Source organism: Salvelinus sp. IW2-2015, linkage group LG19 (genome assembly GCF_002910315.2).
Source record: "Salvelinus sp. IW2-2015 linkage group LG19, ASM291031v2, whole genome shotgun sequence".
NCBI lineage: Eukaryota > Metazoa > Chordata > Actinopteri > Salmoniformes > Salmonidae > Salvelinus > Salvelinus sp. IW2-2015.
In genome coordinates, this window is record NC_036859.1 from 7,147,671 (window position 1) to 7,219,759 (window position 72,089).

General features: G+C 41.8%; 2 protein-coding genes and 1 long non-coding RNA gene across 4 annotated transcripts; 1 reads left to right on the forward strand and 2 right to left on the reverse strand.

Annotated features, from left to right (window-relative positions):
* Nucleotides 1-1,594: 1,594 nt before the first annotated feature.
* On the reverse strand, nt 1,595-16,394 carry LOC111979458 (endophilin-A2). Of its 2 annotated transcripts, XM_024010014.2 has the most exons (9): nt 16,208-16,394; nt 8,808-8,876; nt 8,485-8,701; nt 8,148-8,281; nt 7,873-8,031; nt 2,720-2,823; nt 2,447-2,577; nt 2,282-2,341; nt 1,595-1,876 (listed from the first exon to the last, which is right to left on the reverse strand). In XM_024010014.2, exons 1-9 carry the CDS (start codon nt 16,250-16,252, stop codon nt 1,692-1,694), a joined length of 1,104 nt encoding a protein of 367 aa, XP_023865782.1. In that variant the 5' UTR covers nt 16,253-16,394; the 3' UTR covers nt 1,595-1,691. The 2 variants fall into 2 exon arrangements, with proteins under 2 accessions (XP_023865782.1, XP_023865783.1); XM_024010015.2 differs by lacking the exon at nt 2,282-2,341.
* Nucleotides 16,395-22,054: 5,660 nt separating this feature from the next.
* Nucleotides 22,055-42,906, reverse strand: LOC111979692 (nuclear receptor ROR-beta). Its single transcript, XM_024010328.2, has 9 exons — nt 42,476-42,906; nt 29,073-29,158; nt 28,710-28,851; nt 27,972-28,490; nt 27,729-27,856; nt 27,496-27,628; nt 26,723-26,830; nt 26,148-26,371; nt 22,055-25,737 (listed from the first exon to the last, which is right to left on the reverse strand). Exons 1-9 carry the CDS (start codon nt 42,480-42,482, stop codon nt 25,573-25,575), a joined length of 1,512 nt encoding a protein of 503 aa, XP_023866096.1. The 5' UTR covers nt 42,483-42,906; the 3' UTR covers nt 22,055-25,572.
* On the forward strand, nt 23,954-27,407 carry LOC139029271 (uncharacterized). The gene is made up of 2 exons (XR_011481571.1): nt 23,954-23,992; nt 25,577-27,407. It is a non-coding gene; the product is annotated as an uncharacterized lncRNA (long non-coding RNA).
* Nucleotides 42,907-72,089: the final 29,183 nt, after the last annotated feature.

Sequence of the window (72,089 nt, forward strand, 5' to 3'; positions counted from 1 at the left end):
TTTCCCCTTTACATCATCACAAAAAATATACAATACACAGGAGATTATGACAATACAAAGATAATATAGATAATCCATATAAAAAGATAATCCTGAATTGGTTCAAGCCTCGATCGCTGGAGTGTCACAGTTACAACAAAAAAAGAGCCTCAAAATGAGGCATTAAATYGCTAAACCAAGGCATTACCTATAGACACACATGCAGGCTACTAGCAATTTACACTGGACACCTTCCAATATGATTCTGTATATTAAAATAATGTTAAGATAATACTTATTTTCATAATATCTAAATAATATGGTACTCCAGTGGGGGGGGGTTGGTAGATCTACCCCAGCTCCAAATGTAGTGTGAAAAACATACACATATAATTAGTCACCAATGGCATTAGAATAGTTTTTGACAACGACACATGTCCACAAAAACTGACAAAGGTGGTCTGAACCCTGTTATATAATAGACAACAAGAGAAACATGTACACATTAAGTTAACAGGAACATGCCAAAATGCACATTCGGTTTATTTTGGTAGTGAAGCTGCATGTTCTAGGGAAGGAGTGGAGAGAGAGGGAGAGTTCTGTAGTGATGGGAGAGAGGCAGGGCTCAAGCAAAATGTCCCCTTTTTTGATAATTAGACCATGTAAAAGTTAGTGTAAAGGCAGAGATACAGAGGAGAGGAAGGCAGAGGGGTATTGCAGACAGAGTCTATGAAAGGCAGCCTAGCAGCAGTAACAGTACTAAACAGAGATAGTGTTCAGAGACGTAGTACAACTCTGACCAGCAGAGCTGTGTGTACGCCAACAGAAAAGGACCATTCACTACAGTTATTCACTAGCCTCGGTGCTCAACCCCATATTGTTGCCATACCAAGACAATGGCCACGTTGGCTTCAGTAGAAACAGGCTAGTTATTCCACATACAAGCAGAACAATCACATTTGACAAGTATGGAATAGATTATGAGTTTGAAAAAAGGACCATGAAATAAACCATTAGGGGGGTAACACGCAAAACGGATCAGTATCTATTGCAACTTCATCCTACTCCTGACGGTATAACACACGTAGACCAGCAGAGGGCAGCATGTAAGTGCTAAAACAGAGATCCATCTCACGCTCCACCTCTTGTGTTTGTCTATAAAAGAAGAGGGCGTGTGTGCATTAAAATGAAACAGCCTTTTAATTCCCACTCGTGGAAGAGTAACACATATTTAAACACTTCTGCCTAGAAATGAGGACAACGTAAAGTAAATGAGTGATTAAAGGCAACAATCGCAAGGCAATTTTGCTGCAGTTTTTCCCCCTAGGTCTGCTTACAGCATAGCCTGGTAGTGTTCATAGGTACAGGTCACGCATAATAACACAAACATCTCCTCTAGGAACCCCTTCTTCAGATCTCCCGGTAAGGGAGGTGAAGAGTAGAAAGTGCACAGGTGCATAGAGAATGAAAACAAAGATACACCCAACCCCAATGTTGTACTAACTTTTCCCTCCGTCAGCATCCATATCCTGTCTCCCTCACTTTTCTGTCCATCCATCATTGGGTGAATCTCAATCTAAAGTGACCTCTCCTCAGCTACTTTCCTCATGCCGAGATCTCCTTATATTTAGACCAGTGACCCACTTCAGACAATTGAGATGCCCCCTCGTCTCCCATCTCCCTCCCTCTCATGCTCTTCTCCTCTCTGAGCGTTACAGGGGCACCACCACCTCTACGTAGTTGTTGGGGAAGAATCCTGATTGGTCGTGGAGTGTGCCCTCGAACCAGTTCTCGTCGATGCGGTTGGTCAGCGTGATGATGTCGCCCTCGCGGAAGCCCAGCTCACCCTCGTTCTCCGGATCAAAGTCATATAATGCCTTAGCGCACGGCTCAGAGGCTGGGGACAGGGAAGGAGAGGAATGTGTTGGAAAGAGAAAAAGGAAACTTGAAAAATGTTGCATTCTTCTGAAACACAGTTAGCATTTTCAAACCAGGACCACTTCCAGAGTTTAAATGAGGGAGATGCAGGAGAGGCACACTTCCGGAACCAGAACGCTTCAGAAACCTCCGAACCGCTGGGTTCAGAGGGCTGAAGGGAACCGTTACCAGTTACCAGATCCAGCGCACAGGGTTAGTTTAGTGGTTGTAGAGGCTTGGGCATGTGGGTGTGTGTTAGTGACCAAACATATACTCTTTGTGGTGACATGCAGGGGATGGGAGGGTTAAAGCATTCAACACACACCATTCCATGTTATAAAAAAACATTTAAGTGTCACTTTCACAGACTCACACACACACTCACAGTGTTGATTGTTCTTCATGGACGGTGTTCTGTGGAAGGATGGAACTTCTACAAGGGGGGCTATACATACATATAGAAAGATCAGTTCTGGGCTGGTGAGACAATAGATACACACAGACAGGGACAAAAGCACACACACCACACGCAGCTAAGGGCCAATCTTACCGGATGAGTAGGAAGGGGGGTTGGCAGTGGGGGAGTATCCTCCGTTTGAGTGCTCCGGCTCGCCGTAGTCAAAGGAGGGTTTGGGTTTAGCAGTGTACTCACGCCTGGGGCGAGACTGGGCCTCGTTCACCCTGATACACACACAGGAGAGGGGATGACTCAGGTCACACACACACACAGTGACATTCAACACAAACATCTTCAACTGAATTGTAGATGTCCACACACACACACACACACACACACACACACACACACACAGAGCTTAAATACCGGTCTTGGAGTTTGTCAGTCAGCTCCTCCAGAACCTGCACGGCCTGTTTGTGATACTGCAGCTGGGATTCCACCAGAGAAGCCATCTGACTCACCTGCTCCACCTACATACAAGCACAGAAATCAGTCAGATGTATTATTTGTACAGGGGGACTGGACAAGAAATGCCATTACCATGGCACACTTACACTTTGGCACGTTTGCTTCATTGTTCTTCATCGTCTCCCCTCACAAGGCCTATTTTCTGACTCTCAAAACTGCTTTGTTCCTGACTAACACGTGTTCTACTCACTCCATACCCTGATGGAACAAAAAGTTTAATACCTAACATGGGCCTCGTATATAACAGTTGCGTAAATTTCACACACAATTTCTGCGTGCGCAATTTCTGAAATGAATATGTCTAAAAATAGAGATGTTATAAATCAGACCCGTCTTAAAAGTGTGCGCGCGTGAACAAGCATAACTCTGCCTGGAAAACACCCTCCATTCACCTTTTATTGTAAACACACCATTTATTTGCTGCATAATCTGGAACTATTGGAATTAGGCCACGTCAGTTTCTAAAAGAAAGAGCAATGGCAAACTTGATCAAAATGTCTTTGAAGGTGTTGGCAGAATCTTTTCATCTTTTGCAGTAATTTATGCAGTATTTGGCAAAGGACTGACAGATTCTTAAATAAAATATGCCGCTAATTGTTGTGGATCTGTCAGCAGAACGTTTGAATTCAACAATGTTTTGCGTCGACTTTAACCCCAATCCTAAATATGCTGGACTGCCAGCAAGTTCTGGAACTACTCAAAAACATTGACATTACAGTAGGCTACTTACAGTAGTTGCATACATAGTGCCTTCGGAAAGTATTTAGACCCCTTCACTTTTTCCACATTTTGTTACAGCCCTATTCTAAAATGTTGGACACACCTACTCATTCCAGGGTTTCTTTATTTTTACTATTTTCTACATTGTAGAATAATAGTGAAGACATCAAAACTATGAAATAACACATATGGAATCATGTAGTAACCAAAAAAAGTGTTMAACAAATCAAAATATATTTTATATTTGAGATTCTTCAAAGTAGCCACTTCAAAGTAGCCATGACAGCTTTGCACACTCTTGGCATTAGGGGTGGTGAGTATTCAGACTCTTTGCTATGAGACTCTAAATTGAGATCAGGTGCATCCTGTTTCCATTGATCATCCTTCAGATGTTTCTACAACTTGATTGGAGTCCACCTGTGGCAAATTCAATTGATTGTACATTATTTGGAAAGGCACCTGTCTATATAAGGTCCCACAGTTGACAGTGCATGTCAGAGCAAAAACCAAGCCATGAGGTTGAAGGAATTGTCCGTAGTGCTCAGAGACAGGATTGTGTCGAGGCACAGATCTGGGGAACGGTACCAAAAAATGACTGCAGCATTGAAGAACACAGTGTCCTCCATCATTCTTAAATGGAAGAAGTTTGGAACTAGCCACCCAGACAAACTGAGCAGTCGGGGGAGAAAGGCCTTGGTCAGGGAGGTGACCAAAAACCAAAAGGTCACTGACAGTGGAGCCACTGTGGAGCCACTCCTCAGAAAAAGGCACATGACAGCCCGCTTGGAGTTTGCCAAAAGGCACCTAAAGGACTCTCAGAACATGAGAAACAAGATTCTCTGGTCTGATGAAACCAAGATTGAACTCGTTGGCCTGAATGCCAAGCGTCACGTTGAGGAAAACCAAAACCTGGCACCATCCCTACGGTGAACCATGTTTGCAGCAGCATCATGCTGTGGGGATGTTTTTCAGTGGCAGGGACTGGGAGACAGGTCAGGATCAAGGCAAAGATGTACAGCGCAAAGTACAGTGAGATCCTTTATGAAAACCTGTTCCAGAGCACTCAGGACCTCAGACTGGGGCGAACGTTCACCTTCCAATAGGAAAACGACCCTAAGCACACAGCCAAGACAACGCTGGAGTGGCTTCGGGACAAGTCTGTGAATGTCCTTTAGTGGCCCAGCCAGAGCCCAGACTTGAACCCGATCGAACATCTCTGGAGAGACCTGAAAATAGSTGTGCAGCRAMGCTCYCCATCCAACCTGACAGAGCTTGAGAGGATCTTCAGAGAAGAATGGGAGAAACTCCACAAATACAGGTGTGCCAAGCTTGTAGCGTCATACCCAAGAAGACTCGATGTTGTAACCGGTGCCAAAGCTGCTTCAACAAAGTACTGAGTAAAGGGTCTGAATACTTATGTATTTTTATTTAATCCTTTTTAGAATAAAGCTATAACCAAACATAGAAAAAGACAAGGGGTCTGAATACTTTCCGAAGGCACTGTACTTCAATGTAAAAGATCAACTGTCTGTTCACCTGTTAAATTCAACTTTATCCTGTTATAAACCGTGCTGCCAATGGGATGGCATAGGCAACAGCAAAGCTTGAAATACATAGCCTCTCTCTTTACTAAGCTACTGGGCTCAATTAAAATAGAGATGTGCATGGTCATTTGTTGTATGGCTACTTTGGGGATGCATCACGGGCAGAATGTGAGGAATTTATTCTGCAATGGTTATGGAAATAAAATAAATAGAAAACTATTTCCTATGTCTAATTATTTTAGGTAGGTTATTTTTTTTTTTAACACAGATTTTCACTCTTAGGCCCACTAACTGCCAATGGCTGCATCTGTTTTTTTATTCATCCCCCATTTGCACACAATACAATACTTCAACCACTAGAAAATGTGCGCACACATGGTCTGAAGTTTGTGTGGAGTGAAGCACATTCTCACACCAAGTTCAGTTTTAATAAATGGCAACTTCTGCGGGAAAACTGGCGCATGCATGTTTTGGGGTATATTTTATACATACGCAACATTTATAAATGAGGCCCCAGGCCATCAGACGGGTTAGACATGTTCTCAGTTGCCAATACCAACATTGCTGTGACATTACTTAACTGTTCCACTCGCCAGCTATGTAGTCGTGGCAAGCTGACTCCATTCTGGTCCTGAAATACTCATCAAGGCTAATGCTAACGTTGATGCCAAATCTAGTGCCAATGCTAATGCTAGCGATAGGGTATTATGGCTTGGGAGTATGAAACCTCATATGGCATGACGATCATACTAGCTCTGACCTTCTACCCAGACAACCAATGGAAAATAGGCTCCCCTTTTTCCTTGTCACTGTTGTTTATACTTGCTATTGAGGAGTTTAGGCACATACTGTATGTTTCTGTTAAGGGAGCACTTTATGACCAATTCATTTGTAAGGAGCACTATATATAGTATACAGGCAGTGGCGACCCATCATTCAGGGCAGGTGGGGCAGAGCCACCTGTTTTGAGCCACACCTGTTTAGCTAAAATATATGTGTGTTTTGCATGTTATTTTGGCATTACTATGTGTCACATATCAGTTTGCAAACAATGTAAAAAATGTATAATTGAGATAATAAAGCCGCATACAAACATGGTCTCTTTTTTGTTTTCTTGAGTAAGGTAGCTCCAAAATGCAGGTGTTTCAGCCTAGCTCAGTGCTTTCTGTGGTGGAAGGGTAGCCAGCAGAAAATAAAGAGCGTAGGGGTTGGTAATCTTCTTTACTCATGGGGACACTACGTCACCGCAACATCTACAGGGAGAGCTAGAAAGTTCCAAGCCCCTTGGGTGCTGCCATAGATTTACATTAGAAGTGCCCATCTAAGAAGGCTCAAGGTCATTGGCCACAAATAAAACAATGTCAAATCACGTTATATCTACCGTAGCTTTGATTGGACTCATGTCAACATCATATGCTTTCAAAATATCAGCTATCAAGCTAGACAAGCAGTCATCATGAATCACATCGACAATCTACTGGCAAATCCTCTTCAATCCTTGTCATATGAAGAGAAATGATAGGTTTTATCTATCTGTGCTATTCGAACATAAACATTACACAACAAGTTGGAAATCGCAAATTCAACAATGAATGGTTAGGAAGGAATCAGTGGCTAACTGCAAGCATTGCAAAGCCATGACTATTTTCCTTCCCCTGCCTGCTATTCGATGGAGAGAGTGTGTGGTGGTCCAACGTTTCAATCCTTCTGACTTCAGTGAGTTCAAGACAACTGGGAACTCTGAGCTCCTACTGGGAAAATACGTTTCGAACAGTCATCCAACTCGAAATTCCAAGCCGGGAACTCGGGCCTCTTGCTAAGGTACCAACCTGAAGATCACCGATGTCATGATTCGACCTCGTGTCCCCCCCCCCCCCCTGGCATGCATTAAAAAAAAGTTTGCACCACCAAGATTCATATGCTAAAATCACCACTGTATACAGGTAACTGCCAAAATAAGGGAAACACCAACATAAAGTGTCTTAATAGGGCATTGGGGGCCACCACGAGACAGAACAGCTTCAATGCACCTGGGCATAGATTCTACAAGTGTCTTGAACTCTATCGGAGGGATGCGAAACCATTCTTCCACTAGAAATTCAATAATTTGGTTGTCCCATAAGTGTTCAATTGGGTTGAGATCTGGTGACAGACGGCCATGGCATATGGTTTATATCGTTTTCATGCTCATCAAACCATTACGTGACCACTCGTGCCCTGTGGATGGGGGCATTGTCATCCTATGGGGGCATAGCCATGGTAGCCAAAATAATGGCCTATCGAGCATTTTTATACACGACCCTAAGCATGATGGGAAGTTAATTGGTTAATTAACTCTGGAACCAAACCTGTGTGGAAGCACCTGTTTTCAATATACTTTGTATCCCTAATTTACAAAAGTGTTTCCATTATTTYGGCAGTTACCTGTATATAATTTAGCAGACATTTATTCAAAGCGACTTACAGTCATGCGTGCATTTTTACGCCGCTGCTACTCTGTTATTATCTATGCATAATCACTCTACCTACATATACATATTACCTTAATTACCTCGACTAACCGGTGCCCCCGCACATTGACTCTGTACCGGTACCCCCCTGTATATAGTCTCGCTATTGTTATTTTACTGCTGCCCTTTAATTACATGTTCCTTTTATTTCTTATTCTTATTCATATTTTTTAAACTGCATTGTTGGTTAGGGGCTTGTAAGTAAGCGTTTCCCTCTAAGGTCTACACCTGTTGTATTCGGCGCATGTGACTAATACAATTTGATTTGATGACTCACGTCAGTCTCCAGCAGGTTGTGCATGGAGCTCTCAGCCATCTCTTTGGACTCATGGAACTTCTCCAGGGCCGATCTCAGCTCCTCGTCTGGGATCTTCCCCTGCCGCTTCTTCTTATAGTCGTAGTCCAGACGCCTGCCCTCCAGCTTCTTCAGAAGATGCTGAGCAGGGAGAAGGAGAGAGCCCTCCCTTAGTTGATTGTGCAGGGTTAGAACAAAAATGTGTAACATTGGGGGAGAGTTGAGAATCACTCATTCATCTCATTCTTGATCTGTACCTGGATATCTTTGATGTCCTTGTCGACGACGGCCTGCAGTGGGTCGATAAAGTTTTGCTTGACGTCGATATCCAGAGAGTCCTTGACTTCGGCCAGCCTCTTCATGGACTCGCCCACGTCCACCAGGGCCCCACCTACAGGACAAACACAGTTACATGAGTGGGTACACAATCCACTCAACTGCCACAAAGGACAATGTTCTTCTGTTGAGTACTCTTTTGAGTGGTCACTACTTCATACACACACACACAAACACACTTGGAATTCTGTATTTTGAGGGGCAAAGGCTAAAATAAAAAACGTATGTCAATTTATGAAACCAATTTTTCTTTCTTACCAAAGTTGGTGTCCTCTCCCATCTCTCGTCCGAACTTGGCCATGCTCTCCCCCAGCAGCCCCTCAGCCTGGGGGTAGCCAGGGCTCTTCACCTGGCCCCGGATCTTAGACACTGTGTTCAGCATGGTCAGCTTGGCCCTGGACGCTGGGTTGGGCTGCAGGTACTCAGAGGTTTTAGAGATTAGGTCAACCACCGCTTTGCTGGTAACATCTGCCCTCTGTGGGGAAGAGAGAAAGGGTAAGAGAATTATGTACAAGAAGTTTAAGAAAAACTTTCGTTTGTAGTACAGGAGGGTCGTTTTGTTAAGGGGAAAGAGCCCTTACCTTCTCCAAATCTTTGAAGTCTTCATCCAGCTTGGTTCCTTCTGCACCCCCTACCTTCTCACTCACCATCTACAAAAGGACAAGGCAGAGAGAAAGGGAGGAGAATAATATGTTCACTACAAGTCTCTTTCACATCCATTCTGCACGGGACATGAATTTTCGATCACAACAAAGCAGGCCTAATTCAGACAGAATAGTAGCATATAGAAGTGAAACGTTGTATTGACCATGTGATGGAGAAAGTTTGCTCTTCTCCAGTCTGTGCTGGTTCATTACAGGACATGTCTACTCTTAGCAGTCTACACTGAACATGGTCAATACAACATTTCACCTCTATATGCTACTATTTCAAAGATTTTACTGAATTACAGTTCATATAAAAGTAAATCAGTCAATTGAAATAATTTGATTAGGCCCTAATCTATGGATTTCACATGACTGGGAATACAAATTTGCATCTGTTGGTCAGCGATACCTTAGAAAAAAAGGTAGAGGCATGGATCAGAAAACCAGTCAGTATGTGGTGTGACCACCATTTGCCTCATGCAGCGCGACATCTCCTTTGCATAGAGTTGATCAGGCTGTTGATTGTGGCCTGTGTAATGTTGTCCCACTCCTCTTAAATGGCTGTGCAAAGTTGCTGGATATTGGCGGAAACTGGAACACGCTGTCGTACACGTCGATCCAGAGCATCCTAAACATGCTCAAATGGGTGACATGTCTGGTGAGTATCCAGGCCATGGAAGAACTGGGACATTTTCAGTTTCCAGGAATTGTGTACAGATCCTTGCGACATGGGGCAGTGCATTATCATGCTGAAATATGAGGTGATGGCGGCGGACGAACGGCACGACAACGGGCCTCAGGATCTCATCATGGTATCACTGTACATTCAAATTGCCATCGATAAAATGCAATTGTGTTCGTTGTCAGTAGCTTATGCCTGCCCATACCATAACTCCACCATGGGGCACTCTGTTTACAACGTTGACATCAGCAAACCGCTCGCTCACACGAGCCATACACTCTGTCTGCCATCTGCCCGGTACAGTTGAAACCGGGATTCATCAGTGAAGAGCACACTTGTCCAGTGTGCCCGTGGCCATCGAGGGTGAGCATTGGCCCACTGAAGTCAGTTACGACTCCGATCTGCAGTCCGGTCAAGACCCTGGTGAGGACGACGAGCACACAGATGACCACTTTGTTTTTAGKTTTTTTTCATACTGAATTTATTATTCCTTTATGTATTTCTTGCCATTTTCTTTTCTCTCTTTTGAGTGGCAGCCTACGGGTACATGTCTTACAAACGTTAACATTTAAATGGATAATGTACCTGTAACCCCCCCCCAACAAAACATACAAAAAAAAGTGGTTTTTAAAAAAAAAACGTTTTTTTTGTTGCTGTCAGCATAATTTTATTTTAATTCATGTTGGTGTAAAATGTCCTTTTAAAAAGTCACCAGAGTGGACCCCACAAGTCACCGACAGACAGGAACACTTTCACAGACAGAGACGTTCTCACACAGACACACCCATGTGCACATAAGCACCAGAAGCTTTTGGTTGATTGGCAGGTAAAAATCAGACTCTTATTGAATATTCCTCCACCATGTGACTCAGTGCAGCTGTCTCCAGGGCACTTATCTCACTACATGCACACAGCAGATGGGTTAATCAACCAGTCTTTACATTAGCAGTGTTCTTTCATCCAAGTCATGGAGACCCAGTGCATGCAAGCTTTTGCTCCATTCCAAAAGTTTTACACAACTGATTAAAACGTATCAACTAGTAACTACTCATCAACCTTAATAACCTGCCCATCAGTGTGCAATACACTCTCAAAGACCGTACGCCTGCTTCAGTCCTGCTTCAGTTGTTGCCATGAATCGTGAAACAACTCGCACCTTTAGTGCAATAACTGTTGCAGTTACCATAGTCACATAACCTGGCGTGCTCAATGCTGTCACATTACATGCACAGTGGCCAGGCTTCAGCTACTGATAGCTGTAATCCACATGATGCTATATGACATAACGTAGAACTGGAGGTGGGCCTGCCTGGGAGTGGGAACATATTTATGGTGCGTTTGTTCATGTTCTCAACACATCTCTCTGGTGTGCGTTCACATGATGAGCACCAGCCGTTTGGCAGGTTCTCCCTCCGTGCATTAATGCTGCCATAGCCTATTCCATGATCTGCGGTTCAAGATGTAGCAACGAGTAGGCTACTAGTTTTAAAACCCGAGCAGCAAAATTATCAACATATGTTGCCAAGAGCCAAATAATTCCTCATATGACAGTAGAGTCAATATTATGAAATGGAACAGACTAATGTATGGCGTTCAGTGACACAAAATGAAGCAACTACGTATTGGTTTTCAATGTCATAGGCGTTGAAATTTGACATKACATAATTTCAAGTTCATGTTGACCGTGACTAACAAATGAGCTTGAACTGTGTCAGAGAGAGAAGAGGAAGCGCAAGAGTGTCTGTATACGCGTGCGTGCCAACAGACTGTTACTGACGTTGTTATTGTACGTGCATAATGCTTTGCATGCGAGTGAGTGTGAGATAGTGTGTGTGTGGAAGTGACTGTGTGTATGTGTGTGTGTTTATTGGCAGGCTGTTGACCTGATCGGTTCTCCTGGCAAAAATAACGACCCAGGAATCCGGTTTGGGCACTACTGCTGCGTTGCAAGATTTACAAAACACACCATGACCCACACCCATAAGCGAACAAGTCACCCCACCAGACACAGGGTGAGTAACACACCAACAGACTAGCGTTGCACAGTGTACCAATACTTCAAGCGCTTTTTCAATACTACAACATTAAGAACGGTCCGGTATTAGAATGTTACTTTTGGTTCTTCTATCAAAACGTCTCACATTTGGAAATCAACTAAATATACTGAACTAATTACAAAAGCAACACATTTTCCCAAGTTTATCATAAGACATTAACAGAATGCATCAGTGATTCGTATTCCCCGAAACTTTCTGAAGAGGTAACGGCACGGGAATCGTCCCCGTCTGTGTGTGTGTTAGCGGTGTGAGTATGTCTACCAGTTTGTGTAGCCATTAGGAATGCTAATGATAACTGTTTTCTAGTAGATGGAAAGGCTTTCCCAAAAGCCTTCTCAAGTTAAGTACAAACTAGCCTACACCTACTTGGCAGAATCAGGATTATTTGCATCAATCAAGTGGGCACTTGTTTTGCAAACTCCATGTGAGCTAAAGAAACCCTGCTAAACAAAAACAGCCCTAGGTGCATGAGCACTTGAAATAAAGGGTAACTACTCAAATCAATATTTAGATTTTTACCAAAACTCAAAAATTGTCTCCTATGTGATTTCAGCATGGTTGTGGACTTAGAAAAACAGAAGCATTGGATGCTCTATAAATAAATGACGTGATTGAGAGCAAATCTCCCCCCACAAAAAAGGAAAATCAGTCCATCTCCCAACTTTTTATTTTATTTTCTTCTTCTGCAGTATCGTGATAGTATAGAGCCCTCAAACTCAACTCTGGACCTCAAAGCCTGTTCCAATGTGTTTTTCCCCCCAGTGCTGCCTTCTAATCAGGGACTGATTTAGACCTGGGACACCAGGTGGGTGCAATTAATTATCAGGTTGAACAATCAGCAGGCTCCAGACCTCGTAGGGTCAGAGTTGAATACCCCTGGTATAAAGTAGTGATACTAAAATTTGGGTATCGTGACTAGCGTTGGGCCGATATATGATTAAATAGAATATCGTGATATTTGACATTGACGATATATCGTGAAGTGTAAGACTATACTCTATTTGAAATGTACTAATCAAAACTGTGCAGTTTTATCAGTTAGGCTGTATCAATATGTTGAAAATTACATCTAAATTGATGAACTAAGCTGTCATGACTCTCTCTCCTTAGTAAGGATCAAAGGCGCCAGATCAGCTCGGCACAAGGCTGACAGATAGCCAGACCCCCCCCCCTCCTCCTCCTCCTCCTCTCTCCCACCAGAGAGGAAGGGGGGAGTTGAGCAGGTTTTATGACTTAACTCTGGTCGTAAACTTTCTCTCTCTTGCCCTGCAGTATTGAACAAAGGAATGTGCTGTGTATAGAGAGAGACTCTTGCCAAAACTTCAACATCAGACACCGGGACAATATATTTCCACATCCAAACATTGGGGATGATGAGGGATGGAATACTTTAAATGTCTATTTTGTGATGTCATCAGAAAGAATGTATAACAAGATAACTGTAACTGAAAGTGTACACGTCCTAGTTATCAGGTTTGCATCTAAATGTTGTATAAAATAAATGACGTATAAGAATACTTTTGAAACGATAGAAGCGTGATTGTAGCCTTTAAATTAGATAATGGCTTTTCTTTTAAACCTGGGCCCAGTCAGTAACCACGCCCATGTGAGCACAGACATTGTGTCAACAGGACAGAACACCCTCCAAGACCAGAGTGCTTAAAAGGATTCGCTGAGAATTTAAATACAGACCAGAGAATGTGGTCCACACGTTGAAATGGTTAAAACTACAAGACCAGAAAATGGTAAAGACCAAGTGACGATGTAACCTTTATTTAACTCGGCAAGTCAGTTAAGAACAAATTCTTATTTACAATGACAGCCTACCAGGGAACAGTGCCTTGCTCAGGGGCAGAACGACAGATTTTTACCTTGTCAGCTTGGGGATTCAACCCAGCAACCTTTTGGTTACTGGACCAACGCTCTAACCACTAGGCTACCTGCCAACCCTTGAAGGTGAAGACTAGACCAAACATTCCCAGTCTGCAGCTGGTATATAAAGTAGTCTAGGACAATTGACCAAAGACGAGAGGGAAGACAGATCCCTTTCACCACCGTGTGGTACACCTCTGATGTATCCATTCTAAGAACACTCCAGAACAAAATAAGCCTACAACTAAGAACATTGTGACCTCTGGTGGACAACYAGAGACTTACATCTAATTACTTGCCATAAACAGACCGAGTGGTTTCAGAGAGACGACAGAGAAGGACATCTACGAGTAAGTGTATGTTGCATTTCTAATCCGAATGAGCAGTTGTTAGGGTGCTAAATATTCATACTTACGGTGAACGTAGTTTCCAAATGTATGTACGATAAGTCCACTCTGTCTCTCCCGTTCTTTCTTTCCCCACCCCCTTTCAATTGTGTAACAAGCCATCATATCGGGTTAGTCCACTAGGGACTGTTTTCATTGCATTATGTTAGTAATCAATAACCTATACCGTGTGTGTGCATTTATGTATTTGTGTGTGATTATTTAGTTTGTAAATAAATAATGTTTCGCTGATTCATCACTTAAGTTAGGGTTCGTCCAGATTTACAAAGTCAACAACATTCAGAACGAGTGATATGAGGAAATGATTGATTGATGACTGGTATGATATCGATATATTCTTGAGTTAATTTGGGAAACGGTAACTCATTAAATTAACTTTTCCCGTGGTGCCCCAAATTCCTAATGAGTTAACTGTTACATGTTTAATTTAATTGAGTAATAATTAAACGTAGTAGGTAATTATTCAATGAATAGCATTCATCACATTAATGATAGTCATGTCACAACAAAGCCTTATTTTTTCACCATGTGAATACGACTATAATATTGTAAATAAGCACAACAATTGCAGTCTGGAAACATTGTCATTAACGTGGCAAAACAGTTATATTGGATATTGTGAAATTTGGAGCAGAATATCATAGAAGAGGTCTCCCAAATATCACCCAACCTTAATCGTGACAACACTACAACAGACTGCACTCGTATTTCCAAAACAGGCCCCTATAACATAGCAGATGACCTCATAATAAGGGTACGTCTGAGTCTCTGCACACTCATGGGACATTTAATGACAGGGGTTTGAGTGTGACTAGGCCCAGCCTAATGGGCGCCTATGCAAAATAACCTGTCTGAGACTAGGATATGCTCTAGAGGTGAGTGGTACAGTCAGGGGCCATTCCAGTTCACACACACACACACACAACACATTGTGTTACAGCAGTATTTATGGAGGGCCTCAAGTGTATTTACAAAAACCTAATAGGCCCATTTCAACAGTTTCTCTCTCTCAAAGCTGTCGGATGACTTCCTTAGGACTATACAAACTGTTCTGTAGTTATTTCCCTTGATGCCAAATGCAGGTTCTGTTCGTATCGGCAAAGGCTACAATGCGTTTCATATCCGTTCAATAACAAACGTATTATTAGATAAGCGCTATTGTTAGTGTGACAACTACATCACGCAATAAATTCCACAAAAGGGTAAGAAGCATGTTTGTATCTGGCAAGTAGAGACCGTGCTACTCATAGCGCGTGAGTGAGGAATTCACCTGTTATGGCTGGTAGACCCACGGAGTCAATCATGGTTACCAATCATCCCCATATGCAAATTAGCACTATCACTCCAACTACAAGATCATTTCTCATGGAGATGGACAGATGAAGGGAATGGTAGAGGGGGAAGGGAATAGTTTGTAGAGAGAATAACAGTGTGGTGGGTCTGGAAGGAATGGAATGTCCATCTCCATCCAGAAACACTACACTTCCCTCCCAACAAACGGACACATGATGGTAACTTCAGTCAGAGGTGCATTCTCTGTAGTCATGRCAATTGATATGGCAATGCAGGCGGTACAGATAAGTATCTGTAGTTTTACCAATATATTTAGCTATTGTAATAAAATGTCCATGACATCATCCTGACACACACTTGTTGGTTGAGCTCAGATAAAAAGGTTGAATGTCTTGCTCACTCACACAGCTAGTTTAATTCACCTCTAGTCTACCCTGCTTTACCCATCCCTCCAATGGAAATCTGGCCGTAAACCCAGGCCAGGATGAATGTCAGGAGAGTGGCTGAATTTTTCTGCTGAACTCAGCAGAGATTGGGGGGAGTATTTCAAGTGAGTCAAGTCAACATCCTGATACGAAACTCACGAGCTAATTTAGCTAGCTATGCAAACATATAATGACATCACTGCAATGGCGCTGTTTTCAAACGTGTTTTTATGGCAAATTTAAACATTGTAGTGAGCTAGCCGAAGTAAATGTAAACATTGTGTCAATTGCATAACGACGCAACAAAGTAACTGCACAGTCAAGAGTTTCTAAACCGTGCTGAACTGACATCTAGCTAGCTGCTAACAGTAGCTAACTAACATACCCAACTCACCCGCGCTATGCCGATTTAACTTTGCGAGGACTTTACCCGTCCACTGAAGTTATCCATTAGACTAAATGAAAAGTTGAGTAATTTAGATAAAAACATTTGTGTCACATATTTCCTCGTAAAAAATGACATTAATAGCTTTTGCAGAAGTAAAGCTACCGCTAGCAAGCTAACGTTAGCCGAAGTAAAAAGTTGTTGTTCACTGACCTGGCTGGCTTTATAAAATTGTTTCTTGAAGCCTGCGACAGACATTTTTGCAGCAGGATATTAGTTTATTTCTTTACGTGCAAGCTGCTTCAAAATAAATGCCGAAAGTTAGATTTTAGGAATAGCTCGCTGAAGTTYCTCTGCTGCTTTGACCATACACGTCTTCCAGCTGGTTTACCTTATGCCTTGGTGAGTGGAACTTGCCTGGCAACCATACTTCCTGTAAGGAGTAGTAAAATCTGTGGCTAGATGACGATTTTGCAACWCCCACTATTGCCCAAGGGGATTAAAGTAACTGTCCATTGTTCCCAGATGTATATGAAATATGACCTATAGTTACTTACAATATGAGTTAAATAGTTTTCCTTCCAAAATGTTTTTAATTAAGTATGTTACAAATAAACGTTTCTGTGTTGGAATGGTGTAAACCCAGTGCCACTACATGGCACAATGATGACAGCACTTCTGTTTTTGAACACATCTAACTAGTTTTCCAGACACGGTTTATGCTAAACCTAGTTCTGAATTTGTAGAGCATGCACAGTATGAGTCAAAGAACCCGGAAATGGTTCCAATCGTTTTTTCACCATTCATTTTTCCATCTGTGATTTTGCACAGCCACTTCATATAAGGTCTGTGTTTCATGTAGGTTTACCCTGGTGTGATGTTTTAACTTCGCAAATCTCTCTGGACAAGGTAACTTTTAGCAATAATTAGCATTGCACATTTTTGCAAGTAAATTGAGGCGAATATGTTGATAAAACTCACCTTGACCAAGAGAGAATTACATGACTATCAAAAATGTCACGTTAAGGTAAACTTTTTTGTAATATTCACGATGTGAAAAATGAATGTCGGAAAAACCATTGGAACCATGGTTTATGTGTTTATAGGTGTTATGAGCATTCACTCAATGGAAAATGACAATGGAAAATATCTACCGAAATTTTATTTTTAGTCCAGGACTAGGCCTAATCTGTGTTAATGCAATATTAGTTTAGAAATTGTGCGACGGGTTTGATTGGTTGTCTCAAATGTTTTTTTTTCTCGGGGTTTGAGACCTCATTGTTTGCGTTTGAAAATCTAACSGTTGTAATTGTAGGGGGATGTGTATGGTTTTGCGTGTGGGYTTTTGAGTGAGAAAGACAGAGAGACAACCAGTAAAAGCACTTTAATTAATCTAGGCCTTGTGCCAACAACATCAAAGACCCATTCCAGACTGATGTCACGAGGAGTTAGGTGTTAGCTATCTTCTTTATCTGCTGATCTGTGAGAGGACAGGCGGTTGCTACAATAAAAGGTGGATGCCACTTGGAATCTTCTTTCACCTTCACCCAATCTCCCGTACAGGTAAAGGAAAGGAGATATTGGTGAAGGGACTAGCTGTGGGCCGTAGATGTGACAGCTCTACTTAGGGACAATGGATGCATCTCAGTCTGCTCACTTTCCTTTCCCAGTGTCAAGGGGTGAATGTTTTTGGCAACATTTGTGCCTTATTCAGAGGGGTGCAATATTCACACTGCTGCATATTATATATAAAAAAAATGTTGCTGATGTCAGTTGGCCAATACATTTTCTACATGCAGGCAATCATGTCTGTTCAGTGCAATATATTTGTATCTGAACATTTTACAATGACATCCTGAATGATCCAGGGCCCTATTTCAGAATGGGACCAGGCTAATGTGTAATACATAGGCCCATTTTGGTCCCTAGCCCTTTCAGTTCTTACAACTTCAGTGTTCACAGATCAGGATCAGTGAGAGCAATATGGCAGACGCTCCACTTAGCTTGTTGGAAGGCTAGGGGGAGCCATCACGATAATATTCACACCTATCTAGTCATTTCAGATATTATTTTTGTTACCCCCTCTATACTATAGCACATACAAGTATATTGTGTATTACCCTGAAAACAAGAATATGATTATACTGAAATTAAGGAACATCTAGGCAAATAATGTTTCCATTGTGAACTTGTTGCCGTACTATTACCACTTCATTACATGATGTAAGTGGTATTATTTTTAAAATGTGAATAAACCAGGTTTGTGATGAGGGAATTTACATTTTTAAAAGACAGACTTCACTGATTCAAAAGAAATACTTTTATTACATTCTTTAACGCACATGTAATGTAACCCAATGTACAATATATATCGAGCTGATTGACTCGTTTACTCTTTAACTAACAAAATACCTCTTGTACATTTTGGGGGGGAAGACAGAAATGTTATAGATTTTTTTGAATTTCCCTAGGTTCTTAAAAAAATAGATCACTTTTTTGTCTTGTAAAGTCAGTTATGACATAAAAAATAAAATGATCAAAGATCAACAGAGAAATAAAAATCACAACCAAGGTAACATTAAATCACAAGAACAAAATATTTTTAAAATTCAATTTTTATTTTCTTGATTCTGTCTTTTAAAATTCAGATTGTGTTATAATATTGAGAATAAAGAGAAAATATATTTGACACTGAGTACCATTAACAAAAATAGAGCTTACGTACACAATGATCAAGGTTATGGGTCTTGTCTTAGGTGCAAGGTGAGAAGAATACAAGGCTAGTAGAAGACACTGGTGAGAGGACCCAGACTGAACTCAGCTAGCTCCCTGAGTCACTCTGAACCCTTTCTGGAGTGAGTTCTTAGAACCTTATTCTCAATATTCTGTTCCGGAACATTACAGTTCAATAAGGACTGAATTAGAATCAGGATATGCTGTCCGTCCATACTCTTCAAAGGGGTAAGTGATGCTCTGTCTGAATCCTAAACCTAATTAACATCAATGCCTAACTCAGGGGTAGCTGGTAGCTCAGTCCATCATTAGACTTGTGCCCACCCAGTGGGACAGTGGATAGGAAATATCTTTGACATATAGTGAGTGGAGGACACAGGAACATCAATGTACAAAAATAATACAGTTGATCCAACCAGCAAAGAAAGCTTATGACACATACGAACTTAATTGTAACCCAAAGAAAAGCTATGAGTGAAGGGGAGCCTATTCCTATTGGCTGGCTGTTACTGGTTAGGTACTCTCACAGAGAAACTCTTCTCCTCAATACTTATTTCAGCGGTCTCCTGAGGCAAGGGTCCAACGTTTCCGTCAATATTGGGTCATTGACAATGTTGGRCCATAGTCTGTACAGTTCAGATACTGGCCCAAGAACGTGTCTCCTCCTTTGCCTTTGTGTGATTGGACTGCCTACCCCGGGAGTATCCACTAGGCAAAGAGTGTTCTGCCTCCTCCCCATTGGTCACATGACATACAGTACATAACCCCATTGGGTTGCAATGGGGGTGGGTGTTGCCTTGGAAACCAGTGAGAGGAAAACAGTCCAGGAAAAAAATAATTTTCTAAGAGTGCTTTTTTTGAGATCACTCGGAGTCCATTATCCTTTTTTCTTTCTCTCCCTTTCTCTCCGCTCATCTCCCTCTCTCCATCTCACACCCTCTTGCTCTCTAAATATATATATACACACACACACATTTATCTATATACATTCTTATTTAAAATATTTATTTATAAATGTGTATATAAATTAAAAGATCATTTATTTTCTTCTTGTCTCTAAGTGGCATTAACAAGGGAAGGGGGTGTGGGACTGAGGTTTCTCATTGCATTTTAAAAGCCTACAAAGGGCAGCACCAAACACTGTCAGAACATGTGCCTATGTCTTGTGTGTGTATAACCATTCTGTGAGTTTCTTATTAACCTACTGGCAGACAATGATCAGCACCAAGTAGTGTGGCATGTCATACCGGTTTATATCTTCTTATATTTAACAGATAAATAACTGAATCATAAAATTGGTCCCTTGGTGAAAATTGGTGAGTACATACCTGCACAAGATACAGTCAAAAGTTTGGACACCTACTCATTCAAGGGTTCTTCTTTATTTTTACTATTTTATACATTGTAGAATAATAGTGAAGACATCAAAACTATGAAATAACACATATGGAATCATGTAGTAACCAAATAAGTGTTAAACAAATCAAAATATATTTTAGATTCTTCAAAGTCGCCACCCTTTGCCTTGATGACAGCTTTGCACACTCTTGGCATTCTCTCAATCAGCTTCATGAGGAATGCTTTTCCAACAGTCTTTAAGGAGTTCCAACATATGCTGAGCACTTGTTGGCTGCTTTTCCTTCACTCTGCGGTCCAACTCATCCCAAACCATCTCAATTGGGTTGAGGTCGGGTGATTGTGGAGGTCATCTGAGTATCCGGGTGGCGCAGTGGTCTAGGGCACTGCATCGCAGTGCTAGCTGCGCCACCAGAGTCTCTGGGTTCGCGCCCAGGCTGGACTGGGTTCGCGCCCAGGCTCTGTCGCAGCCGGCCGCAACCGGGAGATCCGTGGGGCGACGCACAATTGGCATAGCGTCGTCCGGGTTAGGGAGGGTTTGGCCGGTAGGGAGGGTTTGGCCGGTAGGGATATCCTTGTCTCAGTATGTAAAAAAAATAATAATAAATTGTAATAAAATGTATGCACTCTACTGTAAGTCGCTCTGGATAAGAGCGTCTGCTCTTGGCCGGTAGGGATATCCTTGTCTCAGTATGTAAAAATGTAATAAAATGTATGCACTCTACTGTAAGTCGCTCTGGATAAGAGCGTCTGCTAAATGACTAAAATGTAAATGTAAATCTGATGTAGCACTCATCACTCTCCTTCTTGGTCAAATAGCCCTTACACAGCCTGCAGGTGTGTTGGGTAATTGTCCTGTTGAAAAACAAATGATAGTCCCACTAAGCGCAAACCAGATGGGATGGCGTATCGCTGCAGAAGGCTCTGGTAGCCATGCTGGTTAAGAGTGCCTTGAATTCTAAATAAATCACTGACAGTGTCACCAGCAAAGCACCCCGACACCATCACACGTCCTCCTCCATGCTTCACAGTGAGAACCACACATGCAGAGATCATCCATTCACCTACTCTGCGTCACAAAGACAACGGTTGGAACAAAAAAAATCGCAAATTTGTACTCTTCATACCAAAGGACAGATTTCCACCAGTCGAATGTCCATTGCTCATGTTTCTTGGTCCAAGCAAGACTCTTCTTCTTATTCATGTCCTTTAGTGGTGGTTTCTTTCCAGCAATTCCACCATGAAGGCCTGATTCACGCAGCCTGAGAGTTTCATCATAGCGCTTGATGGTTTTTGCAACATCACTTGAAGAAACTTTCAAAGTTCTTGAAATTTTCCGTATTGAGTGACCTTTGTCTTAAAGTAATGATGGACTGTCATTTCTCTTTGCTTATTTGAGCTGTTCTTGCCATAATATGGACTTGGGTCTTTTACCAAACTGGGCTATCTTCTGTATACCAACCCTACCTTGTCACAACACAACTGATTGGCTCAAACGCATTAAGGAAAGAAATTCCACAAATTAACTTTTAACAAGGCACAACTGTTAGTTGAAATGCATTACAGGTGACTACCTCATGAGCTGGTTGAGAGAATGCCAAGGTGTGCAAAGCTGTCATCTACTTTGAAGAATCTAAAATATATTTTGATATGTTTAACACTTTTTTGGTTACCACATGGATTCCATGTGTTTATTTCATAGTTTTTGATGTCTTCACTATTATTTTACAATGTAGAAAATAGTAGAAATAAAGAAAAACCCTTGAATGAGTAGGTGTGTCCAAACTTTTGACTGGTACTGTATATGTAGCCTACATACAGTTGAAGTCGGAAGTTTACATACACCTTAGCCAAATAGATTTAAACTCAGTTTTTCACAATTCCTGACATTTAATCCTAGTAAAAATTCCCTGTTTTAGGTCAGTTAGGATCACCACTTTATTTTAAGAATGTGAAATGTCAGAATAATAGTTGTGAGAATGATTTATTTCTGCTTTTATTTCTTTCACCACATTCCCAGTGGGTCAGAACTTTACATACACTCAATTATTTGGTAGCATTGCCTTTAAATTGTTTAACTTGGGTCAAACGTTTCGGGTAGCCTTCCACAAGCTTCCCACAATAAGTTGGGTGAATTTTGGCCCATTCCTCCTGACAGAGCTGGTGTAACTGAGTCAGGTTTGTAGGCTCCATGCTCACACACGCTTTTTCAGTTCTGCCTACACATTTTCAATAGGATTGAAGTCAAGCCATTTTGCCACAACTTTGGAAGTATGCTTGGGGTTATTGTCCATTTGGAAGACCCATTTGCGACCAAGCTTTAACTTCCTGACTGATGTCTTGAGATGTTGCTTCAATATATCCACATAATTTTCCTACCTCATGATGCCATCTATTTTGTGAAGTGCACCAGTCCCTCCTGCAGCAAAGCACCCCACAACATGATGCTGCCACCCCCATGCTTCACGTTTGGGATGGTGTTCTTCAGCTTGCAAGCCTCCCCCTTTTTCCTCCAAACATAACGATGATCATTATGGCCAAACAGTTCTATTTTTCTTTCATCAGACCAGAGGACATTTCTCCTAAAAGTACAATCTTTGTCCATGTGCAGTTACAAACCTGTAGTCTGGCTTTTCTATGGCGGTTTTGGAGCAGTGGCTTCTTCCTTGCTGAGCAGACTTTCAGGTTATGTCGATATAGGACTCATTTTACTGTTGATATAGACACTTTTGTACCCGTTTCCTCAGCATCTTCACAAGGTCCTTTTGCTGTTGTTTGGGACTGATTTGCCCTTTTCGCACCAAAGTACGTTCATCTCTAGGAGACAGAACGTGCCTCCTTCCTGAACGGTATGATGGCTGCATGGTCCATGGTGTTTATACTTGCATACTATTGTTTGTACAGATGAACGTGGTACCTTCAGGCATTTGCAAATTGCTCCCAAAGATGAACTAGACTTGTGAAGGTCTACAGTTTTATTTCTGAGGTCTTGGCTGATTTCTTTTGATTTTCCATGATGTCAAGCAAAAGAGGCACTGAGTTTGAAGGTAGGCCTTGAAATACATCCACAGGTACACCTCCAATTGACTCAAATGATGTCAATTAGCCTATCAGAAGCTTCTAAAGCCATGACATAATTTTCTGGAATTTTCCAAGCTGTTTAAAGGCACAGTCAACATAGTGTATGTAAACTTCTGACCCACTGGAATTGTGATACAGTGAATTATAAGTGAAATAATCTGTCTGTAAACAATTGTTGGAAAAAATGACTTGTGTCATGCCAAAGTAGATGTCCTAAGACTTGCCAAAACTATAGTTTGTTAACAATAATTTTGTGGAGTGGTTGAAAAACGGTTTTAATGACTCCAACCTAAGTGTATGTAAACTTCCGACTTCAACTGTATATGGTACCGCCAAGAACTGTCTGTGGGACTACAAATGAATGAACCCTGGGTATGTTGAGTAGAACCAAAGAATTACAATGATTCTAAATTGAACAGTTGAATTGAAGCAGAATGTTAGTATTACATTTGGTGTGGGGCTCTAGCTGGTGCATTGGTGCTTGTCAGTGAGGTACATTCATGACAGGGTTGGGGAGCATTGAAAAATGATGTTCTAATTAGAGGTCGACCGATTTCAAGTTTTCATAACAATCGGAAATCGGTATTTTTTGGGCGCCGATTTGCCGATTTAAAAAAATATATATTTTAATTTTATTTTTTACACCTTTTTATTTAATCTTTATTTAACTAGGCAAGTCAGTTAAGAACACATTCTTATTTCAATGACGGCCTAGGAACGAGGCAGAACGACAGATTTTTAACCTTGTCAGCTCGGGGGATCCAATCTTGCATTGATTACATTGCACTCCACGAGGAGCCTGCCTGTTAGCGAATGCAGTAAGCTAAGGTAAGTTGCTAGCTAGCATTAAACTTATCTTATAAAAAACAATCAATCAATGACTGTCATTGCTCCAATGTGTACTTAACCATAAACATCAATGCCTTTCTTAAAATCAATACACAAGTATATATTTTTTAAACCTGCATATTTAGCAAAAAGAAATCCAGGTTAGCAGGCAATATTAACCAGTTGAAATTGTGTCATTTCTCTTGCGTTATTGCACGCAGAGTCAGGGTATATGCAACGTTTGGGCCGCCTGGCTCTTTGCGAACTAATTTGCCAGAACTTTACATAATTATGACAACATTGAAGGTTGTGCAATGTAACAGGAATTTAGACTCATGGATGCCACCCGTTAGATAAAATATGGAACAGAATAAACGTTTTGTTTTCGAGGTGATAGTTTCCGGATTAGTCAAAGGTATATGGTTTAGAGAGAAATAGTCGACGCGTTATAATTCCGTAATAACTTGCGGCTGAATTTGAAAGGGGTTCCTTCGTTATTTTACCGTTCATGTCTTCCATAGAGAATGTCTTGATCTACTTCAAATAAGGTCTGTGTTTCGTGCAGGTTTAAACCGCCTCGACGTTTTGATACCCGTGTAAATCTCACTAGGATAAGGTAACGTTTGTCAACATATTTTCATAAATCCACTCTACAATTTTTTTTTTTATCTTCGCTTATATTTAGCCAATATTGATCAGAGTTACCTTGTCCTATGGATATCTACACAGTTATAAAATTGGCACGGTGATGTAAGCCTACACGAAACACAGACCTTATTTTAAGTGAATCTAAAAATATCCTATGGAATAAATGAAGGAACCGCTTTTCAGATTTTGCTATGTGTCATGGGAATTATGACTCGCACTTTGGTTGTCAATTCTTACCATGCCCATTATTAAAATAGGATTTCCTGCATATAGAAATTAAAGTTTTTGTTTTCAACATTCATCACAGGTAACTTAAACTCTATTTTTATTCAAACAGTTGAGAGTATTTGTCTCCTAAGCAGACTCTTCAGTATCATTGTCACTTCAGAGCTGTGTGTGTATTTATGTATTATATTAAGTTAAAATAAAAGTGTTCATTGTTCATTCAGTACTGTTGCAATTGTCATTATTACAAAAATGTGTGTGTGTGTATGATATATATATATATATATTTAAAAAACTTTTTTWTWTTTTTTATTAATCGGCCGATTAATCGGTATCGGCTTTTTTTGTCCTCCAATAATCGGTATCGGCATTGAAAAATCATAATCGGTCGACCTCTAGTTCTAATGCTAAATGATCTATGTGCATACTGTAGAATATGCATATCGCCCATTAGTTTGTCCAAAGTGCTACGGTACAAAAGGACCATGAAGGTGAAGTCTGTAGTGTAAGGTGTATGGCCTGCTGGGATAGTGGTGGACTAACACAACAGGATGCTGGGAGACTGAGTATTTTAAGTCCTGGATTGTCTCGTTAACAGCTGGTTATTTCTGAGGTCACTATTTATATCCCTCACTTATTCATTCTCTCCTTTCACTTCCCTACCTCCATACTTATTTCTCTATAACACATTCACTCCATCTTTCTCTCTAGGAGTTGTTTGTAGAGTCGGGGAGAGAGATCTCACTCCCAAACACTTCCCGGTAGAGTGGTGGGAAGCTGTATGCGGTCTCGGGGTGGACCAGACGAAAGAACTCCAGCTTGTCGATGTGGAGATTACAGATGGACTTCATTATCGGCAGCTTGGATACCATCTACAGAGGGGACACACCAGGATCAGTCAGGAAAACACAATCAATATTTGTGGACTTGGTGTGATGGAAAGGGAAAAATCTGGAGAATGCATGAAATGTGTATGTACTTAAGCTAAGCTAAAATGGGATAGATCCGGTCTACAGCACTAGACTGGTTAACTGCCTTTGTTCGATTTAAAGAATGTCAGCATGTCTACAGCACAAGATTGTTCAGGCCATAAGGCCCTATAAAATGTGCATATGCGGCTGTTTGGGATATTCTGGAGAGGATCGTATCATAAAGTTCTTGGAGAGGAGACATGCTACACCAGTAACTCCAATATGGTGGATCTCAGCTAATGACAACTGGGGCATGGCTAGAGACTGTGGGGTATTGTTGTTATGGTGCTGTGGAGTGTGCTAGGCCTGACCTGGTCTAGCTTCTCGTCGGCAGCTCCGCTCATGTGCAGACTGTGTTGCAGAGCCAGGTAGACCTTCGCCTGTAGCTTCTGGACCTTCTGGCTGTCGGCTAACCATGGTCGGTCTGGGGACAGAAGGACAGCGGCGCTGAACAGAGCCATCTCCTCATCGGTCAGCTGCAGGCGGGAGAGCCCTTTAGCCAGGTCAAACACGGCACTGACCAGGTCATCGCAACCTGCAGAGAAATGTCACAATATTAGATATCCAGACGCCATGTTGAGTTTTCATTGAATTGTACGAGTTAGCCTCACCTACTATCCCAATCTCGCGAGCTTACATAAAGATCAGCGGTCAGGCTGGTCTTTGATCAGGCTAATTTGCAGTAGCTAACAGTATCAATCAAATTTCAATCAAATGTTGTTTATAAAGCCCTTTTTACATCAGCCGATGTCACAAAGTGCTATACAGAAACCCAGCCTAAAACCCCAAACAGAAAGCAATGCAGATGTAGAAGCACGGTGGCTAGGAAAACCCTATACATTATACTGTATTGCAGAAAGAGTAGCCTATTTATAAAGACACTTACCGAGGGCTTTGAAGAGCTGAGCGGAGGCAAATTTGCCATCAAAGAACATGGTGTTGGTGGTGGCGTTAAATGCCCTGCACATCCTAATCAACAGCACCTCCAGACAGCCTGCAATGGTAACCACAGAGAGCCACAGAGATGGAGGAAGAGGAGGGAGGGGAAGACAGAGAAGACGGAAAATGCTCCAACATGCACAAACACACAATGAAAAGTAAATATTTCAGATTGGAGGACAGCAGATGTAAGGCGTTTGAACATTTAGAAAATCAGCAGCGTAGGATGGATTTGTCAAAAGGGGTTTCAAACATTTACAAATGGTATAATATGGAGTATTGTAAAATAAATGTGTTTGTGTGTTGCAGATATAATGATAAATTATATATACAGAAATGTAGGTTCCAGAGATGGTTAAATGGTCAGAGCAGTGATGTGTGGTTTGTAAAAAAAACAACAAATACAAATAAAAAGGGCACAAATAAAACGAGCACAAAAGGAAGAAGGTTGGAGAAAAGAAGTGCAAGAGCCAAAGTTAGCAAGATAAAGCATTTACACCATTTCTTCACTCACATTACAGAAATGTTCACGTGGTGCTATGGTATACTGTTTGCATATGTAAGTGTGTGTGTGTAAGAGAGAGTGTGCATGTCACACAGAAAGAATTATCTGTATAAACATGCCCACCTTGTTTTGCGTATCAGTGTGTCTATGTATGTCCTGTAAGAACTGAAGTGATTTGAGCAGTCAGTCTAGTTTGCATATATATAGGTACTGACCTGCTTTGAGCAGAATAATCTGGTCATTCTGACACAGGTCCATGAAGCCTGTAATGCGTTTGGCAAACTCCACCACGTACTGGATGGAATTGGTGATGTGGTGGGCACATTGCTGCCACACAGACTCTGCAGACTGCGAGAAAGAGAGAAATAATCATTTAATACGACGACAATGCAATATTATACTAGGTATTGTGATGGTGAGTGCAATGTGTGTGAGTGTGTGTATTCACCTCGCACTGGAAGTTGCGAGTCTCCTCAGGTGAGTACTGCATCCGATTGTATGTCAGCCTCTTCAGGTCGTCAGAGCTGTACTGACTCGTCTCCAAGTGGGACTTGACCACACTCTGGGTGATACGCTCTGAAACAACACAGGCACACTTATGAATACAAGACCACCACAGACAACATGTTTACTTGATACTGGGAAACTTAGTTGGTTATGTTAGTTATAGCAATAGTAATAGATTTCTTACCTATATCCATAAGAGTGCAGTCATCAGGCAGTGTCTCTAGCAGTGTGGCGTGTGTGTGTGCCAGGAGCGCGTGTGTGTGCGACAACATCTGGTACTCGTGTTTGATCCCATTGGCGTCGGTGACATCCAGTAGATTTTGCTGGGGAGAATTCTGATTGGACGAAATGGGCGAGGATGATGATGGTGATGAAGAATTGGAGGTGTTCCCAGTGCTTCCGCCGTGGTCTTCTTGCAGCTCCAGGCTGCAGTACTCGTGGGCCTCCTGTGGGGTCAAGGGGAGGTCAAACAGTTTGGGGAGCGCTGCGATGTCATCCAGGTCACTCAGGGTGGAGCTGGAGCCCCCGCTGCTGTAGGAGCGACTGAGATCCCCGTGCCTGTCCCCCTTGCTTTCTCCCCCAGCCACGTCTTCCCTGGACAGTGACAGACCCTGGTTCAGACACTCCTGGTTCTTCTGGTGCTTCTGGACCTCAGCGTACAGGCTGTCGCGCTGCTTCTTAGACATACGGCCAAACTTCACCGCTGGATGGAGACAAGCGACGGGGAAGAATATAAGTCAATGTCTGTGTGGATTGGAAATAACTGTTGTATAATGCTGTCATGAGTTATCCTCTGGGTTAGAATACTTGCACGTGTGTGTGTGTGTGTGTGTGTGTGTGTGTGTGTGTGTGTGTGTGTGTGTGTGTGTGTGTGTGTGTGTGTGTGTGTGTGTGTGTGTGTGTGTGAGAGTTAGAGACTCACCGTCCCGGCTCATGCCTAACACCAGACACTTCTGCAGTCTGCAGTGTTGGCAGCGGTTGCGGTTGGTTCGGTCAATAAGACAGTTCCTCTGGCGGGAACACGAGTACATGGCATTGTTCTGCTGGCTGCGGCGGAAGAACCCCTACACAAAGAAACACAATGGAATGAGTCAAATTATTACAGAATGTATATAATCCCAGCATCATAAACCTAGATGTTATAGCATGGATGTATTAAATCACCGACGACAACAAAGGATATTTTCTATTGCAGCTCGTCTTGGTTTTACATTGTTAAGACAGTCAGTCTCCCATTACCTATTTTGTGACGTGGTGAAGTGGAAAAACTCTAGTACTTGCTCACCTTGCAGCCCTCACAGGTAATAACTCCATAGTGGATTCCTGAGGACTTGTCCCCACAGATCTTGCAGGGTATTACTTCTATTTGAGCTGCAGAGACACACAGAGCGAGAGAGAGACACAGAGAGAGAGAGAGAGAGAGAGAGAGTACATATTGAAAAAAGCTATGAAGATTAAGCCATCAAGTGAGTTATCAAACCTGTATCAAAACCTAATGAGAATGCAGAAAAATAATAATTCCCTGCCAAGTCTACAGCTAGTAGATCTCAAAATAAGGACAGGAAATTAGACTGATACAGCCTACACACACACCCCTCTCACTATTGAATAACACCCCCGCTGAGGCCAATCTCTCTTGGGGCACGGCCAAGAAGAGCTTGTATCAAAACCAGATGTGATTGCATAAGGTGTTGCAAACGTTCACACATACATTATAGACACTCTGCAAGGCTAGCATTGGCTTCGAGTCAGAGGAATATTGGCGTTTGCAACCGGTTAACAGGTTTCCACCTGGCATGTGGCTGTGGTTAGCACAGTGTGAAGGACGAGTTGGTGAAAGTGTAAGGCAGGCTGTCAGTTTGGCTCTGCCTTGTATGCTCTCAGTGTAGCAACAGCAGACAAAGGCATTCAAATTGGAAAATATTGACTTGAAATCATGGCGCATCTACTCTTGGTAACTGCCAAAATAAAGGAAACACTCGAGTAAATGGGGGACACAAAGTATATTGAAAGAAGGTGCTTCCATGCAGGTGTGGTTCCTGAGTTAATATAGAAATGAACATCTCTTCATGCTTAGGGTCACGAATAAAATGCAGAGTTGCCAGTTATTTTGGCTACCATAGCTAGAAGAGATCTCAGTGACTTTGAAAGAGGGGTTTTAAAGGGGCATAGGTGGTTTAAAGGGTGTATGTGTGTCTCAGTCACCATATATGAACCCAAGGGGTGCCTGAGACGGCGTTATCACATTTCTCATGGGAAAATGGTGTTGCGTTCCTCCAATAGAGTTTCAGAAACGTGTAGAATCTATGCCAAGGCGCATTGAAGCTGTTCTGGCGGCTTCTGGTGGCCCAACGCCATATTAAGACATTTATTGTTGGTGTTACGGAGTACGTTTAACCTCGCTTCATATTCGTCGCCAAACCCACTGGCTCCTGGTCATCTAAAAGTCTTTGCTAGGTAAAGCCCCGCCTTGTCTCAGCTCACTGGTCACCATATCAGCACCCACCCATAGCACGTGCTCCAGCAGGTATATTTCACTGGTCACCCCCAAAGCCAATTCCTGCTTTGGCCGCCTTTCCTTCCAGTTCTCTGCTGCCAATGACTGGAATGAACTGCAAAAATAACTGAAGCTGGAGACTCATATCTCCCTCACTAACTTTAAGCACCAGCTGTCAGAGCAGCTCACAGATCACTGCAACTGTACACAGCCAATCTGTAAATAGCCCATCCAACTACCTCATCCCCATACTGCTGTCAATTTATTTTGCTCCTTTGCACCCCAGTATCTCTACTTGCACATTCATCTTCTGCACATCTATCACACCAGTGTTTAATTGCTATATTGTAATTACTTTGCCACTATGGCCTATTTATTGCCTTACCTCCGTTATCCTACCTCATTTGCACACACTGTATATATACTTTTTCTATTGTTTTATTGACTGTATTCCATTCCATTGTTTATCCCATGTGTAACTCTGTGTTGTTGTTTGTGTCGCACTGCTTTGCTTTATCTTGGCCAGGTCGCAGTTGTAAATGAGAACTTGTTCTCAACTAGCCTACCTGGTTAAATAAAGGTGCAATTAAAAAAATAAAAATAAACGTTTACAAGCACAGTAATAATTCAATATTAACCTGACTATGGCAGTAGGCAGATTATGCAATAGTCATGTAAACACCTTACACTGCTTATCATAAATCTGCTTAAGGTCAAAATCGAAGTAAGCATACACCGATTAAAAACACCTGGTTTCCTGAGCAATCTTTTGAATTATTAGGACATGTAAACGCCTTAAACCGGCGTTCCAGCGGTGTATTTGATCTGCGTACGTGCCAGCACCAGCCAAGCGAGCCTCCCTCATTAGCGTGAATGGACTGAGTTCGGAACAACTGAACGTATGTGTCTTAGAAGTCGTTTTCACAGACAAACTGTACACGTCCCAGCTCAGAATCATGTACGCTTCCCGAAAATAACATGGTCGCTGTAGTAGAACCTTTATTTTCATTGCTGATTTCCTGCATTTATCAGAGTGTCATCGGGTAGCCTGATTTCAGATGTGTCCATGTAAACGGGATTATTAGAGAAATCCTTCTTCTTGCAAAGCATGTAAACGTTTTAATTGAACTATTATATTAATCTGACTATATGCAATAATCGCATTATTGTGTGCATGTAACCGGACTCACTGGTTCCTTTATTTTGGCAGTTACCTGTATGTGCCACATTTCATACAAATACAGTTGCACCCCAGACAGATTCATCCAGCAAAGAGAATAGTACAGCTCAAAGTAAACATAAAAGGAGCGGGCGGATGATTTGACTGAAATGTTTTGCACCTGAACTTGGCCGAGTGTCTCTAAAGTTGTCTGTCTGACTGTGGACCCAGTGAAGTGAAAGAGACAGAAATAGACAGAGTCATGTGTCAGAAACCTCAGTCCCCTCAAACACACTCTCCCACTCTCTCCCTTCACATACACGGGGCCCATATGATATGAGGCTAAAATGGAGGGCAGTACTTGAAGAAGAAAAACATGTTTCCTTTTAAACAGACAGAGCCGGGCAGCTGTATTAATTCACCACAGCCACAGAACTAAACAGAGACAAAAACAACTAACTTATGAATGTGACATGCTAACATTACTCAATCTGTCAGTCTATTTTATGTTTGTGCTCTAGAAAGAGAGAACAAATGTGTGTTATTCATAAAACATGGGCTCTTTAGTCTTTCAAGAGGCAGACATAAGGAAAAYCACTTTACACTGTAATTGAATGCATTGTTGTTGTGGCATTGCATGTAGGAAAATATCAATTTAAATGTGTTTTTTAAACTGGGAAATTCTGCTGTCCTCTCTAAGTAATAACTCAAATAMACAGAGCGACTGAGGCAGCTGCAGGCATGCAATGGAAAAAAAGTGGCTCCTTCTCTCTTCCCCCTCTGCACTCTCTTTTCTCTCCAAACCCCCGCTCGCTCCCCCTCCCTTTCCTCTCGATTATATAACTCTCATCTGCAAGCATTCCGCGAACACACTCATTCAGGGAGGTCACTCTAGCAACGCTCCGCCCTGCCTACTCTGTCGCTACAGCTCCCATTGGCTGAGGAGCGGGCAGGGCCTGTCTGGGGTTGGTTGTGTGGGATATCACTTAGGCGCGGTTGCCTGCCAGACTATTCTGTCCTACTGACACAGTTTCTCTGTGTAGTGGACGATTATGGATGAAGATCGTCATGAAAATATATTAACCGTCGTACGTTTTTTTTGTGTTTGGTAAGAACAGCTGACTGAAGAAGACAGGATGGCCGGGTATCCATGAGGTTCAGTCCGTTTCTGCTGTAACATGGACTCTACAACGTGATTAAACTTTGTTGTTCCTTACTGAAACAAGCAAAATATTATAGCAAACGAGTCTATGGCTGCCTAGGGAACGCCCCCCCCCCCCTCCCTGCAGTAGCACATGCAGTCAGGATAGGAAAAGAGGAGATAATGTACTTCTTTAAGTACAAAATTAAAATAACTTTGCTAATTGAACGGTTATTAAGGTGACCGCATCATTTGGCTGTCATCCAAAATTCCATGACCGCCACAGCCCTAGGTCTGCTATCTGACTACTCTCGTTGACATTGAGCTTCTGCTTCAAGTATTGAAATTCTTGTCCCCAGCTTGAGGGAAGGCAGCGGCCAGAATAACACACAGCAAATTTGTGATTGGAATTTTAACTCCCAGTGTTAAATTAAACACTTTTAGTAATTATATGTGACCCACCGAAAGTGTTAAACTAACACTTTTCAAAGTCTTGATAAACRAACACACCAAGAGTGTTGGGTCCCTAACGCCATGGGTGTTGCAAATTCCAACTTAAATTAACTTTTTATTAGAGCTAATGCCATTACACTTTCTCAGTGTTAGGGAATTAACACCTGTGGTGTTACATTAACTTGTTTTGGGGTGTTGTTTTAACACTGCAGGGTGCCTTATTTTCATATTTATTTCCCAGGGTGCCTGTTGAGTGAATTCTAGAGGTAGCAGTACCATCCATGACTGTGTTTGCTAGTGACAGAGACATGGTTGTTGCATTCAATGATGTTCAGTCCTGTAGCCTTTACCAATTGAATGCCTAAGATAATATATATATATATTTTTAAACAATACCATATTTCCACAGCCTAGTATTACCCTAACACACTGGTCATAACCTCCTGGTTTGCAGGTCACATCAGCAAATCCAGCTAGAGTTAGGATATCCAACAATTGGAACTTTTAATCACCCGCAATCTGCAGTTAGAATGACTGCCAAGGTAGGGAGGATCAATAAATGAGACTACCTAAACCATCTAAACTGGCAGAACCATCTCAATAACAGGTGAAATAAGTCCAATAATTTACTGATTGGATTAGTTTCGGAAAATGTATGTTATTTATCTTTGTGTAGTATAAGATCAATGAATCCACCAATGTGCATGCAGAAACATTGATATTAAAACAAACTATCCTAAAACGCAACCTGCAACAAAACATCCTGGGAAATACGATAATTAGGCCCCTCCCATGTCTTCTTCAGTCGAGTAACACCACCAGCTGATTAACACTTCATTTATTCACCGCAGGTGGCGTCAATTTAAATCCCACTGGTGTTAACCCCACTAGAATCAACACTCAGATATAACTCACAATACTTTTTACCTTAACACCAAGATTTTAACACCCACAAATTTGCTATGCACAGACCACCATTTCGTGACATCATCATTCAGTTCTGCAGTTGACTCCTGACCTGGGCTGCCACACCAATCCCTCCAATCCCCTTTAACCTCTGACCTATCCTCCTGGAGAGCAACCACAACATAGTAAAATGTAACTGAACTAGTTACATAACAAAGAAATGTGAATCGGTGTCCCCAGTTTGTTTCAGTCGTAGAGGCCAAACTAACACAAGGTTAAAGTTTTTGCACAGAAGTTTCCATGTTCAATATGACTCATTCTAACCCTAAACTCAACGCAGATATCTCAGAGAAAGACAAAGTTTCAAAGTGGTAACATTATAGGTCTATTTTCTCACAACACACCCAAACCAGGTATCTCGCGAACAATCTAATCAAATCAAATGTTATTAGTCAGATGCGCCGAATACTTACAGTGAGCCCCTAACCAACAGTGCAGTTAAAAAAAAATACGGATAGAATAAAAGATAAAAGTAACAAGCAATTAAAGAGCAGCAGTAAAAAATAACAATGTATACAAGGGGGGCCGGTACAGAGTCAATGTGCGTGGGCACTGTAGTATGTACAGTTGAAGTCGGAAGTCTACATACACCTTAGCCAAATACATTCCAAGTGGGTCAGAAGTTTACATACACTCAATTAGTATTTGGTAGCATTGMCTTTAAATTGTTTAACTTGAGTCAAAYGTTTCGGGTAGCCTTCCACAAGCTACCCACAATAAGTTGGGTGAATTTTGGCCCATTCTTCCTGACAAACGTTTCGGGTAGCCTTCCACAAGCTACCTGAGTCAGATTTGTAGGCCTCCTTGTTCGCACACGCTTTTTCAGTTCTGCCCACAAATTTTCTATAGGATTGAGGTCAGGGCTTTGTGATGGCCACTCCAATACCTTGACTTTGTTGTCCTTAAGCCATTTTGCCACAACTTTGGAAGTGCTTGGCATCATTGTCCATTTGGAAGACCCATTTGCGACCAAGCTTTAACTTCCTGACTGATGTCTGGAGATGTTGCTTCAATATATCCACATAATTTTCCTTCCTCATAACGCCATCTATTTTGTGAAGTGCACCAGTCCCTCCTGCAGCAAAGCACCCCCACAACATGATGCTGCAGCCCCCGTGCTTCACGGTTGGGATGGTGTTCTTCGGCTTGCAAGTCTCCCCCTTTTTCCTCCAAACATAACAATGGTCATTATTGCCAAGCAGTTATATTTCTGTTTCATCAGACCAGAGGACATTTCTCCAAAAAGTGCAATCTTTGTCCCCATGTGCAGTTGCAAAACGTAGTCTGGCTTTTTTTACGGCGGTTTGGAGCAGTGGCTTCTTCCTTGCTGTGCGGCCTTTCAGGTTATGTTGATATAGGACTTGTTTTACAGTGGATATAGATACTTTTTTACCTGTTTCCTCCAGCATCTTCACAAGGTCCTTTGCTGTTGTTCTGGGATTGATTTGCATTTTTCGCACCAAAGTTCGTTCATCTCTAGGAGACAGAACGCGTCTCCTTCCTGAGCGGTATGACAGCTGCGTGGTCCCATGGTGTTTCTACTTGCGTACTATTGTTTGTACAGATGAACGTGGTACCTTCAGGGGTTTGTAAATTGCTCCCAAGGATGAACCAGACTTGTGGAGGTCTACAATTTTTATTCTGAGGTCTTGGCTGATTTCTTTAGATTTTCCCATGATGTCAAGCAAAGAGGCACTGAGTTTGAAGGTAGGCCTTGAAATACATCCACAGGTACACCTCCAATTGACTCAAATGATGTCAGTTAGCCTATCAGAAGCTTCTAAAGCCATGACATCATTTTCTGGAATTTTCCAAGCTGTTTAAAGGCTCAGACAACTTAGTGTATGTAAACTTCGGACCCACTGGAATTGTAATACAATTTCTGTCTGTAAATCTGTCTGTAAACAATTGTTGGAAAAATGACTTGTGTCATGCACAAAGTAGATGTCCTAACCGACTTGCCAAAACTATTGTTCGTTAACAAGAAATTGTTCGTTAACAAGTGGTTGAAAAACGAGTTTTAATGACTCCAACCTAAGTGTGTGTAAACTTCCGACTTCAACTGTACATGTAGGTAGTTATTAAAGTGACTATGCATAGATGACAACAGAGTGGCAGTGGTGTGTGTGTGTGTGTTTGGGCGATGCAAATAGCCTGGGTAGCCATTTGACTAGATGTTCAGGAGTCTTATGGCTTGGGGGTAGAAGCATTTCAGAAGCCATTTGGACCTAGACTTGGTGCTCCGGTACTGCTTGCCGTGCGGTAGCAGAGAGAACAGTCTATGACTAGGGTGGCTGGAGTCTTTCACAATTTTTAGGGCCTTCCTCCGACCCGCCTGGTATAGAGTAGAGGTCGACCGATTAATTAGGGCCGATTTCAATTTTTCATAACCATCGGTATAACAATCGGTATCGTTATTTTTATTACACCTTTTTTAAACTAGGCAAGTCAGGTAAGAACACATTCTTATTTTCAATGACGGCCTAGGAACGGTGGGATAACTGCCTTGTTCAGGGGCAGAACGACAGATTTTTACCTTGTCAGCTCGGGGATTCGTTTTTGCAACCTTCCGGTTACTAGTCCAACGCTCTAACCACCTGCCTTGCAGACTGACTACCTGTTACGCGAGGGCAGCAAGAGGCCAAGGTAAGTTGCTAGCTAGCATTAAACATATCTTATAAAAAACAATCAATCTTAACATAATCACTAGTTAACTACACATGGTTGATGATATTACTAGTTTATCTAGCGTGTCCTGCGTTGCATATAATCGATGAGGTGCCTGTTAATTTCTCATCGAATCACAGTCTACTTTGCCAAACGGGTGATTTAACAAGCGCATTTGCGAAAAAAGCACTGTCTTTGCACCAATGTACCTAACCATAAACATCAATGCCTTTCTTTAAAATCAATACACAAGTATATATTTTTAAACCTGCATATTTAGTTAATTTTGCCTACTAACATGAATTTCTTATAACTAGGGAAATTGTGTCACTTCTCTTGCGTTCCGTGAAAGCAGTCAGGGAATATGCAGCAGTTTGGGCCGCCTGGCTCATTGCGAACTGTGTGAAGTCCATTTATTCCTAACAAAGACCGTAATTAATTTGCCAGAATTGTACATAATTATGACATAACATTGAAGGTTGTACAATGTAACAGCAATATTTAGACTTAGGAATGCCACCCGTTAGATAAAATACGGAACGGTTCCGTATTTCACTGAAAGAATAAACGTTTTGTTTTATGACCAAAGGCTCGTATTTCTGTGTGTTATTATGTTATAATTAAGTCTATGATTTGATATTTGATAGAGCAGTCTGACTGAGCGATGGTAGGCAGCAGCAGGCTCGTAAGCATTCATTCAAGCAGCACTTTCGTGCATTTTGACAGCAGCTCTTCGCAATGCTTCAAGCATTGAGCTGTTTATGACTTCAAGCCTATCAACTCCCGAGATTAGGCTGGTGTAACCGATGCGAAACGACTAGCGGGGTGCGCGCTAATAGCGTTTCAATCGGTGACGTCACTCGCTCTGAGACTTGGAGTAGTAGTTCCCCTTGCTCTGCAAGGGCCACGGCTTTTGTGGAGCGATGGGTAACGATGCTTCGAGGGTGGCTGTTGTCAATGTGTTCCTGGTTCGGGGCAAGGAGAGGGACGGAAGCTATACTGTTACACTGTGCCTATAAGAACATCCAATATTCAAAGGTATATGAAATACAAATGCTATAGAGAGAAATAGTCCTATAATTCCTATAATAACTACAACCTAAAACTTCTTACCTGGGAATATTGAAGACTCATGTTAAAAGGAACCACCAGCYTTCATATGTTCTCATGTTCTGAGCAAGGAACTTAAACGTTAGCTATTTTACATGGCACATATTGCACTTTTTGTCACGCCCTGGCCTTAGTATTCTTTGTTTTCTTTATTATTTTAGTTAGGTCAGGGTGTGACATGGGGAATGTATGTGTTTTTGGATTGTCTAGGGGTTTGTATGTTGAATGGGTCAGTGTCTTGTCTAGGTGTTTGTATGTCTATGGCTGCCTAGATTGGTTCTCAATTAGAGGCAGCTGTGGTTCATTGTCTCTGATTGAGAGCCATATTTAAGGCAGCCATAGGCATTGGGTTTGGTGGGTAATTGTCTATGTAGAACGTTTGTAGCTTTTGTATTGCACGTACGTTTGTAGCTTCATGGTCGTTTGTTGTTTTGTTTTGTTTTAAGTGTTCGTTTCGTGTTTTCACTCGTCTCTAATAAAAGAGAATGTATTTTTCACACGCTGCGCCTTGGTCCACTCATTATCCTCAAGACGATCGTGACACTTTTACTTTCTTCTCCAACACCTTGTTTTTGCATTATTTAAACCAAATTGAACATGTTTCATTATTTATTTGAGGCTAAATTTATTTTATTGATGTATTATATTAAGTTAAAATAAGTGTTCATTCAGTATTGTTGTAATTGTCATTATTACAAAGATTATTATTATTATWTWWTTTTTTTTATCAGCCAATTAATCGGTATCGGCTTTTTTTGGTCCTCCAATAATCGGTATCGGTGTTGAAAAATCATAATCGGTCGACCTCTAGTATAGAGGTCCTGGATGGCAGGAAGCTTGGCCCCAGTGATGTACTGGGCGTTCGCACAACCCTCTGTAGTGCCTTGTGGTCAGAGGCCGAACAGTTGCCATACCAGGCAGTGATGCAACCAGTCAGGATGCTCTCAATAGTGCAGCTGTAGAACCTTTTGAGGATCTGAGGACCCATGCCAAAACTTTTCAGTCTCCTGATGGGGAATAGGTTTTGTCGTACTAAAAAGGGAATAAAACTAGCTACCTCTGTCTGTTTATCAGTCACAGCCTAAGCACGTAACTGTGTTCTCTACTAGAGGCTAATTCAATAGCTTTATGGCTCTGGCCTCTAACCCTTCTCCTTTCTTGGAATCTAACATGGAACATGTGGGGGTAATTTTATTGTGTCAGTTAGTCAGTGTGTCAAGCAGTCAGTGTGTCAGCGGGCCAGTAAACTCAGATGGATTGGATGCCCTTTACCCAACCAGCCTTCTGGGTCACCACTCCTACCACTTTTTCTAGGCTAACATAACACGGCACATATTGCCACATACAAGGCCCCTCTAGTCAAGTCCCTTAGGTGATTGTTGTCTGTTGTGTCCGACAAGGTGAAGGACAAAGTGTAACAGTTCATTTCCAGAGTTGCTTACGGTCAATATGGTGAAGCGAGATCACCATGATAATAATAATAATAAGTACAGTGAGTATTTCTTTGTACTCAAATGGCTCTACCCCTAACTACCTTCCCACTTACAGAACAAATGCTTATTTCCACTTTGGCTGTGAAATAAGTATTTGCATTTCATGGTCTGACATGGAATGCAAATATAACTATATATATATGCATATTCTGATGTGTGAAATTCATGTGTTAGTGATAGCTTTTAATGACGTGTCAAAGAGTTAGCGTATACATTTCGATATCCACCAGAAGTAGAACCACCCTCTACAGGCCAAAACAATCTCCCTCCCTCCCCAAACAGATTAGGAACAGAGGAGCCTCTGTGCCAAAAACCCTCAATCCAAACAAACACTAAATACTGTAATTCAACAATAGAAATATATATATATTTATATATGTTTTATATGCTACAATAGCAATATGTTTATCAGTCTTACAATGTATTGTTACATTGTTGTGACAACAGACATTAGGGTAGTCTATCTTGTAACAAGTCTTGGTATGCCTTTTGATTGCAGTAACGTTGCAATTTTAGAGGCAACGTCGTGAGAAGATAGGCAGCAACAAARGTAGCAAAGTAGCATTGCAGTAAGTATGAACCTTTTTATCATCATCTTTCTGTTCGTTGATTTTGTCAATCATGTCAACTACTATATCCATTCCAGGAGCTAAAGAAAATGTATCTATAACCTGCTGCCTGAGTTCAACTTCGTTGCCTTCGGGATGCCCCAGGCAAGGCTCTGCWACCAACCAACTGTTTTCGTCCTTTGCTGATCCTTCCCTCTGTCTATGCCACTCCCTCCTCCCTCTCGCCCCCGCCCTCCTGAATGCTGTATTCGCTCGGTGACATAGGTCACGTTCTCCTGCTCAGACGTTGAATGCATCAACCAAATGTTGTGTCACGTCGACATGTTCCTCTGCCCAGGCGTTTCTGACACGTCAGATCTTACAACACCAAGATAGGTATTTTTAGTATCAGCTAACCACATTAGGGATGATTATTTTAAGTAATTTCACAATTCAAATAATATCATAAAATGTTTCCAGATATCTGCATAGTCAAACTTGTATTGATTTATAAACTTTGTTTAAACTTGCTGCGCAACCTGCGCGACTCAGGAGAAAGAGTGCGCTCTACAGCAGAGCGGGGATGGGCTGGGGCCGATGGTGTGACATGGGAGGAAGAGAGACAAAAAAATATCACTGACTGGCGCTAGTTAGATAGACAAACTTATAAATGCTATAGGTTATCATCCCATCTGGTAGTGCCTGTCTTTACTGCATCAAATCGATGTAAAGATGCTAGCTAAGATGGCTAGATGATAGCCTACCTGTCGTTTGCTCATTGTAGCCTACTCCTTCTCATTTAGCTAATTGAATTATGTAATTTGAATTCCATTTTTCATTGAACAAAGATCTCCTACTTCACGTTGCTACACATGGAACCTCTGACTGTAGTGCCAACATCAACAGGCTACACGYGTGACATGTACGGTCTTTTCGGGCGACGCACGTCAAAAAACGACATTCAAAAGTTTGTTTTATTAAAATTAAGAATTTCTAATGTCATGGTATATCCTTCTGTGTAGCAATGTCACATAGATATTCGAATACTAACGTCAGTTCGGATATTTGAATAACCTTGCCCATCCCTAAACCACATCATTCGTTAAAGCAATATGTCAGTCGATGACAGTCAATGACGTGRCACGCAACCAGAACCATTGATTGATGCATGCAACATCTGAGCAGGGGAACGCGACCAATTAGGTCAGTGGAACAGACAACATTCTCTCCCTCCACACAGTCGGTCATGCTGCCACCACCATCACAACAACATGCCGAAAACACACAATTAATTATTTTAGATTAAATTAACCCACTGAGCACCACACATGAACAATATTACACACTGAGTGTACACAATATTAGGAACACTTCCTAATATTGATTTGCACCCACTTTTGCCCTCAGAACAGCCTTAATTCGTCAGGTYATGGATTACAAGGTGTCGAAAGTGTTCCACAGGGATGCTGGCCCATGTTGACTCCACTGCCTCCCACAGTTGTGTCAAGTTGGCTGGATGTCCTTCGGGTGGTGGRCMATTCTTGACACACACAGGAAACTGTTGAACGTGAAAAACCCAGCAGTGTTGYAGTTCTTGACACACTCAAACCGGTGCGCCTGGCACCTAGAAAGGCACTTAATTATTGTCTTGCCCATTCACCCTCTGAATGGCACAAATACACAATCCATGTCTCAATTGTCTCAAGGCTTAAAAATCCTTCTTTAACCTGTCTCCTCCCCTTCATCTACACTGATTGAAGTGGATTTAACAGGTGACATCATAGCTTCACCTGGTCAGTCTGTTATGGAAAGTGCAGGTGTGCCTAAGGTTCTGTACACTCAGTGAAATTCTGGTTTCATTAATATGGATTTATAGTGCCGTTTGTGCTCAGGATGGCTACTATTCTGGCAAAGATATTAAAATAAAATGCCATAAATATGCCAGTATGATTTACAAATGTAATTGTTTGATTTATAGGCAACTCATTTTAGTCCTGCTATTCCAATTGAATGATGTTTTGATCACATGTGTAGCCTATTTTAGAACCTGTAGTGCACATTTTTACCAGTGTGCACCTCCTATCGACTCGTTGCATAACCCAATATGGATCCCCAGGCACATTTTACAGACAGAGTCCCAGGTGGAATCAACCTGATTATGACATTAATGCAAAAAGTCAAATCATAGACTTTTAAAACAAAACACATAGACTATTTACAACCATATGGTCTCAATCCTGAATTAAATGCAACACTGTTCAAATATTGAACCAAAATATTTTATGATGAATATAAGCATTTTCACTAGTTCTCTGTCAGACAGAAAACTCTCGCCAGTCTATACACTAACAGCCAGGACGCCCATTCACAGCGGCGCACCTGGCAGAACTAGCCAGATAAACCAGTCAGGCAAAACAGCATGAGATTAGCATCATACGCACTTCGAAAAGAAAGCAGTTACACTGTTAATTACACAGTTAGGCCTACAGTAACTTACATTTCAAAAGCTTTTTATACATTGTTTCATATTGAAATGACCATCGTATACTTTGCAATGTCACATATATACTATGTTTATTAAAAATAGTATATGTGACATTGCAAGGTATACGATGGTCATTTGAATATGAATGATAGCCTAATAATAAATGTACCTCTCATGTTGAATATTATCGTTTCTGGATCAATGAATTGGACTTCATGGAGTGTGTAACAGAATAAAAATATATGTCCAACTGTTGAAAGACAAGCATTTGCTGGCACGTAAAATAAAACGTATTTAGCCTAACGAACTAGATTTATATATATATTTTTAAACAAGGCAAAAATCCGCGAGTGTTTCGTTATCGTTCGACAAAGTCTTGCAATGCTGAATCAAATACAAAGAAAATCGACTGTTCAAGTTGAATTGTGTCCTGTTTGTCTCGATGCACTATTTCGGTAACTTTTTACAAAATGCTCCCACSGTGGTTTAGCTTGCAAGCAAGGTCCCAATACTCGAACTCCCCTTTTTCGTTCTGACTTCCTTTCACTCTGTCTACCCTGCTAACCTACTTTTCGACGCGTGGACTGGACTCTCATATGATCTCACACTCCACATAGATCCTCTTCGAGTCTTCGCGGCCGCGCGTACGCGGGATCGAGTTTTAAGGGAAATCAGATCTACTGGCAATAACAAACAACAATTACCGCTTTAACTCTCATTTAGAGTAACGTGGGTTTGAAAATATCGTTTTTTTTGTCGTTTTTCACAAATCAAGATTTTTTGCAAGGCATGGACATAACACTATGGGCTATTACACCCTTTTTCTCATGCACTTTGTGTTGAGGTGGATAGGCCATATCTAAGAACAATGGGCATTATGATAATAAAAACTCTGAGCTTTGTGTTACAATTATTACTAATGATTACTTCTGATTCATGCCATTCACAGGGAAGTTCTCCTGTGTGAGAGCTGTTTGGGGGTTGTGCTTTGTCATGCAAGGCTCTGGCAGTTTAGTTATGAAACCGGGAGAAGGCAGATTGCGCAATAGGTTTGTGGAGCGACACTGGAGTGAGTGGAGCCCGAAGCCACACACCACTCAATATCGTCATATCTTGTTATTGATAACATGTCTTGTTTTGAGGTGTTTTGACTGTCAAGTCTATGCTAATATGGCAAAAATGTACTAGCTATCTAACCAACAACTGTAACGATATATTTGAGAGACAAGAAGTGCTCATTGTGCAAATGTATTTATGTTTTCAATAAACATTTGGAGAGGAAATATAGTTTACATGTTGTCAACAATCTAAGCCAACCCCATCTGTTTTTCTCCATAGTTGAGCATGGGTTAGTTTTGTTGCTAAACAACCAACCTGTCTATGTGTAACAGTTTAACTTTAGACTGTTCCCTTGCCCCGTCACGGGCACGAACCAGGGACCCTCTGCACACATCAACAACAGTCACCCACGAAGCGTCGTTACCCATCGCTCCACAAAGGCCGCGGCCCTTGCAGAGCAAGGGGAACTACTACTTCAAGTCTCAAAGCGAGTGACGTAACCGATTGAAACGCTATTAGCGCGCATTACCGCTAACTAGCTAGCCATTTCACATCCGTTACACTCACCCCCCTTTCAACCTCCTCCTTTTCCGCAGCAACCAGTGATCCGGGTCAACAGCATCAATGTAACAGTATAACTTTAGTCCGTCCCCTCGCCCATACCCGGGCGCGAACCAGGGACCCTCTGCACACATCAACAACAGTCACCCACGAAGCATCGTTACCCATCGCCCCACAAAAGCCGCGGCCCTTGCAGAGCAAGGGGAACTACTACTTCAAGTCTCAAAGCGAGTGACATAACCGATTGAAACGCTATTAGCGCGCACTACCGCTAACTAGCTAGCCATTTCACATCCGTTACATATGCCTCATCTGTCTTCCTTCTCCCTTTAATTTATTTAAATGACTGATAATACATAATTATAGTATAATCATAAATCTCTCTTTTCTTTCTCTCATCTATATCCTTTCTCTCTATCCTCCCTCTCTCTCTCTTCTCTCATGTCCCTCTTCCATAGCCACTCTGTTTTCTGTCTCCCTTGACAACCAGGGTGACACTCTGACCTGAAGACTTACATAACTACAGAACAGGCTAGTGGGGAGAGGATGGAGGGAGAAAGGGAGAAAGGGAGGGAAGGAGAGGGAGGACTCCAACATAGCTGGGAGACATGCATGCAAATATGTTACTCTAGTCTGTTGACAAGGAGAGCGAGAGAGAGAAAACCCTGCATACCCTAAGTGACAAACAAACAAACCAAAACAAAGTCTTCTCATGCTTTGTTGATTTCAAAAAAGCTTTTGACTCAATTTGGCATGCGGGTCTGCTATACAAATTGATGGAAAGTGGTGTTAGTGGAAAAACATACTGCATTATAAAATCAATGTACACAAACAACAAGTGTGTGGTTAAAATTGGCAAAAAACACACATTTCTTTCCACAGGGCCGTGGGGGTCAGACAGGGATGCATCATAAGCCCCACCCCTCTTCAACATATATATAAACGAATTGGCGAGGGCACCAGAACAGCCTGCAGCACCCGGCCTCACCCGACTAGAATCTGAAGTAAAATGTCTACTGTTTGCTGATCTGGTGCTTCTGTCCCCAACCAAGGAGGGCCTACAGCAGCACCTAGATCTTATGCACAGAGTCTGTCAGACCTGGGTCCTGACAGTCAATCTCAGTAAGTCAAAAATAATGATGTTCCAAAAAAGGTCCAGTTGCCAGGACCACAAATACAAATTCCATCTAGACACCATTGCCMTAGAGCACACAAAAAACATCAGCGCCACAGGTAACTTCCACAAAGCTGTGAACGATCAGAGAGAAAAGGCAAGAAGGGCCGTCTATGCCATTCAAAAGAACATACAATTCAACATACCAATTAGGATCTGGATAAAAAATACTTGAATCAGTTATAGAACCCATTGCCCTTTATGGTTGTGAGGTCTGGGGTCCGCTCACCAACCAAGAATTCACAAAATGGGACAAACACCAAATTAAGACTCTGCATGCATAATTCTGCAAAAATATCCTCTGTGTACAACGTAAAACACMAAATAATGCATGCAGAGCAGAATTAGGCCGATACCCGCTAATTATCAAAATCCAGAAAARAGACATTAAATTCTACAACCACCTAAAAGGAAGTGATTCCCAAACCTTTCATAACAAAGCCATCACCTACAAAGAAATTAACCTAGAAAAGAGCCCCCTAAGCAAGCTGGTCCCGGGGCTCTGTTCACAAACACAAACAGACCCCGCAGAGCCSCAGGACAGCAACACAATTAGACCCAACCAAATCATGAGAAAACAAAAAGATAATTACTTGACATATTGGAAAGAATTTACAAAAAAACCAAGAGCAAACTAGAATGCTATTTGGCCCTAAACAGAGAGCACACAGTGGCAGAATACCTGACCACTGTGACTGAYCAAAAATWAAGGAAATCTTTGACTATKTATAGACTCAGTGAGCATAGCCTTGCTATTGAGAAAGGCCACCGAAGGCAGATCTRGCTCTCAAAAGAAGACAGGCTATGTGCACACTGCCCATAAAATGAGGTGGAAACTGAGCTGCACTTCCTAACTTCCTGCCAAATGTATGACYATTTTAGAGACACATATTTACCTCAAATTACACAGACCCACAAAGAATTCGAAAACAAACCAAATTTTGATAAACTCCTATATATATTGGGTGAAATACCACAGTGCGCAATCACAGCAGTAAGATTTGTGACCTGTTGCCACAAGAAAAGGGCAACCAGTGAAGAATAAACACCATTGTAAATACAACCCATATTTATGTTGATTTATTTTCCCTTTTGTACTTTAACTATTTGCACATCATTACACTGTATATAGACATAATATGACATTTGAAATATCTTTATTATTTTGGAACTTTTGTGAGTGAATGTTTACTGTACATTTTTTATTGTTTAWTTCACTTTGTTGATKATCTATTTCACTTGCTTTGGCAAGGTAAACATATGTGCCTTAAATGTAATTTAATTGAAATACACAGAGAAAAAATGCAAAGAGAGTGAAAAGAGAGAAAGAGAGAGAAGGACAGAAAGAGAGAGAGAGGGCAGGAGTGTTATTTTGAAGGTTGTCAGCAGCTGTGAAACAAGCCAAACAGAACAGATGGAGATGTATTTGGCAGACAGACAGAGCGACAGACGGACTGACAGACATACACAGGGAAAACAAAGATTACATTCATGAATAAGTGATGTGTAGCGAGATACTGTATAGAGAAAGAAAAGAGAGAGWTTGATCAGTTTAAAATCAGGAATGAAATCTTGCGTTGACAATGGCCTATCAGGACTAGGACTGGTGACTACTATTTCCACAGAGAATATGTCAGGATCCTGTCGTCCATGGGGGTGTAAYCCCTCTCCCACTTCTCTCTCATTCTGTAATCCCTCTTTCAGAAACCCTCTAATCCCTCGCTCCCTCTGCTGTGGGGCTGTAATCTGGCCCGGGTAAAACTCGCTGTGCCACTAGGTCAGTGTGTCAGCTAGCACAGAAAACAATTTCCTCTCGTTCATCTACCTGCTCTACTTCTACTTCTCTTCTTCCCAGTGGAATGTATTCATGGATGCCAAGGGAAACCAGGCTTCCCCACAAAAATTGMCCATGAAAAAAATAAACAAATAACCTCTGTGTTTCTTACATTTCCTTCAATTTGCAAGAGGCTGAATATACAGTTGAAGCCGGAAGTTTACATACACTGTCACGTTCCTGACCTGTTTTCTTTTGTCTTGTATTTATTTAGTTGGTCAGGGCGTGAGTTGGGTGGGTTTGTCTATGTGTGATTTTCTATGTTGGGATTTTGTGTTCGGCCTGGTATGATTCTCAATCAGAGGCAGCTGTCAATCGTTGTCCCTGATTGAGAATCATACTAAGGCAGCCGGGGTTTCACGTGTGTTTTGTGGGTGTTTGTTCCTGTGTCAGGTTTTGTGCCACACAGGACTGTTTCGGTTTTGTCACGGTTGTTGGTTGTTTTGTTAGTTTGAAGTGTTTTGTTGACTTTCATTAAATAATGAACACTAACCACTCTGCGTTTTGGTCCTCACCTTCTGTCAGCGAGGACAGCTGTTACATACACCTTAGCCAAATACATTTAAACTCGTTTTTCACAATTCCTGACATTTAATCTTAGTAAAATTCCCTGTCTTAGGTCAGTTAGGATCACCACTTATTTTAAGAATGGTGAAATGCCTGAATAATAGTGAGAGGATGATTTATTTATGCTTTTGTTTCTTTCATCACATTCTCAGTGGGTCAGAAGTTTACATACCACTCAATTTGTATTTGGTACCATTGCCTTTAAATTGTTTAACTTGGGTCAAACATTTTGGGTAGCCTTCCACAAGCTTCCCACAATAAGTTGGGTGAATTTTGGCCCATTCCTCCTGACAGAGCTGATGTAACTGAGTCAGGTTTGTAGGCCTCCTTGCTCGCACACACTTTTCAGTCTGCCCACAAATTTTCTATATATATTGAGGTCAGGGCTTGTTTGATCCACTCCAATACCTTGACTTTGTTGTCCTTAAGCCATTTTGCCACAACTTTGGAAGTATGCTGTGGGTCATTGTCCATTTGGAAGACCCATTTGCGACCAAGCTTTAACCTCCTGACTGATGTCTTGTGTTTCTCAATATATCCACATAATTTTCCTCCCTCATGATGCCATCTATTTTGTGAAGTGCACCAGTCCCTCCTGCAGCAAAGCACCCCCACAACATGATGCTGCCACCCCATGCTTCACGGTTGGGATGGTGTTCTTTCGCTTGCAAGTCTCCCCTTTTTCCTCCAAACATAATGATGGTTATTATGGCCAAGCAGTTATTTTTTCTGTTTCATGAGACCAGAGGACATTTCTCCAAAAGGCAATCTTTGTCCCCATGTGCAGTTGCAAACCGTAGTCTGGCTTTTTATGGCGGCTGTGGAGCAGTGGCTTCTTCCTTGCAGAGCGGCCTTTCAGGTTATGTCGATATAGGACTCGTTTTACAGTGGATATAGATACTTTTGTACCTGTTTCCTCCAGCATATTCACAAGGTCCTTTGCTGTTGTTCTGGGATTGATTTGCACTTTTCGCACCAAAGTATGTTCATCTCTAGGAGACAGAACGCGTCTCCTCCTGAGCGGTATGGCGGCTGCGTGGTCCCATGGTGTTTATACTTGCATACTATTGTTTGTACAGATGAACGTGGTACCATCAGGCGTTTGTAAATTGCTCCCAAGGATGAGAAGCCAGACTTGTGGGGTCTACAATTTTTTATTCTGAGGTCTTGGCTGATTGTCTTTATTTTCCCATGATGTCAAGCAAAGAGGCACTGAGTTTGAAGGTAGGCCTTGAAATACATCCACAGGTTACACCTCCCAATTGACTCAAATGATGTCAATTAGCCTATCAGAAGCTTATAAAGCCATGACATCCTTTTCGGGAATTTTCCAAGCTGTTTAAAGGCACAGTCAACTTAGTGTATGTCAACTTCGGACCCCACTGAATTTGTGATATGGTGCGATAAGCGATAAGTGAAATCATCTGTCTGTAAACAATTGTTGGAAAAATGACTTGTGTCATGCACAAAGTAGATGTCCTAACCAACTTGCCAAAACTATAGTTTGTTAACAAGAAATATGTGGAGTGATTGAAAAGCGAGTTTTAATGACTCCTATCTAAGTGTATGTAAACTTCCGACTTCAAGTGTATTTCACTGGAGAAAGCATCTGAGCGAACGAAGCAGTGAGGTGAGTTTATTTTATTTTTACAGGGACAGTGCACATTAATCAACGTTTCAGTAAAAGTGCCGGTTTTAGCCAGCCGGCTAATTTTCAACCGCAGTCCCTGGGCAGGTTATTAAAAACAATTACAATATAAACAATCATTGAGCAGTGAGCACACGCAGAGCAACATAGGACAAGCAAGACCTAGCATACAAACAGAGCAACATAGGACAAGCAAGACATAGCATACAGACAGAGCAACATAGAACAAAAAGCAGTAAGACAACATTCATAAAAGCAACAAAGTGTTTCCACACCTCACAAGCTACAGACAACAGACAACATGGAAAGCGGCAATACACAGCTAGTTATTATGTTCACAAATCTGATTGACCTTTAGCCATGTCTTCATGCATTTTGTGAAAGTGTGATATGTGGTGCAGTTATGTGTGTCTGATGGCAGTCTATTCCAGACATGGGAAGCTCTCACAGAGATAGTGGATTTACTAAAGGTGCTTTTCCTTAAGGGAACTATACAGTCACCTCTCATGGCAGACCTTGTGGATCTGCTGCCATATGTTTGGGTTTTCTGTTTAACAAAAATACTGAGTGGAGGGGGAGCCAGGCYATTTAGGATCTTGAATACAAGACATGCGTCGGTGTATTGCACAAGATTTTCCCAACTCAGGAGCTCATGCTTTCTGAGGATGTAACAGTGATGATGGCTATTGGGCTTCCTATCAAGCACTTTGAGAGCCTGTTTGTAGACAGACTGAATAGGTTTTAATGTTGTAACAAGCTTGGCCCAACTAGTCAAAGCAGTTATGTTAAGTGGGGGAGTATCATAGATTGGAAGTACATTTTTGCTACCTCTGTAGTCAAACAATTTCGTATAAATCGGAAATTAGCTAGGTTGAATTTGGTTATCTGAATTACCTTTTTCACATGCTTTTTAAAAGAGAGGTTGGAATCAAGTATGATGCCAAGGTACTTAAAATCAGATACCACCTGGAGCTTCTCCCTGACACATAGACATCTGCTCAGTAGCATCTGTTGCCTCTTTGTGAAGAACATGCAAACAGTTTTTTTCACATTGAGATGCAAACACGAGTCACTGAGCCAATTTGTAACCTGGACCATTACAGTAGTGAGTTCTTGTGCAGCTTGTTGTTTGCTCTTTGCATGCACATATATCACTGTATCATCTGCATACATTTGAACTTCAGACCCAGTACAGACAGAAGGCAGATCATTAATGCACAGGCTGAACAGGAGGGGCCAGTATTGACCCTTGGGGCACGCCCACATCATAGCTAAGAGTGGGCGACAGCTCATTGCTCACTCTGACACACTGAGTTCTGCCTTCAAGGTATGATCTCATCCATCTCAAGGCATCGGGGGAAAAGTTGAACTTGGACAATTTTGAAATGTTGAAGTGCACTCTCTGTAGTATGCTAATGTTAACTAGCTGGCCTTTCGCATCGTTGCCCATGAAAGGAAGTTAGGCTAGCAAGGAAGTATTTTAGCCAGGTAGCCTAGGACAACTAAAAATTAAAAGCCAGTGGCTTGTATTCATGGCTGCCAAGGAGTTTACCAAGAAAAAACAAAAGACATACAAAATATTTTCTCTTTCGTTTCATACATTTCTTTAATTCGCAAGAGGTTGAATGAATCTCACCAGGGAAAGCATTTCCAAATTGTGTTACGTTACAGCTTTATTCTAAAATGGATTAAATTATTTCCCCCTCATCAATCTACTACGCACAATATCCAAAATACAAAGCAAAAAAGATTTGTTGATTTTCCTTGCAAAAATCCCGGAAATATCTTATTTACATAAGTATTCAGACCATTTGCTATGGAACTCAAATTTGGACTCAGGTGCATCCTGTTTCCATTGATCATCCTTGAGATGTTTTCACAGCATGACTGGAGTCCACTGTAGTAAATTCAATTGATTGGACATGATTTGGAAAGGCACACACCTGTCTATGCAAGGTCCCACAGTTGACATTGTATGTCAGCGCAAAAACCAAGCCATGAGGTCGAAGGAATTGTCCGTTGAACTTTGAGACAGGATTGCGTCGAGGGAAGACAGTTTGGATTTGGCTTCAGACCAATCACATCACAAGCCAAATCTCATTATTGATAAAAGTTTTTTAAATTGTTGCATCTTGTTGTGTTGTCGTCCTCCAGTGGCTAGCTAGCTAAATTGAGTCATAAACCATTTAGGCATTATGAAAGAGGATGGCATTGGCATTTCTCTACAAGTAGGGTGAGTCAACATGTTTTTTCTACTTGCACGCACGCACACACGACACACACACACACACACACAACACACACACACACACACACACACACACACACACACACCCACACACACCCACACACAACACACACAACACACACTCGCACGCACGCACGCACGCACGCACGCACGCACGCACGCACCGCACGCAGGCACGCACGCACGCACGCACGCACGCAACGCACACACACACACAACACACACACACACACACACACACACACACACACACACACACACACACACACACACACACACACACACACCCAACACACACACAGAAATCAGAACCATGGAGAGCCATGTCATATTTAGCTTGAGTTGATTGGACTTTTTTTGGTATCTTTTAGTTGTCACTGTATTAGACTAAGCAGAGGTGATTAGATGATGTTGAAATTTTGAAGTTGAAATGGTGCTAGAATAGTGCAGGCAGCTCCTGTTTTCTTTGCTTCTTGACCATGCTGTAGGTCATGTAACTGTTTGTTTCATGCAGGTTTGGGTAGGTTACTTTCTAAATGTAATCCGTTACAGTTAYTAGTTACCTGTCCAAAACTGTATTCAGTAACATCATTTTGGGATTACCCAAACTCAGTAGCGTAATCTGATTACATTCACTTACTTATAGATTACTTTCCCCTTAAGAGGCATTAGAAGAAGACAAAAATGTATGTTACCAATTGAACGACATCTGTTGCAGGATAAATCAATGTTAAAGTTTACATAGCTGACCATATATGGATGTTAAATGTAACTTTATGTGTTGGTTATGTAGGCTTCTTCTAACCCATTGCTTTCTACTACATCTAATAATACGATTAAATTATCTCTTTACATTAAAACCAAAGTCTATCAGAATTCCAGTCATTCCAATAAATGTTATACCCCTTGATCTTCAAGAATAGGACTTGGAAATATGGTAGTATAGATTAGGCAAATTGTTTTACCTGACCATAACCCCAAAACTAAGGACTTATTATCCAGCCTTACTCTGTTGTTTATGATTGTGTTGTCATGGAGGACTGATTGGGCTCATTGATTTGAGTTGAAAAATAAATGCTGCGCTCATGGAATGGCATGTTTTGAGCACTACTGAAAAGTGTTATTTACATGTGGAAAATGAATGCCATATGCTGCATTTGCTATAGGCCTATTGTTTACCTTTTTTGTTGATGACACTTTGATATCTTGATAATATGCAGCTGTTTAAAGGGCAAATCCACAGATGAAACAATAACAAAATGGTTGCCCCGCCTCTGTATCGGTAAAAAGCTGAGGGATGGGCCTGGAGGAATGTAACTACTCTCAAGACTAATAGAGAGAGAGAGCTATGGATGCAAGGACTGACCATCCATGATAACAAAATTATTGTTTTAACCATGTTATGAGGCTATACCGTGTGTGTTTACATTTACAATGTTTACAAACATTGGAGTAAAACAAGTTGATATTTTGAGTTCTCATGAAGTGTGACAGTTGAACTAAACTCATGAGGCAATTTATAAGTTCTATTGTTCAGGATTCAATGGATATCCAAAAATGGATGTAGCAACTACAGATTGCCACTTTAAGTCTATCAAACGTCTACAAGTTTGAGCATGTGTCCAGTAGGCCTATGGATTMTTTTATTTATCAGCATGATTGAGCAATGAAAGCCACACTTTTATTCTATAGGCTGGGATCTGCACTATGCAGCTGTTGCAAGAGCGCATTTTTCACTGGCTGTCCACTGGTTTCAAAAACAATGATTGATAGGCAGCTTAAACTCCTTGAATTCAACCTTTATTGGGTTCAAATACACTTAGATTTGTGAACAGCCATCCACAACAACCACAATCCGTAAGGTACAAATAGCTAAATGAGAGAGCAGCAGTGTGATTCACATCAATGCGCCATGTAGATATCAATAATAAGTGATGTCCGTACTACATCACTGCTGTCATCCTTACCTCCAAGCGTTTATTCAAGTTGGATAATCTTTGGATGCCGACAGCAGTCGCACTATTGGAAGACATAGTTTGGACTGTAGCCTACAAAAGCCTATTCCTGCTCTGTTCCCGCGATCCATCAAACACATTTGGTGTGTCATCATAGTGGTCTCTGACTTGTGGTCAGACTCGTTCAGGTGGAACAAACATAAATTTGCACCTTTTTTTCAATGCTGATTTGAATGTCATTGAGAAAACAGAGAAGTGTCAACGATCTTTTTCTCTCGCAAAAACACCCTTTTMTGAATGTAAAAGTAATCCTCGATGTAATCATCTAGTTTTTCAAAAGTATCTGTAATCTGACTACAATATTTTTGCTGGTAATGTAATAGATTACAGTTGCTGGTTTTTGTTACAGAGCAAACAACACAATGATCACAACACATAGGTTGTAATATGCTTTTTTTCTGGATTGGTTTCCCCAGTGATTTTACCCGTGCACCGCTACTGCTTCTTATTGTACCTCCCCATCTCCGTCTCCTTCTTCTCTTCTTCCACCTCTTCTCTGCCTTCTTCCTATCCCTCTCTTCCTTTTCCTCCTCTTTCATTATTCAAACCTCTTCTCTTATTCATCCCTGTCATCATGATCCTTTCTGTCTTTCCTTTCATCCTCTCCTCTTCCATCCTATCTCCCTCTTCTCTTTCCTCAATTTCTCTCTCTTTCCTCAGAGACAGTGTTCCATGATAAATATTTATCAGATGGATGGGGTTGAGTTCAGTCTGAGCTCAATAGAAACACAAACTCTCAGAAATCACACACACACACAGTTTGTCAGTGGAAAGAACACAGTGTCCCTACATAGCCACTCTCCTGAAAGTAGTTTATATTGCAAACATTATGACAAAGGACAATGTTTTGATCCTTGGACTGGAGAGCTGGCATTGTGCTAACCCATTCAAGCCAAAGGCCTTGCAGTGATTGCTTAATTCTTATTCCACACGAATCGTTACTATTATGGTCGCTTTCACCCTTCAAGCTGCACATATACAATACAGCTACATAAATTGGCATTGTCTTTATCAGGGTTGGGTAGGTTACAGTGGCAAGAAAAAGTATGTGAACACTTTTGGAAATTCCTTGATTTCTGCATAAATTGGTCATAACATTTGATCTGATAATCATCTAGGTCACAACAATAGACAAACACAGTCTGCTTAAACTAATAACACACAAACAGTTATACGTTTTCATGTCTTTATTGAACACACCGTGTAACCATTCACAGTGCAGGGTGGGAAAAGTATGTGAACCCTTGGATTTAATAACTGGTTGATCCTCCTTTGGCAGCAATAACCTCAACCAAATGTTTTCTGTAGTTGCGGATTAGACCTGCACAATGGTCAAGAGGAAATTTTGACCATTCCCCTTTACAAAACCGTTTACAGTTTTTTCCAACTGCTTACACACGTTTTCAAAACTGTCTCCTTTTTCAAAACTCTACACACAATTCCCCAAACTGCACACACAAAATGCAAAATGCCTCACATCTCCTTCAAAATGTAACACTGCATTCAAAATGCCATAAACACATGTCAGAATGAAGCATTTGCATCAAATGGCAAACACTGCTTTCATAATAGTACATTTTTGGATATACCATGTAAACCCTGTTGTTCTAAGTCTAAAGCTTATTGTGGTCTTTCATAGGCTTACTATTCATTTCAATACAATGTTTTACAGTGAAGGTAATCTGCTGAGGGGGTAAAGAAGTAGGAACTGTTAAATGTTCACCAATGCAATGTAACAGAAAATTTTATTAGGCCAAACATACTGTTGTATACAGTAGATAAAAAAAACCTAACAAGTATGTATACCAACGTATATTCTTTAGAATACGTAAAGAACACAATTGTGTGTTGGTGGGGCTCCCGGGGGGGAGCCAGGAATTGGTGGGGGGGGGCGGGGGGAGTCAACCGTGCTTAAACGTACGCTTCATCTCTTTCTCGGCCTGGGTTGGCAATACTTGTCACATGTCAAAAGATACGTTTTCTCTTGCAAACATCGAGGGAGTATCTCTGCATGGCGTATCAACCTTGGACAGAGGTAACCTCTATGCCCACATGCGTCTCCATCTGCCTGGAGAGCCGGCCATGCGGGCCATAGGGGTTTGGCGTCATAACACTTTCCCAGCGCCAGGCTGAGAAGATTTCTAATGGGATTTGAAAGGTGAATATGGGGGTAGTACATACAAATTGTGGGATGGTGGCAAACAGTTTTGGACAAGAACAGCCCGGTAACAACACTTGTCATAAAACCAAACATTCAGCAGGTCCTGATTGGATTAGGGACCAAGCATTGTGTAATTGCATCCAAAAAGTGAGCATTGGCAGGTGTGGCATTGTGTGGAGGACCCGTTTGGTGATGGGCAGCACACATAGTTATATTACCCACGCTGTCCAGGGAATTGGAATTGCCTCTGTACTATTACATTTTCTTTCCGCGGCGCCTGGTTTTTGGTGACGTTGAGGCCACCTCATCCAATAAATAAATTCAATGGCGAATTAACATGGGCCATCCAGCTCCAATACTCTCTGTAACAGACAAAAGGATATACAGATGAGTAAATATGGTATGTCTGAAGTACTGGAAGTAGTGTTGCATACATACCTCTACAAAGTCATGTCGCATATTCTTGACTCTGTCAGAGTTTCTCTCAAATGGCACCTTGTAAAGTTGTTTCATCGTCACTCGGTGCCGTTGGAGGATGCGTTGTATGGTCGACAGGCTTACAGCATTGATGTTGTTAAATATGGTGTCATTATTCAAGATATGCTCTCTTATCTCTCGAATCCTAATTGCATTGTTGGCCAAAACCATATTTATAATTGCAGTCTCTTGTACATCTGTTAACAAGCGTCCTCGTCCTCCATGATGTCTTTGCATTTCCACTCTGTACAGAATTCAAACACAGTATGTCTTCAGCATAGGAACTGTAAACAATGTACAAAAAAATGTAGTACAGCATGATAACCAACCTCATTCATTCAATGCAGTGCAGTAAATGGAAGGCTTAGAGTTACAAATGTTTATGCAATACTATGCAGTCATACATATTTTACAGTACATTACTGTAATGCTAAAATAGTCATTAGATAGTTGCATACCTGTTCTCATTTCTGAAGGTTCGAATTATGGACGCCACTGTAAATCGACTCAAGTTGGGCTGGACTCTCAGTCCAGCCTCTCTCATGGTCAAACCGTGGTTGATCACATGATCAACAAGTGTTGCCCTAATCTCATCAGAGATGGCTCTCCTTCCTTCTCTTCTTTGCCCTCGTCCTCTTCTTCCTCTTCCTCTCCCTCCTACTCCTCTTGCTCTCTGTCCATTGTTGGCATCCATTGTTCAAAACAGGTATTCTGACCTTTGACCTATTTATAGGCCTATACTACTGTAAAGCAGTGATTGGTTAGTGATCAGTTAAGCTATTAGTGTTTGCACATGTGAGGAGTGTGTGTGTGACCTGGTGAATAAGTGTAGCATTTTGATTGGTTGTGTTTGGAAAAGGAAAGCAAGTCACTTCCTGTTAGATTTTTGTGTTTTAGGTAGAGAAGTGTTTTATGCAATTGACAACTGAGTCAAAGGCTGAGAAATAGCTTATGGTTTTGGATATTTGGTGTGTAGTTTTGCACTTTGAGTGAGAGGTTTCAAAAATCATGTGACATGAAAAGATTTAGTGTGTAAGCAGTTGGAAAAAACTGTAAACTAATAACACACAAACAGTTATATGTTTTCATGTCTTTATTGAACACACCGTGTAAACATTCACAGTGCAGGGTGGAAAAAGTATGTGAACCATTGGATTTATTAACTGGTTGATCCTCCTTTGGCAGCAATAACCTCAACCAAACGTTTTCTGTAGTTGCGGATCAGACCTGCACAATGGTCAAGAGGAAATCTTGACCGTTCCTCTTTACAAAACTGTTTAAGTTCAGCAATATTATTGGGATGTGTGGTGTGAACTGCTCACTTGAGGTCATGCCACAGCATCTCAATCGGGTTGAGGTCAGGACTCTGACTGGGCCACTCCAGAAGGCGTATTTTCTTCTGTTGAAGCCATTCTGTTGTTGATTTACTTCTGTGTTTTGGGTCGTTGCCCTGTTGCGTCACCCACCTTCGGTTGAGCTCCAATTGGCGTACAGATAGCCTAACATTCTCCTGCAAAACGTCTTAATAAACGTGGGAATTCATTTTTCCGTTGATGATAGCAAGCTGTCCAGGCCCTGAGGCAGCAAAGCAGCCCCAAACCATGATGCTCTTTCCACCATACTTTATAGTTGGAATGAGGTTTCAATGTTGGTGTGCTGTGCATTTTTTTCTCCACACATAGTGTTGTGTGTTCCTTCCAAATCAAATCAAATGTATTTATATAGCCCTTCGTACATCAGCTGATATCTCAAAGTGCTGTACAGAAACCCAGCCTAAAACACAAACAACTCAACTGTAATTTAATCTGTCCACAGAATATTTTGCCAGTAGCGCTATGGAACATCCAGGTGCACTTTTGCAAACTTCAGACATGCAGCAATGTTTTTTTTGGACAGCAGTGGCTTCTTCCGTGGTGTCCTCCCATGAACACCATTCTCGTTTAGTGTTTTACGCATCTTAGACTCGTCAACAGAGATGTAGCATGTTACAGAGATTTCTGTAAGTCTTTAGCTGACACTCTAGGATTCTTCTTAACCTCATTGAGCATTCTGTGCTGTGTTCTTGCAGTCATCTTTGCAGGACGGCCACTCCTAGGGAGAGTAGCAACAGTGCTGAACTTTCTCCATTTATAGACAATTTGTCCTACCATGGACTGATGAAGGCTTTTAGAGATACTTTTGTGACCCTTTCCAGCTTTATGCAAGTCAACAATTCTTATTCTTAGGTCTTCTGAGATCTCTTTTGTTCGAGGCATGGTTCACATCAGGCAATACTTCTTGTGAATAGCAAACTCAAATGTTGTGAATGTTTTTTATAGGACAAGGCAGCTCTAACCAACATCTCCAATCTCGTCTCATTGATTGGACTCCAGGTTAGCTGACTCCTGACTCCAATTAGCTTTTGGAGAAGTCATTAGCCTAGGGGTTCACATACTTTTTCCAATCTACACTGTAAAAGTTTAAATTATGTATTCAATATAGACAAGAACAATGCAGTAATTTGTGTGTTATTAGTTTAAGCACACTATGTGTGTCTATTGTTGTGAAGGTCAGATCAAATGTTAAGTCCAATTTATGCAGAAATCCAGGTAATTCCAAAGGGTTCACATTCTTCTTCTTGCCGTTGTACTTTCTAAATGTAATCCGTTACAGTTACTAGTTACCTGTCCAAAATTATAATCAGTAACGTAATTTTGGGATTAACCAAACTCAGTAGCGTAATCTGATTACATTCACTTACTTTCAGATTACTGTCCATTTAAGAGGCATTAGAAGAAGACAAAAATGTATGTTACCAATTGAACAACATCTATTTCAGAATAAATCAATGTTAAAGTTTACATAGTTGGCCATATTTGGATGGTAAATGTAACTTTATGGGTTGGTTATGTAGGCTTCTTCTAACCCACCGCTTTCTACTACATCTAATAATAGGATTAAATTATCTCTTTACATTAAAAACCAAAGTCTATCAGAATTCCAGTCATTCCAATAAATGTTATACCCCTTGATATTCAAGAATAGGACTTGGAAATATATATATATTTTTTGTTATTTAACCTTTGTTTAACTAGGCAAGTCAGTTAAGAAGTAATTCTTATTTACAATGACGGCCTACCCCGGACAACGCTGGGATAATTGTGCACCGCCCTATCTGACTCCCAATCACAGCCCGTTGTGAAACAACCTGGAATTGAACCTGAATCTGTAGTGATTCCTCTAGCACTGAGATGCAGTGCCTTAGACCGCTGCGCCACTCGGCAGCCCAGATTAGGCAAATTGCCAAATATGGAAGTATAGATTAACCAAAAACTAAGGACTAAAAATAAATGATGCGCTCATGGAATGGCATGCTTTGAGCACTACTGAAAAGTGCTATTTACATGTGGAAAATGAATGCCATATGCTGCATTTGCTTTAGGCCTATTGTTTACCTTATTGTTGGTGACACTTTGACAACTTGATAATATGCAGCTGTTTAAAGGGCAAATCCACAGATGAAACAGAAACAATAACAAAACCCTTGCCCGCCTATTTTTGTTAAAAGCTGAGGGATGGGCATGGAGAAATGTTAAAACTCTCAGATATATAAACAGAGCTATGGATGCTAAGGACTGACCATCCATGATATCAAAATTATTGTTTTAACCATGTTATGAGGCTATACAGTGTTTGTTTACAATTAAATTTTTTACAAACATTGGAAAAAAACAAGTTTATATTTTGGGTTCTCATGGACTGTGACAGTTCATGAGGCATTTACAAGTTATATTCTTCAAGAATCAATGGATATATATACACTACTGGGCAAAAGTTTTAGAACACCTACTTATTCAAGGGTTTTTCTTTATTTTTACTATTTTCTGCATTGTATAATAATAGCGAAGACATCAAAACTATTAAATAACATATGGAATCATGTAGTAACCAAAAAACAAATCAAAATATATTTTATATTTGAGATTCTTCAAATAGACACCCATTACCTTGATGACAGCTTTGTACACTCTTGGCATTCTCTACACCAGCTTAATGAGGTAGTCACCTGGAATATATTTCAATTAACATTTCAAATGTTCATTTTGTTAAAAGTTAATTTGTGGAATTTATTTCGTTCCTAATACGTTTGAGACAATCAGTTGTATTGTGACAAGGTAGAGGTATACAGAAGATAGACCTATTTGGTAAAAAAAACAAGTCCATATTATGGCAAGAACAGCTCAAATAAGCAAAAAGAAACGACAGTTTATCATTACTTTAAGACATGAAGGTCAGTCAATCCGGAAAATTTCAAGAACTTTGAAAGTTTCTTCAAGTGCAGTCGCAAAAACCATCAAGCTGTAACGGCAGTCTATCTCTTCCTCCTCTTCGGACGAGGAGAGGCGAGAAGGATCGGAGGACCAATATGCAGAGTGGTAAGTTTCCATGATTTTAATATCCACGAAAACAAGATACAATACAAAATAACAAAATAACTAACCGTAACAGTCCCGTGTGGCACAAACACTGACACAGGAAACAAACACCCACAAACCAAATGTGAAACCCAGGCTGCCTAAGTATGATTCTCAATCAGGGACAACGATAGACAGCTGCCTCTGATTGAGAATCATACCAGGCCGAACACAAAACCCCAACATAGAAAAACACACATAGACAACCCACCCCAACTCACGCCCTAACCATACTAAATAAATACAAAACAAGGGAAATAAGGTCAGGAACGTGACACAAGCGCTATGATGAAACTGGCTCTCATGAAGAACGCCACAGGAATGGAAGACCCAGAGTTACCTCTGCTGCAGAGGATAAGTTCATTAGAGTTACCAGCCTCAGAAATTGCAGCCCAAATAAATGCTTCACAGAGGTCAAGTAACAGACACATCTCAACATCAACTGTTCAGAGGAGACTGTGTGAATCAGGCCTTCATGGTTGAATTGCTACAAAGAAACCGCTACTAAAGGACACCAATAAGAAGAAAATACTTGCTTGGGCCACGAAACATGAGCAATGGACATTAGACCGGTAGAAATGTGTCCTTTGGTCTGGAGTCCAAATTGGAGATTTTTGGTCACAACCGCCGTGTCTTTGTGAGAGGCGGTGTGGGTGAACGGATGATCTCCACATGTGTATTTTCCACCGTAAAGCATGGAGGAGGAGTTGTTATGGTGTGGGGTGCTTTGCTGGTGACACTGTGATTTATCTGGAATTCAAGGCACATTTAACCAGCATGGATACCACAGCATTCTGCAGCGATACGCCATCCCATCTGGTTTGGGCTTAGTGGGACTATCGTTTGTGTATTTTACCAAGAAGGAGAGTGATGGAGTGCTGCATCAGATGACCTGGCCTCCACAATCCCACGACCTCAACCCAAATTGAGATGGTTTGGGATGAGTCACACCGCAGAGTGAAGGAAATGCAGCCAACAAGTGCTCAGCATATGTGGGAACTCCTTCAAGACTGTTGGAAAAGCATTCCAAAGCACATTTTTTGTCCATTAAAATAACATCAAATTGATCAGAAATACAGTGTAGACATTGTTATTGTTGTAAATGACGATTCTAGCTGGAAACGGAAGATTCTTTTATGTAATATCTACATAGGCGTACAGAGGCCCATTATCAGCAACCATCACTCCTGTGTTCCAATGGAATGTTGTGTTAGCTAATCAGAGTTTATAATTTTAAAAGACTAATTGATCATTAGAAAACCCTTTTGCAATTATGTTAGCACAGCTGAAAGCTGTTGTTCTGAATAAAGAAGCAATAAAACTGGCCTTCTTTAGACTAGTTGAGTATTTGGAGCATCAGCATTTGTGGGTTCGATTACAGGCTCAAAACGACCAGAAACAAAGACTTTCTTCTGAAACTCATCAGTCTATTCTTTTTCTGAGAAATGAATGCTATTCCATGCGAGAAATTGCCAAGAAACTGAAGAGCTGGTACAACACTGTGTACGCTGGGACAACACCAGTCTCAACGTCAACAGTGAAGCGGCGACTCCCGATGATGGCCTTCTATTTAATTTTTTTATTTCACCTTTATTTCACCAGGTAGGCCAGTTGAGAACAAGTTCTCATTTACAACTGCGACCTGGCCAAGATAAAGCAAAGCAGTGCGACACAAACAACAACACAGAGTTACAAATGGAATAAACAAACATACAGTCAATAACACAATAGAAAAGTCTATATACAGTGTGGGCAAATGAGGTAAGATAAGGGAGGTAAGGCAATAAATAGGCCATTGTGGCGAAATAATTACAATTTAGCAATTAAACGCTGGAGTGATAGATGTGCAGAAGATGAATGTGCAAGTAGAGATACTGGGAGGCAAAAGAAGTAAAAAAAATTAAAATAACAGTATGGGGATGAGGTAGTTGGATGGGCTATTTACAGATGGGCTATGTACAAGTGCAGTGATATGTGATCTGCTCTGACAGCTGGTGCTTAAAGTTAGAGAGGGAGATATGAGTCTCCAGCTTCAGTGATTTTTGCAATTCGTTCCTGTCATTGGCAGCAGAGAACTGGAAGGAAAGGCGGCCAAACGAGGAACTCGCTTTGGGGGTGACCAGTGAAATATACCTGCTGGAGCGCGTGCTATGAGTGGGTGCTGCTATGGTGACCAGTGAGCTGCGATAAGGCGGGGCTTTACCTAGCAAAGACTTGTAGATGACCTGGGGACAGTGGGTTTGGCGACGAACATGAAGCAAGGGCCAGCCAACGAGACCATACAGGTCGCAGTGGTGTGTAGTATGGGACTTTGGTGACAAAATGGATGGCACTGTGCTAGACTGCATCCGATTTGCTGAGTAGAGTGTTGGAGGCTATTTAGTAAATTACATTGCCGAAGTCAAGGATCGGTAGGATAGTCCGTTTTACGAGGGTATGTTTGGCAGCATGAGTGAAGGATGCTTTGTTGCGAAATAGGAAGCCGATTCTAGATTTCATTTTGGAGATGCTTAATGTGAGTCTGGAAGGAGAGTTTACAATCTAACCAGACACCTAGGTATTTGTAGTTGTCCACATATTCTAAGTCAGAACCGTCCAGAGTAGTGATGCTGGATGGGCGGGCAGGTGCAGGCAGCGATCGGTTGAAGAGCATGCATTTAGTTCTACTTGCATTTAAGAGCAGCTGGAGGCCACGGAAGGATGGCATTAAAACTCGTCTGGAGGTTAGTTTACACAGTCTTAACCAAAGAAGGGCCAGAAGTATACAGAATGGTGTTGTCTGCGTAGAGGTGGATCAGAGAATCACCAGCAGCAAGAGCGACGTCATTGATGTATAGAGTGAAAAGAGTCGGCCCGAGAATTGAACCCTGTGGCAACCCATAGAGACTGCCAGATGTCCGGACAACAGGCCCTCCGATTTGACACATTGAACTCTGTCTGAGAAGTAGTGGGTGAACCAGGCGAGGCAGTCATTTGAGAAACCAAGGCTTTTGAGTCTGCCGATAAGAATGTGGTGATTGACCGAGTCGAAAGCCTTGGCCAGGTCGATGAATACAGCTGCACAGTATTGTCTCTTATCGATGGCGGTTATGATATTGTTTAGGACCGTGAGCGTGGCTGAGGTGCACCCATGACCAGCTCGGAAACCAGATTGCATAGCGGAGAAGGTACGGTGGGATTCGAAATGGTCGGGTGATCTTTTTGTTAACTTGGCTTTCGAAGAATTTAGAAAGGCAGGGTAGGATAGATATAGGTCTGTAACAGTTTGGGTCTAGAGTGTCTCCCCCTTTGAAGAGGGCATTCCRATCTTTGGGGATCTCAGACAATATGAAAGAGAGGTTGAACAGGCTAGTAATAGGGGTTGCAACAATTGCTGCGGATAATTTTAGAAAGTGTTGGTTCCGTTTTTCTGTGCTCCGTTTTTTACTTAACAAATAAGGAATACTCAAAATGTGCACTTATAAATCATAACAATTTTAATTAAAATACAGCTGTAGATAGAAGTCAAAGATCAAACATCAGACATACAACTGATGTCTCTCCTGAGTTCTGCAAAATAGGAAAGGGTCCAAGTTATTTTATTAAGCCCGATGTCCAGCCCTAGTGATGTCACTGCATATGTCATTACCTTCTACTCTTGAGACCAAGCCCATGCATACACAGCTATASAAACGATAGTTTCAGTGTTATCTAAAGGCTCAGCAGTAAATGTCCACTGCAACAATATTAAACCTTATAATGAATATATATATTGTTAATCTGTAGTCTAGAACCCTATAAATGTGGAGGGGGAGGGGTCTTATACCCCTTCCCCTTCTATTAATACAACATAAGCATAATCAATTATTATAATACATCAAACATTTGGTGCAGCCCCTATCATGACCCCAAATTGACCCCAACAAAAGAGAGGGTCCAGATTGTCTAGCCTGGCTGATTTGTAGGGGTCCAGATTTTGCAGCTCTTTCAGAACATCGGCTATCTGGATTTGGGTGAAGGAGAAATGGGGAGGCTTGGACAAGTTGCTGTTCTAGGCAGAGTTCTGTTCTTTTGCCCATCTTAATCATTTATTTTTATTTGCCAGTCTGAGATATTTATTTTTCTTTGCAACTCTGCCTAGAAGGCCAGCATCCCGGAGTCGCCTCTTCACTGTTGACGTTGAGACTGGTGTTTTGCGGGTACTATTTAATGAAGCTGCCAGTTGAGGACTTGTGAGGCGTCTGTTTCTCAAACCAGACACTCTAATGTACTTGTCCTCTTGCTTAGTTGTACACTGGGAGCCTCCCACTCCTCTTTCTATTCTGGTTAGAGCCAGTTTGCGCTGTTCTGTGAAGGGAGTACTACACAGTGTTGTTTGAGATCTTCAGTTTCTTGGCAAAAACTTTGCTTTTCTTTCAAAAACAAGGACATTTCTAAATGACCCCAAACTTTTGAACGGTAGTGTATATAATTTATAAGTCCAAAAATGAATGTAGTAACTACAGATTGCCCCTTTAAGTCTATCAAAAGTGTGAAAGTTTGAGCATGTGCCCCACATTTATTCCATAAACTGGGATCCGCGCTATGCAGCTTTTGCAAGAGCGCATTTTTCACTGCCTGTCCACTGGTTTCAAAAACAATGATTGATAGGCAGCTTAAACTTCTTGAATTCAACCATTACTGGGTTCAAAATTCAAAAGGCACTCGCACATCTGAGCAATCTTTTTTTGCAGGTGCCTGGTAACAGTTGAATAAGACGAGAGAAAAGAAGGAACCTGCACACTGCTCTTGATAGTATCACTCCTCTTTAATAAGCTTTACATTTCTGCCTCACGGCCTTCGTCATTGCTTTTGAACCATTATTGGGTTCAGATACACTTTTCTATTTGTGAACAGCCATCCACAACAACCACAATCCGTCAGGTACAAATAGCTAAATGAGAGAGCAGCAGTGTGATTCACATCAATACGCTATGTAGATATCAATAATAAGTGATGTCCGTACTACATCACTGCTGTCATCCTTACCTCCAAACGTTTATTCAAGTTGGATAATCTTTGGATGTCGACAGCAGTCACACCATTGGAAGATATAGCTTGGACTTTAGCCTACAAAAGCCTATTTCTACACATTTGGTGTGTCGTCATACTCKGACTTGTGGTCAGACTCGCTCAGGTGGAACAAACAAAATGTGTGTCTTTTTTCMATGCTGATTTGAATGTCATTGAGGAAATAGAGAAGTGTCAAAGATTTTTTTTCCGCAAAGATTCTTTCTGAATTTAAAAGTAATCCTCGAAGTAATCATCTAGTTTTTCAAAAGTGTCTGTAATCTGATTACAATATTTTTGCTGGTAACGTAACGGATTGCAGTTAGTGTTTTTTGTAATCCTTTACATGTAATCCGTTACTCCCCAACCCTGGTCTTTATGCAAAGCCATGTAACTACACATTAACTAGCCATAACAACACATTTTACGTAAACAGAATTTGTTCAGTTTAATTCAATTCAACCACTGTTTCATGTATCTTATCTGACAGCAATATGTATATTGTACAATTGAGAAACAGGCCTAGACCCTGCTTACCAATGTCTTCTAGTTTAACAACATATTGAATGGTAATGAACCCCCTACAAGCAGGTAGCATATACCTGTTTAGTGAGATGTAAACAAGGCAACACATAGAACAACACACCCTTATTTATACTTCTCTGTTCAGACCTGCCTTGAAAGACAACACTGAGCCTCTCTCTCTCTCTCTCTCTCTCTCTCTCTCTCTCTCTCTCTCTCTCTCTCTCTCTCTCTCTCTCTCTCTCTCTCTCTCTCTCTCTCTCTCTCTCTCTCTCCTTGTTATTGAACAAAGCTGGTGGGTGGGTACACGCAAAAGCAAACAACAGATCGTAAGGAACATATGTAGTGTTTCATTCCAAAACGGCATTTTCATAAATGCTGGTAAATTACATTTTGTTGTTTAATGAAATGATGAAAGAGATTGGTGTGTTTTTTCACTATCTAATAATGGCATGGGGTTGTTCATTGACAGACGTATTTGCTTAAAATCTATCCCTTGATGGTTTCATTTCATAGAGACAAATAATCTTGTTTTTCTTTTTCTGTAAATCCTCCTCACTCTCAGAGAAATAAGTAGTACTGCTAGGTTTTACACAGTCAAATGTAACATTAAACAACATTTTTTATAAAGACATATCAATAGTAAAATTAAAATAAATCAGGATTCAATATAGTAATATGAGATCTGTATATAAAACATTGTCACGTCTGCTCTATGTCGCCGTCATACTACCTCCGGTTCAGGCAACCACTCATTACGCACACCTGGCAACCCTCGTTATACACACCGGAGCCTCATCATTAGGCTCACTTGGACTTCATCACTTCCCTGATTACTTCCCCTTTATCTAGCACTCCCTAGCATTACTCTCCAGGCAGTATTGGTTCTGTGTTCATGTCCAGACGGTGCTCTTATTTTGTATCGCTCTATGTTCGTTATTATTAAACTCACCCACTGCACCTGCTTCCTGACTCCCAGCGTCATTGTTACAGAATTATGCCTCGACAAATGGAAGCAGCAGGGAATCAAGACATCTCCCAGATGTTCAGCGAACAGGGACACCTACTTTGCCAACACCACGACCAGCTGGCGAAACTGGGGACGGCTATAGATGAGGCCCTCCGCGTTCTTCAACGTCTCGACATTACCCGTGGGGCATCACCTACAACGAGTGGAGGATTCTCTACCACGAGTCGACCCAGCACCCCAGCCCATCCAGCAGTCTGCCCAGGTCAGCGATGCCCGTTTGTCCCTCCCGGACAAATATGATGGGACTCCATCCAAATGTCGTGGCTTCCTACACCAGTGCTCCCTCTATTTCACTGGGAGCCCCCACCACCGAGAGGTCCAAGGTTGCCACGGTTATTTCCCTGCTGACCGGACGGGCGTTGGATTGGGCTACGGCCATCTGAGAGAGAGGAGATGAGGAGCTGGGTTCCTATGAGGGGTTCATGGCTCTGTTCAAAGGAGTCTTCGATCATCCACCGGAGGGCAGAGATGGGGGTGAGCGCCTACTCCAACTACAGCAGGATGGCCAGATCGCTGTGGAGTACACCCTCACCTTCCAGACAGTGGCAGCATCCAGCAGATGGAATGAGCCGGCGCTCCGCACCCTATACAAAAGAGGACTGCGCGAAGAGGTCCAGATGGAAGCGTAGACACCAAGGTCCAGACGGAAGCGTCAGTGAAGCGTCGGCACCAGCATCGCCTCGCTCCCTCCTTCATTGACCGTTCTGAGTCAGAGCCTGAACCCATGGAGGTAGGGGCCACACGCCTCCACGTGGCTGAGCGACGCCGCCAGAGACTGCTGGGACTTTGTCCCTATTGTGGTCAAGAGCTTCAACAGTGTCCAGCACATTCCAACCCGGGGTCCATGAGAGCAGAGGGACGGCCCCGTGATCATCCATCACAGGACGGCCCCGTGATCATCAGTATTCCATCATCATCACTTTCCGCCAAACCCTTTTTAGTATCGATTTCACTAACTGGCTGTCCCTCATCTATTGTTTCGACAGCTCTAGCGGATTCCGGGGCCGCAGGGAATTTTATTGACCAGGCCCTTGCCTCCCTGAACATCACCTCATACCCGCTCTCCTTTCCGGATCAAGCACTGGATAATCAACCACTGGGATCTGGGACTATCACACACATCACAACACCACTCACCCTCACCATGGAGTCCATAAATCAAGAAAGTATTCCCTTCCTCATCATCAGTGCACCCGTACACAAGATCATCTTCGGCCTCCCATGGCTCCAACGCCATAACCCCACCATCATGGTCAAGGATTACAATCACGGACTGGGCATCCGAATGCCGGAGGACCTGCTTTTCATTCCCCTATGATTCCACGTCAGTTGAGAGTCCTGTGGTTGTCCTTCAGCCCAACATCCCGGAGGTATACCAAGACCTGCAGGAGTTTTTTTCCCAAGACCCGTGCCACCTTTCTCCCTCCTCATCAACCCTGGGACTGTGCCATCGACCTGCTTGCAGGCTCTGCGCCTCTGCACAACCGCATCTACCCTCTGTCAGCTATGGAGGAGTACCACCATGAGGCGCTCCAACAGGGTTTCATCCGCATGTCCACCTCCCCTGCGTCGGAAGGCTTCTTCTTCGTGACAAAGAAAGATGTAGGGATACGCCCCTGCATTGATTACAGAGGTCTGAATTCCATCACCACTAAATACTGGGAGGGGGATGAATGGAAAACAGCTTTCAGCATGGTGTCTGGTCACTACGAGTACTTGGTGATGCCTTATGGATTAGCCCATGCTCCATCAGTGTTCCAGGAATTCCTTAACGAGGTGTTCCGGGACATGCTCGGACGCCCGGTGGTCGTGTATATCGATGACATCCTGGTCTACTCGGCTATCTTAGATGATCACATCGCTCATGTCCGAGTAGTCCTGGAACGCCTCCTGGCTAACCACCTACATGTCAAAGCGGAGAAGGGCTAAATCTATCAGGAGGCTGTCTCCTTTCTGGGTTACCAGATCGACCGCAAGGAGTGATGATGGACGGTAAGAAGGTAGATGCTTTCAGGTCATGGCCAGTCCCAACCACCATAAAGGGATTACAACGTTTTTGGGGGTTTGCCAACTTATACCGCCGTTTCATCAAGAACTTTAGCTCTATCGCTTCTCCTCTCTCCTCAAGGGTGGTCCCCGTATGTTGGTGTGGAGTCCTGCAGCCGACGAAGCCTTCCGCCTACTGAAGGGACGTTTCACCTCCGTCTCGTTGCTCAAACACTATGCTGCCTTTCGTGGTGGAAATGGACGCTTCAGAAGTGGGTGGGGGGTCTGTCCTGTCCCAACGACATGGTAATCCACAGAAATTGTATCCATGTGCATATTACTCAAAGATACTGTTTCCTGCAGAGAGGAACTATGGCGTTGGCGATCGAGAGCTCCTGGCAGTAAAGTTGGCATTAGAGGAGTGGAGACACAGGCTGGAGGGCACCAAGGACCCATTTATCATCCTCACCGACCATCGGCACCTGGAGTACATATAGACAGCAAGGCGGCTGAACCCGCGGCAAGCAAGGGGGGCCCTTTTTTTCACTAGATTCAACTTCATATCGCCCAGGTTCAAAGAACACCAAACCCGATGTCCAGTCTCTACGATTCGAGACAGGTTCCTGCCCTGAGTGCACCCGTAATTCCGCCCTCTTGAGTTGTAGCCCCTTGGTCTGGGACGTAGATGTGGACATTTGCCAGGCCCTGGAGCTGGAACCCGCACCCGCTACCTGTCCTCTTGAGTGCATGTACGTTACCATGGGGATAAGGGATTGGCTGCTGACCTGAGTGCACACAGCTGTTCTTGCTGGACATCCAGGTATCACTCACACTATTCAATCTATCTCCGGTAAGTACTGGTGGCCCACCTTGGCGCAGGACGTCACTTGCTACGTCAACTCCTGTTCCGTATGTGCCCAAACTAAATCTCCCTTCCCCCTCTCCAGCAAGGAAACTCCTTCCCGTGCTTCAGCGTCCCTATTCTCATGTCCATTGATTTTGTCAATGATCTCCCTTCCTCTGATGGTTTCACCACCATTTTGGTGGTTGTGGACAGATTCTCTAAATCCTGCCATTTTATCCTTCTCTCTCTGGTTTCCCTACCGCTTTCCAGCTTGCTGAGACACTGTTCCAGCAGGTCTTCCGGCAAGATGGCCTTTTGGAGGACATTGTCTCCGACTGTGGCCCCTAATTCACGTCACGAGTATGGAAAGCCTTCATGAAGAAGCTGGGGGTCATGGTCTGCCTCACATCTGGGTACCGGCCTCAATCTAACAGGCAGGTGGAGAGGATGAACCAGGAGCTGGGGAGGTTCCTGAGGAGTCACTGGGTACTGTCACGTCTACTCCCGCTCCGGCGCCCTCAAAGTCGGTCCTGGCAACCCATCATTACGCACAACTGGCAACCCTCATTATGCACACCTGAGCCCCATCATTAGGCACACTTGGACTTCATCACTATCCTGATTACTTCCCCTTTATCTAGCATTCCCTAGCATTACTCTTCAGGCAGTATTGGTTCTGTGTTCATGTCCAGACGCTTCTCTTGATCTATGTTCGTTACTATTAAACTCACCCACTACGCCTGACTCCCAGCGTCGTTGTTACAAGCTTTTACATTTCAGTAATTTAGCAGATGCTCTTATCCAGAGTGACTTCTTAAGATAGCTGGGGGAGACAACCACATATCACAGTCATATATATACAGGATATGAACTAGAGGTCGACCGATTATGATTTTTCAACGCCGATACCGATACCGATTATTGGAGGATAAAAAAGCCGATACCGATTAATCGGCCGATTTATATAAAAAAAAATATATATGTTTTATATATATACAGTGGGGGGAACAAGTATTTGATACACTGCCGGTACAGGTAATGAGTGGAGAACAGGAGGGCTTCTTAAAGAAAAACTAAGGTCTGTGAGAGACGGAATTCTTACTGGTTGGTAGGTGATCAAATACTTATGTCATGTAATAAAATGCAAATTAATTACTTAAAAATCATACAATGTGATTTTCTGGATATTTCATTTAGATTCCGTCTCTCACAGTTGAAGTGTACCTATGATACAAATTACAGACCTCTACATGCTTTGTAAGTAGGAAAACCTGCAAAATCAGCAGTGTATCAAATACTTGTTCTCCCCACTGTATATATATATCATACACACACACACACACATTTTTGTAATAATGACAATTGCAACAATACTGAATGAACAATGAACACTTTTATTTTAACTTAATATAATACATAAATACACACACACACACACACACACACAGGTCTGAAGTGACAATGATACTGAAGAGTCTGCTTAGGAGACAAATACTCTCAACTGTTTGAATAAAAATAGAGTTTAAGTTACCTGTGATGAATGTTGAAAACAAAAACTGTCATTTCTATATGCAGGAAATCCTATTTTAATAATGGGCATGGTAAGAATTGACGACCAAAGTGCGAGTCATAATTCCCATGACACCTTCTAGCAAAATCTGAAAAGCGGTTCCTTCATTTATTCCATAGGATATTTTTAGATTCACTTAAAATAAGGTCTGTGTTTCGTGTAGGCTTACATCACCGTGCCAATTTTATAACTGTGTAGATATCGGACAAGGTAACTCTGATCAATATTGGCTAAATATAAGCGAAGATAAAAACATTTGTAGAGTGGATTTATGAAAATATGTTGACAAGTTACCTTATCCTAGTGAGATTTACACGGGTATCAAAACGTCGAGGCGGTTTAAGCCTGCACGAAACACAGACCTTATTTGAAGTAGATCAAGACATTCTCTATGGAAGACATGAACGGTAAAATAACGAAGGAACCCCTTTCAAGTTCAGCCGCAAGTTATTACAGGAATTATAACGCGTCGACTATTTCTCTCTAAACCATATACCTTTGACTAATCCGGAAACTATCACCTCGAAAACAAAACGTTTATTCCGTTCCGTATTTTATCTAACGGGTGGCATCCATGAGTCTAAATATTCCTGTTACATTGCACA

Bases quoted from the DNA above. Each gene is read 5' to 3' on its own strand.
- LOC111979458 (XM_024010014.2), bottom strand. From the start codon at position 16,252: ATGTCTGTCGCAGGCTTCAAGAAACAATTTTATAAAGCCAGCCAG. The intron at 8,282-8,484 runs GTAAGAAAGAAA...TTTGTCCTGTAG, and splicing joins GGGAGAGGACACCAACTTTG to GTGGGGCCCTGGTGGACGTG. The intron at 8,032-8,147 runs GTACAGATCAAG...CTCCCTGCTCAG, and splicing joins AGGACATCAAAGATATCCAG to CATCTTCTGAAGAAGCTGGA.
- LOC111979692 (XM_024010328.2), bottom strand. The intron at 27,857-27,971 runs GTAAGAAATCTA...GTGTTGTTTCAG, and splicing joins CTGCACTCTTATGGATATAG to AGCGTATCACCCAGAGTGTG. The intron at 26,372-26,722 runs GTAAGTGTCTTT...ATTTCTCTGCAG, and splicing joins TCAGCTCTTCAAAGCCCTCG to GTTGCGATGACCTGGTCAGT.